This window comes from Electrona antarctica (assembly GCF_951216825.1).
Source record: "Electrona antarctica genome assembly, chromosome: 2".
NCBI classification, from domain to species: domain Eukaryota; kingdom Metazoa; phylum Chordata; class Actinopteri; order Myctophiformes; family Myctophidae; genus Electrona; species Electrona antarctica.
This window is the reverse complement of record NC_136807.1, coordinates 3,589,699-3,661,776: the sequence shown is the minus strand read 5'-3', so window position 1 is coordinate 3,661,776 and position 72,078 is coordinate 3,589,699. Positions and strand designations below refer to the sequence as shown.

The window sequence follows — 72,078 nt, the reverse complement described above, 5'->3', positions numbered from 1 at the left end:
CTGTGTTAGTTGTGGGGTGAAGCTGCCTCACCTACCCAGGCCTGTGTTCGTTGTGGGGTGAAGCTGCCTCACCTACCCAGGCCTGTGTTAGTTGTGGGGTGAAGCTGCCTCACCTACCCAGGCCTGTGTTCGTTGTGGGGTGAAGCTGCCTCACCTACCCAGGCCTGTGTTCGTTGTGGGGTGAAGCTGCCTCACCTACCCAGGCCTGTGTTCGTTGTGGGGTGAAGCTGCCTCACCTACCCAGGCCTGTGTTCGTTGTGGGGTGAAGCTGCAGGTATAAATAGAGTTTGTACCACAGTGTAACTGTTTCCTTTGGCTAATGGCTCTGCCACCCCTCCTTCCTCTGTAAATATACCTGTTGATGCTACTGAGCAGTGGCGTGCACAGACATTTAGAGGGGCAGGTGCTCAAGTGAAAAAAGGGCACCTTGTGCAGCGCGTGGAACCGGCCGGTTGCCTTAATAGTGTGACATTTATAGATTGTGGGGCCTAAATAATATATTAGAAGCTTTTTTGTATCAAGAATTGATCAATGTCACCATGGTCCACATACTGTACACTGTACACGGTACAAAATACGGTACAAAAGGGCACATTGCCAATCAGTCATCAATGGGCAGAAGTGAGTGTTTTTGGAGGTGCGCTGTATAGAGGCCTCTCAACATGCAGGTCAGATATTTTATCAACAGTGTTGAACTCACACAAAGAAAGACTAAAACCACATTGATTTGTGGATATATGCAATATGAAAAAAAGTACAAAACATAATAACGGGGTGAGAGAAAGAGAGACACCATCCTACCACACTGGATTTGTTATAAAGAATAAAATATACATACATACATACGTACGTACGTTAAATGTCTATATCCGCCTTCTGACATTTATTTTACCATTCCCACAACAATATACAGAAAAATGGCATGGCATATTTTGGACATAGTTCGAATGGTGATTAATCATGATACATGTTTAAGCTGTGATTAATCTGATTAAATATATCGATAATTTTTTCGATAAATATATCGATAAAATATATCGTAAATATATCGTTTGACAGCCCATATATATATATATATATATATATCCCGAAAATGTGTGTGTGTGTGTGTGTGTGTGTGTGTGTGTGTGTGTGTGTTCTCCCTCAGGTTTACAAGTGTGTGCTGAAGTCCTGCTCCCAGACGTTTCAGAAGCTGGACCAGTTCCTGGAGCACATCAGGACGCACCAGGAGCAGCTGACGTACCGCTGCCACCTGTGCAGCAAGGTGTTCCCCTCCCTGTTTGAACTGGGCGTCCACCAGTACTCCCACTGCTTCTGCCCTCAGCAGAGCACCACGCGCAAGGAGGCTGCTGTGTACAGGTCAGTCCACCCAGTACTCCCACTGCCAGAGCTGGACTGGGACAAAAATTCGGCCCGCTCATTTTCGCGTGAATTTGGCCCAGAACAGCCCACCACAACCAGCGCGCAGCTAGCAGAAACTCTACCGCCCACTCCCGTCGAGGCACACACAAACAAACAAGCCCTAATACCACCACTTTTACAGAACAACATAAATGATACAAACCAACAGACAACTACACAACCCTTTGTAGAGGGTTTATTTGTCACTCACTGAAATTATACAGTGAAATTATCATGATGGCACTGGCAGAATGGCAGCACGCCCGGACCTTTCCTATTGGCCTGCCTGCCTGTCAAAAGAAAAAAAATCACACCCGTGTGAACTGAGTGGTGCAAGGTCTTATATAGCCTGATCAGCTGTGGTCTGACGTAATGTCAGTGACCATAGTAACCATGCTAATTTTTTTGGGTCCCACGTACAGGTACACACACGTACAGGTACACGGGTACATACATGGGTACAGACAAAGCTGGTTGTTGGAGTGGTTTGCACCACTCAAAAAGGGGAAAAAAAGGGTTTTTTTCTTCTTTCTTTTTTTGAGTGGTGTAAACCACTCCTACAACTGGCTTTTGTTGAGTGGTGTAAACCACTCCTACAACTGGCTTTTGTGTGCAGAAAAAAATGAGCATGGTTGCTATGTTCAAAATAATTTCTGACGTAATTAAATCACACCCGGGTGAACTGGATGACCGTAGCAACCATGCTAAACCAAAGCCAGTTGTGAAATCACATCCGGGTGTGATTTCACACCCGGATGTGAAATCACACCCGGATCTAGGATGTTTCCTAGATCTAGGAAAGTGGTCACTCAGGGGCCATCCAGATAAGGACGATTTCGGTGTTTCTCGGGCAAGTAATTAGCCGATCTGCCCTTTTTGTCACACGGAGACGGCGTTTTGGGGGACTTTAACGGCTAATTTTGAAACTACCTTCCAGAGTGGGAAAGTTTGGAGACGCGACTTTCACGTCTCCGTGTGTACAGCGAATGCCGCCTAATTTGCTGAAACGGTGATGTCATAGTCCCCTCGCCCCCTCCAAACTAACTAGTGTTAATGGTTTATTTCACCATAACCACTTACATATAAGTATCACAGCTATTTTATATTTGCACATAATGTCTATAAATCTCTTCTCCAAAAATAGCCGATCTGCAGCCCGCATGCACGAGCTTGTAGAGGAGCTATTTTTGGAGAACAGATATAAATTATGGTGATTACCAATCCGGAAAGACAAGAAAAAAAACGGATCTTCTACATTATTGTTACTATTAAATGGTGTAGTGTAGAATAGATTGGTATATATATTATATAGGGCTATACAAGATAGGCAGCACAGCCACCGCACGTTCCTCTCAGGCAGGTCTGACTGCGCAGTGCACAGTGCAAAGCATGCATGGACCTCATCAAAGTGCTTCTCTTCTTGGGTGGAAATTAAACATTCTTTGTGTAACTTCAAAACGGCTTTGCATTGAGAGACCACAGGTAGGATAAACACATTGTTTACTGTCCATATTCCTCTATAAACGGACTGTTTTCACTGTTTCCAATTGCTCTTTTTTTATACTTTTGTAGGCTATAGCCTATGTGCAATGATTAGCGCTTTGCTGCCACTGCCAGCAGGTGTAATCAATCTATAAACGAGCAATTATCTGACATTCAGAGGTGTTGCGCACCAGCGAATATATATTCAATCTCCAAAGTCAAACTCATAAATTCACAATGTACCATGCCGCTCCTCGTTGTGAGCTGTATGATGATCTGAGAGAGAGAGAGAGAGAGAGAGCACCCCTTCTCTCGAGCGAGAGAAGGGGTGCGTGCGCTCTCTCTCTCTCTCTCTCTCTCTCTCTGAATGTGTGAATCACTTACTTTGTGCGTGCTGCTAGTTTTCAGAAGAATTAATCCAAGGTTTGTCATATTATGATTTTAAAGTAGGCATCAACTTTAGCTGTGTGCAGAGTGAGAAGCATCACTGCTCTGCAACCTCTGCTGATTAAATTGATATGACCTAGATAGCCTATGTCATATGCGCATCTGAGATAATTAGTTATTTGGCAACACCTGTGTGAAATACCAATAGTATAATTTATAAAATGCTTTCATATTGCCTTAGAATAAGCTTTTTCTTTTTTTTTGGGTGGCCATCTACAGGCCGGCAATATGTACTACAGCTGTATCTTGAAAACGAAGCAGTTTACCGGTCTCGTCTAGACCCGTACATAATTAACATAACCGCAATGTAGACGCAGTAAAGTTTTATATCGTTCACAAAACTTAAGCGGGGAACAGCCCGCGACGTCCTCGTGTAGTGAGGCCCTGAGTTCACCCGGGTGTGATTTCATTACGTCAGACATTACGTCAGACCACAGCTGATCAGTCTATATAAGACCTTACACCACTCAGTTCACACGGGTGTGATTTTTTAATCATGGCGGCCCCCTACGGTCGCGGCCCACCGGGAATATGCCCGTTACGACCTGTGGCCAGCCCAGCCCTGCCCACTGCTTCTGCCCTCAGCAGAGCACCACACGCAAGGAGGCCGCTGTGTACAGGTCACTGAGGTCAGCCACTTGAAAACATCCCATTAAAGGACCACTTCACCACTTTTCAACTTCTCTTCCTATAATTGGTCCTCACTAATGTTCATGATAAAATACCACCATTTTTTCCTACTCAGTCTGTGTCTCATAGGAAGGCTGTGGGCAGTTCGGACACCCGTCCACCAGTGACATCATCGATGGTGAATCCAAGCTAATAGAAACGGCAGGCTTTCTTTTCCTGAAAAGTTGCAATGCAAAAGTTGAAGCCATCGTTCTCACGATAATACAAATCTAAATATATTTAAAAACAAATCTTGTTTAAAAAAAAAATCTGCCTAGTGATGATGTCACTGGTGGACGGGTGTCCGAACTGCCCACAGCCCTCCTACGGGACACAGACTGAGTAGGAAAAAATGGTGGTGTTTTATCATGAACATTATTGAGGACCAATTATATGAAGAGATGTTGAAAAGTGGTGAAGTGGTCCTTTAATGCCTGGCCCAGATCGCTGGGTGCTACACAGTGTAGAAATACTGTAAATTCCCCCCAAAAAAGACATAAACAAAGCATTCAGCAACTTGGGGTCATGTGATCAGTGACATCATGTCGGTGTGCTCTGCAGGTCATGTGATCAGTGACATCATGTCGGTGTGCTCTGCAGGTCAAGTGATCAGTGACATCATGTCGGTGTGCTCTGCAGGTCAAAGAGTACATAGATATATATAAACACTAGATGGCTCAAGGCGGAGTTTCTGACGTCGTTCACCCGGCAGCCATCTTACTTCGGGGCTACAGTACAGTATGTTCAATGGCAGCTCAAACAGAAACAGTCATAACTCGCTCAAATCTTGACGGATTTACAAACGGGTTGGTTTATTACAAACGTTGTCAACGTGGCTATGATTCAGGACGCTTATCTGCTTAATTTATGTTTTTTATATGAACGTCGTATAAAATCATATACGTATGCGGACGTCTCTGACGTTTATAACAAACCAAACCGTTTGAAAATCGGTTGAAAATTGAGCAAGTTATGGTCATTTAAGAGTACATGCCCCATAGACACAATGTTATGTGTCCCGAGGTAAGATGGCCGCCACGTAACGACGTCGCTCTCCATTGGCCAACAGCGCGGGTGAGCTATCTAGTGTTTATATATATCTATGAAAGAGTACACCGATGTGATGTCACTGATCACATGACCCCAAGTTGGGGCCCCCCGTGAAGAATGTGTAACTCCTCTTTTGATCACCCATTACTACTGTTATGGTGCTGAAAGGTTGAAACAAGATGCTGAAACAAATCACGAGTGAATCATTTGTTCATTGTGAACTGAAATCGTACCACTGTGTTTATTACCAAACTGTAAATACAAGTACCCAATGAGAAGAAGAAAAAAACTCCCCGTGACAATTAAAATAACATAAATAAATAAATAATATTCGTCTCTGGTTCTACACCTCCAGTTCTAGGCTAAACAGAAGGGGGGTATTACACAAAGTAAAAAAACATAATCTAGTCCACATTCTACCTGTGTTATTATATAAAGCAGTTAAACTATTATTACATTTTCGCAACATGAGACACCATAATCACATGTTGCACACTTGCAAGCAATATTAAAACTATGATACAAGCTTGACAACTAATTCAATGTCTATAGGGATTTAACTATATCCTCAAGAACAGAACAAAGCTTCCTCATGTCTTTACATCAGGGTTCCCCAATTAATTTTCCTCAAGGGCCATATTTTGACTAGGGTTCCAGGCTGGGGGCCGAGTCCGCACGCACAAGGTCGAGGTCTTGCCCTGAAAATTCATTTTCAGGGCAAGACCCCATTTGAAAAGGATGTCCAGTTTGACATGCATAGGCTACTGACCCCCATTTAATGCCATTTATATCTGGGACCCCCTATTTTTTTATTCTTCCAGGGGCCACAAGGGGGCGCTCCGCGGGCCGCAAATGGCCTGCAGGACGCCTATTGGGGAACCCTGCTTTACATGTACTATTGACCAGACTCATATCTCTGTAGTTTACATGGCGAGTAGTACTAACTACACACGTGTTGTTAATTCATTTTCTTTGCACGACTTTGCTTTGCAGGTGTATGAAATGTCAAAGCAGGTATTCTACTGAGGAGGCTTTGGAACAGCATCTTCTAACAGCTTCACACAACTTCCCCTGTCCCCACTGTCAAAAGGTACAGCGCACGCACGCACGCACGCACGCACGCACGCACGCACGCACATTTAACATCTTTATTTGAATTCACATTTTACAAGAAATTTCTTGAATACAAACAATAGTGGATGCGCAAACTTGGAAAAAAAGCTCTACAACAAGTGCTTCAGGATACAGATCACAGGTACAGAAAGCATCGCCTTCTCCATATATGGCGACTGCCAATCATTGCAGACACTGAACAGAATGTTGCCGATGCCTGATCAGCTCTTGGCTTGGGAATGCCTGCAATCTGCAGGCCCCTCACGACTGATTTATGGACATTACCGAGGCTTCCAAATATGAACACAAGTAGTTTACATCTGTAGCCAAGTTGTATAATAGCATCCTTAAGACGCTGGTACTTAAGCACCTTGGTAAGGAATGCCTCTTCCAGACTGTGGTCACTTCTCTACTGTCCTCATCAACAACAACAATAGCTGGTGTATTAGCTGTGACATCTGAAAAGGCATCATTTTCATTATTGTGCATGAACATGGCAGTTGAAACACGTGAGCGCACGCACGCACGCACACACGCACGCACACACACATACTGTAATACAGTAGAGGCCTTAGTTCAGCTCGTCAGCTGAATTCATTCCTCAAATTAATTATCACAATTGTGAGCTTGTAGATCTGCTATTTTCAAAGGATTTGTATACATTTGAGAACTTGAAATGGGATACGTTTGGTACTTTAGGTACATGATGTCAATACCTTTTGTACTTTTACTCAAGTACATTTTGAATTTCAGAATTTTACTTGTATTTCTGTATTGCAGTATTGACACTTTGACTTAACCCATTTTGGGCGGGAACCCCTTTTGGTGTTTTAAAACATTATGTTATAATTTAGCTATTGAAAAATAGCAGATCTACAAGCTCATAGCGCGGCACCGAGTGGCGCGCTACGAGCTTGTAGATCTGCTATTTTTGAAAAATCGTGAAAATATTTATTTTAGATTTAGAAGATTTTTTTTAAATTTCAAGTTCATGCCTAAATGGGTTAAGTAAAAGATCAGAGTACTTTTCCCACCACTGACGCAGACTAATCTCTCAGGTTGTTGTAATAACTGACTTCCAGGTGTTCCCGTGTGTGAGATACTTCAGACTAATCTCTCGGGTTGTTGTAATAACTGTGACCTTCAGGTGTTCCCGTGTGAGAGATACTTCAGACTAATCTCTCGGGTTGTTGTAATAACTGTGACCTTCAGGTGTTCCCGTGTGAGAGATACTTCAGACTAATCTCTCAGGTTGTTGTAATAACTGACTTTCAGGTGTTCCCGTGTGAGAGATACTTCAGACTAATCTCTCAGGTTGTTTTAATAACTGTGACCTCCAGGTGTTCCCGTGTGAGAGATACTTCAGACTAATCTCTCAGGTTGTTGTAATAACTGACTTTCAGGTGTTCCCGTGTGAGAGATACTTCAGACTAATCTCTCATGTTGTTGTAATAACTGTGACCTCCAGGTGTTCCCGTGTGAGAGATACTTCAGACTAATCTCTCAGGTTGTTTTAATAACTGTGACCTCCAGGTGTTCCCGTGTGAGAGATACTTCAGACTAATCTCTCAGGTTGTTGTAATAACTGTGACCTCCAGGTGTTCCCGTGTGAGAGATACTTCAGACTAATCTCTCAGGTTGTTGTAATAACTGACCTTCAGGTGTTCCCGTGTGAGAGATACTTCAGACTAATCTCTCAGGTTGTTTTAATAACTGTGACCTCCAGGTGTTCCCGTGTGAGAGATACTTCAGACTAATCTCTCAGGTTGTTTTAATAACTGACCTCCAGGTGTTCCCGTGTGAGAGATACTTCAGACTAATCTCTCAGGTTGTTGTAATAACTGACCTCCAGGTGTTCCCGTGTGAGAGATACTTCAGACTAATCTCTCAGGTTGTTTTAATAACTGTGACCTCCAGGTGTTCCCGTGTGAGAGATACTTCAGACTAATCTCTCATGTTGTTGTAATAACTGTGACCTCCAGGTGTTCCCGTGTGAGAGATACTTCAGACTAATCTCTCAGGTTGTTTTAATAACTGTGACCTCCAGGTGTTCCCGTGTGAGAGATACTTCAGACTAATCTCTCGGGTTGTTTTAATAACTGTGACCTCCAGGTGTTCCCGTGTGAGAGATACTTCACACTAATCTCTCATGTTGTTGTAATAACTGTGACCTCCAGGTGTTCCCGTGTGAGAGATACTTCAGACTAATCTCTCAGGTTGTTTTAATAACTGTGACCTCCAGGTGTTCCCGTGTGAGAGATACTTCAGACTAATCTCTCATGTTGTTGTAATAACTGTGACCTCCAGGTGTTCCCGTGTGAGAGATACTTCAGACTAATCTCTCATGTTGTTGTAATAACTGTGACCTCCAGGTGTTCCCGTGTGAGAGATACTTCAGACTAATCTCTCAGGTTGTTGTAATAACTGTGACCTCCAGGTGTTCCCGTGTGAGAGATACTTCAGACTAATCTCTCAGGTTGTTTTAATAACTGTGACCTCCAGGTGTTCCCGTGTGAGAGATACTTCAGACTAATCTCTCAGGTTGTTGTAATAACTGTGACCTCCAGGTGTTCCCGTGTGAGAGATACTTCAGACTAATCTCTCAGGTTGTTTTAATAACTGACCTCCAGGTGTTCCCGTGTGAGAGATACTTCAGACTAATCTCTCAGGTTGTTTTAATAACTGTGACCTCCAGGTGTTCCCGTGTGAGAGATACTTCAGACTAATCTCCCAGGTTGTTTTAATAACTGTGACCTCCAGGTGTTCCCGTGTGAGAGATACTTCAGACTAATCTCTCAGGTTGTTTTAATAACTGACCTCCAGGTGTTCCCGTGTGAGAGATACTTCAGACTAATCTCTCAGGTTGTTTTAATAACTGTGACCTCCAGGTGTTCCCGTGTGAGAGATACTTCAGACGCCACCTCCCCACACACGGCGTCGGCGGCAGGTTCAAGTGTCAAATCTGCAAGAAAGCCTTCAAGACGGAGCACTATCTGAAGTTACACACTAGGATTCACTCAGGTATTGAACTTACTCTAACCAGCTATCATGCCTACACCTGTTTACATATACAACATTTTGCACTTTGCCCAGGTTTAAGTACATATAATGCACTGTTCAAGTGATTTATGCCTTGTGCCTATTTTGCTATTTCACTTTGCTATTTTGAGCACATATATTTTTCAGCCAATGATTGTGCCTTTTGGACTTTGCCTTACAAGCCATGCTACCTCAAATATATGGAACAACTGTCTTTTATTTAAGAAGGGAGATGTAACATACTGCATGTATTTACCACCACATGGTGGCACTGTAGCACAGACTACCTGTTACCTGTTGCACACTGGTATAGTCCCGCGAGACTTCAGGACGGGAGTTCATGCTAGGATGAGATCCAAGATGGCGGAATAAACAAACCTATGCTGTTACACACGTCTTGTGTTTATTGATATAAAAGGTTTACAAACCAACCAAAGGGTAAACTAATACAGTCTACATACAAACCTCGCACCTTTCAATTGGCTTGTGGCCTATATCAGTGGTTCCCAAACTTTGTCATGTCAAGGACCCCCAAATTGACACTAATTAGCCCCGCGGACCCCCATTTGAAAAGATATGCCAGGGACCCCCGTAAGAGAAGATGTTTATGTCTCTAGCAGAGATTCTCAACCCGTTTAATTTCAAGGACCACCAGTTTGACATGCATTAGTCTACGGACCCCCATTTAATGGCATTTCTATCTCTGGGACCCCCAATTTATATTATAAAATCAGTGCTAATTTAACTCTGAGAGCGTAGAAATGGAACCAAATGGACCCGTTAGGGTTCATTTGGTTCCATTTGTACACTCATAAGGGTCCATTTGGTTCCAAATGATAATTTATCTGGGTCCCCCCTGGAACTCCCTCAAGTACCCCTGGGGGTCCCCGGACCCCACTTTGGGAACCACATTAACACTTTACCACCCATATAGGAGGTTTCCAGCATAGTCTGTCTCTGTTGTCTCTTGGAGTCTGTCTGTTATCTGGTGGAGTGTCTGTTATTGTTATTGCGAACGCAGTGAGCATTTACTATGAGACCCAGCAGATCACGTCTGTGTGTGTGTGTGTCTGTGTGTGTGTCACGCTGTAACACCACCCGCCCACCACCAGAGGGCGCAGCTGTATCACACACAAAAACACACACACACACACACACATGCACGCACACACACGCACGCACGCACGCGCACACACACACACACACACACAAAAAACTTAACTTAAAAAAAAACTTAACTTAAAAAAAAACGTAACTTAAAAAAAAACGTAACTTAAAAAAAAAACGTAAAAAGGAAAAACGCACACACAAAAAACTTAACTTAAAAAAAAACTTAACTTAAAAAAAAAACGTAAAAAGGAAAAACGCACACACAAAAAACTTAACTTAAAAAAAAACTTAACTTAAAAAAAAACTTAACTTAAAAAGGAAAAACGCACACAAAAAACTTAACTTAAAAAAAAAACTTAAAAAGGAAAAACGCACACACAAAACTTAACTTAAAAAAACTTAACTTAAAAAAAAACTTAACTTAAAAAAAAAACTTAAAGGAAAAACGCACACACAAAAAACTTAACTTAAAAACAAACTTAACTAAAAAAAAAATTAAACAAAAAACTTAAAAAAAAAAAACCTAAAAAAGAAACACGCACGCACACATACACACACTAAAAAAAACTTGAAAAAACATTTAATTTAAAAAAACTTAACTTAAAAAAAACCTTAAAAAGTACGTAATTTATTCTAATTGTTGTTATTGCAATTTACGAGCTGCGTTCGCTTCCCGCGTTTGCGCGTCTTACTTGTAATACAGTAAATACAGTAAATGTGGGGGCACGGTGGCACAGTTGGTAGTGCTGTCGCCTCACAGCTAGAAGGTCCTGGGTTGCTGTGGGCGCTGGTCGGCGTGTCTCCTCCTCCGCGTCATCAGTGCCCATACCCAAGGCGGGGTTGGCGAAAGGGTCTTTCTGTGTGGAGTTTGCATGTTCTCCCCGTGTACCCTAGGGTAGGTACCCTCACAAAAAACATGCAGTAATCCTGGTCTCTAAACTGCCTCCCCCTGGCCAGCCGGGGTGCCTGATGGAGGGGAAAGGAACTGGTTGGAATAACGTGTTCCTTCCACGCGCTACGTCCAACCAGGGAACCCCCCCCCCCCCCCTGTCAGGTGTAAAGGAGCAACTTGGACACTCAGGCATGAAGGAAGCATGAGTTCAAGTCCGTTGCTCTCCCCATGTCCCCCATATATGGGGACTAGGTTGGTGGAGGGTGTGTAGAGCCCATGATCACATTAGATAATTGACACAGGGGTGAAAAATGGGTTACAAAATTGTGGGATAAAAAAATAAATAATAATAATACAGTAAATGCATTAGAATGATGCAGCTAAATCCAAGCAACAACTACACATCATTTGAATTGTGAAACTGTCCTTGTTCTGCAGGTGAGAAGCCATATAAATGTTCCCTCTGTGATGCAACCTTCAACAGGAAGGATAAAGTGAAAAGACACATGCTCATCCATGAGCCCTTCAAGAAATACAAGTGTCCTTTCAGGTGAGATTTGAGTTAACCCATTCTGACCTGAGATCAGATTCTAAAAATGTCTTCTACATCCTGACAGTTTTCTGAAAAAGCTATGTTTCTATGTCACGGCCGGGCTCCACCAGGCGCGTCAGCGTAGCGTCTCCGTCACCGTCAGGGAATGTTCCCTTTTTAATCAATGAAGGGTGGCTCCACTGCCCGCGTTGACGGAGACGCGACGCGTGCATTAAAATTGAACCGGTGCGTTTTTTGACGCGACGCAGACGCAACGCAACGCGTCCGGTGGAGCCCTGGCGTTACGGCCGGGCTCCACCGGGTGCGTCAGCGTCGCGTCTCCGTCACCGTCAGGGAATGTTCCCTTTTGAATCAATGAAGGGTGGCTCCACTGCCCGCGTTGACGGAGACGCGACGCGTGCATTAAAATTGAACCGGTGCGTTTTTTGACGCGACGCAGACGCAACGCGTCTGGTGGAGCCCTGGCGTTAGTCGTTCTTCGATTTTTCAAAAATAGCAGACCTACAAGCTCGTAGCGCGCCACTCGGTGGCGCGCTATGAGCTTGTAGATCTGCTATTTTTCAATAGCTAAAGCATAACATAATGCTAACACCAAAAGGGGTTCCCGTTATATTCGTTACATTCATCTGAGCTGAAGATGACTCTGATAAATGTGCTGTGGGAAAAAAGAAGGGAAAAAAAAGCTTTGTTTTTTTCTTTTGCTGTTTGTCAGGATAGTTTACAACATAAACCTGGTGAAAACATTGTTCACATACAGTAGATATGACATCTAATCCTCGCTCAACACTGCTGGCTGTTGACGGTTGATCTTCATGTTAACTGTACAGTATAGAGCGTCGCAGTCCCGCCCCCTTTCATGACGACGCCATGGGCACAGGAAATAATTCCCAATGCATTTTCCCCATAGACATTTCGTAAAGTATTTATTTAAAGACCTTTTAAGCGTCGTACAAAGCCAACTCGAGTCGTGACAAATCATGACAACAAACACAATATTTTGGACCAAACAAATAATTACAAAGAAGAAAAACAACAACAAAAAAAGTGTTGTAACCTGCCGTTTTTTTCTACTTTCTAATTCTTTGTTTGGCCCAAAACATTGTGTTTATTGTCATGATTTGTCACGACAAGAGTTGGCTTTGTCCGCGGCGTAACCGTCTTTAAATAAATACTTTCTGAAAAGTCTATGAGGAAAATGAACAGGGATTTATTTTCCGGGTCTCACGAGAGGGGGCGGGACGGCGACGCTCTATATGTCCCGGTTTCATGTTTTTCAACCACCACTGGCTCAAGTTGTATGAGAAACAAATGACAAGGAACTGAATGAAGAGTTTGTTTTCGGTGTTGAAAGACATGAGGAGAAGAAGAGTCTGTTCTGCAGATCATTTAGAAAATATTATCCGATTTAGCAAAAACATGGTTAATATACTGTTACAATTAAAAAATATATGTTCTGCTGTCTGCATTGAAACTTTGGTCAAACATGTTCAATAATACAGTCACAGCTACAGCTTGAACATTAACCCATTTTGACCTGAGATCAGATTCTAAAAATGTCTTCTACATCCTGACAGTTTTCTGAAAAAGCTATGTTTCTATGTCAGTGGTTCTTAGATTTTTCAAAAATAGCAGACCTACAAGCTCATAGCGCGCCACTCGGTGGCGCGCTATGAGCTTGTAGGTCTGCTATTTTTCAATAGCTAAAGCATAACATAATGCTAACACCAAAAGGGGTTCCCGCCCAACACACGCAAGGCATCCAGTGCATCAGACGAAGCGTTTGTGTTTGGACATTAGGCCATTATATACACTGCCTTAAAGGTGAATTTCAGACTAGAAGGCTTTCTTAACTTTATTTGTAGTTGTTACGTCCCCACCAAAGAGGTCCAGGTGTTATTTTGTGTGCAAAAGCGCATTATTGGCTATTTCCCCTACCATCTTTTGGTATATATATCCTCTCTTCATAATGTAAATAGTATCCCTAGCGGCACACTTTACTACTTATTTCGATGGAAATAAGCGAATTAGCACTAAAACCCAACCCCCATTGAGGGCTTATGGTAGGGGAAATAGCCAATAATGCGCTTTTGCACAAAATAAGACCTGGGCCTCTTTGGTGGGGACGTAACAACTACAAATAAAGGTAAGAAAGCATTCTAGTCTGAAATTCTCCTTTAAGCTTAAATTTCATTATTTCCTTTGAATTTCTTTTACTGGTATTTATTTTCACTTAACAGCCCATTCTGGACGGGAACCCCTTTTGGTGTTTTAACTAAGCATTATGTTATACTTTAGCTATTGAAAAATAGCAGATCTACAAGCTTGTAGGTCTGCTATTTTTTTTAAATCGTGAAAATGCTGCACGAATCTTTGGATATATATTCTTTTAGAAGACTTTTTTATTTTATTTTGACGTCAGGCCTAAATGGTTTAATTGTGTCTTTTTCTGTCTTTTCTGTTGTGTTCAGGACTCATGTAGGTTGCACTAAAGAATTCAACAGACCAGACAAACTGAAGGCCCACATTCTGTCTCACTCTGGTGAGTGAACGCGCTTCAGGTCTTATTGGGTTATTAACAATAATAATATAATATACTAAGATAACTCTGATGTCATCGACTGGCCTCAGAGTACTTTTTGTGCGTGTCAATTTCACCTGCACAGTAACACGGGCAATGCTGGTCTCCCTACTATGAAGAAATGTATAGTATACTATATATATAGTACTACTGGAATAAATGCAGAAATATAATGACCCTGGTCCATTGTTGGTCCTTGTCCATATAATGACCCTGTGGTCTATTGATGGTCCTTGTCCATATAATGACCCTGTGGTCCATTGTTGGTCCTTGTCCATATAATGACCCTGGTCCATTGTTGGTCCTTGTCCATATAATGACCCTGTGGTCCATTGTTGGTCCTTGTCCATATAATGACCCTGGTCCATTGATGGTCCTTGTCCATATAATGACCCTGTGGTCCATTGTTGGTCCTTGTCCATATAATGACCCTGGTCCATTGTTGGTCCTTGTCCATATAATGACCCTGTGGTCCATTGTTGGTCCTTGTCCATATAATGACCCTGGTCCTTTGTTGGTCCTTGTCCATATAATGACCCTGTGGTCCATTGTTGGTCCTTGTCCATATAATGACCCTGGTCCATTGTTGGTCCTTGTCCATATAATGACCCTGGTCCATTGTTGGTCCTTGTCCATATAATGACCCTGGTCCATTGTTGGTCCTTGTCCATATAATGACCCTGGTCCATTGTTGGTCCTTGTCCATATAATGACCCTGGTCCATTGTTGGTCCTTGTCCATATAATGACCCTGGTCCATTGTTGGTCCTTGTCCATATAATGACCCTGGTCCATTGTTGGTCCTTGTCCATATAATGACCCTGTGGTCCATTGTTGGTCCTTGTCCATATAATGACCCTGGTCCTTTGTTGGTCCTTGTCCATATAATGACCCTGTGGTCCATTGTTGGTCCTTGTCCATATAATGACCCTGGTCCATTGATGGTCCTTGTCCATATAATGACCCTGGTCCTTTGTTGGTCCTTGTCCATATAATGACCCTGGTCCATTGTTGGTCCTTGTCCATATAATGACCCTGGTCCATTGTTGGTCCTTGTCCATATAATGACCCTGGTCCTTTGTTGGTCCTTGTCCATATAATGACCCTGGTCCATTGTTGGTCCTTGTCCATATAATGACCCTGGTCCATTGTTGGTCCTTGTCCATATAATGACCCTGGTCCATTGTTGGTCCTATTCCAGGTATCAAACCCTACAAGTGCTTGTTCTGCCAGAAAGCGTTCAGCCGCCGCGCCCACATGCTGGAGCACCAGCAGTCCCACACCGACAACTACCGCTTCCGCTGCTCCGCCTGCAACAAGGGCTTCACCCGAAACAGCTACTACCGAGACCACAAATGTCCCGCCAGCGCGGCAGGGGGCGGGGCCGGAGAGGAGGATGAGGAGGACGACGACGAAGAGGAGGAGGAGGAGGAGGACGAGGAGGAGGAGAGCAGCACGCCACAGGGCGGGGAGGAAGATGGCCAATCGGTGAGGAAGAGGCCGACGAGAAAGCGACGGAAGCGCAGAGCGGAGGGAAGCGCCTCGGACGAGGACTACACTTCAAAGATGGAGGACGAAGGCTCTGAGACCGAGCAGGAAGGGGGCGGGGGGAGAAGAGAGGAGGAGGAGGAGGAGGATGACGAAGAGGAAAGCGTGCGCGAGGAGACCAGGGTGGCGTTGACCGCCGTTCCCACTGGCGGGCGGACGAAGGGAGGGGAGGTAGAGGAGGATGTTCAGACAGCGCAGAGCGTTGACAGAGGAGGGGAGGGGAGGTAGAGGAGGATGAAGGCTTGGATGTTCAGACAGCGCAGAGCGTTGACAGAGACTGTATGGATGTTCAGACAGCGCAGAGCATTGACAGAGACTGTATGGATGTTCAGACAGCGCAGAGTGTTGACAGAGACTGTATGGATGTTCAGACAGCGCAGAGCGTTGACAGAGACTGTATGGATGTTCAGACAGCGCAGAGCATTGACAGAGACTGTATGGATGTTCAGACAGCGCAGAACGTTGACAGAGACTGTATGGATGTTCAGACAGCGCAGAGCGTTGACAGAGACTGTATGGATGTTCAGACAGCGCAGAGCGTTGACAGAGACTGTATGGATGTTCAGACAGCGCAGAGCGTTGACAGAGACTGTATGGATGTTCAGACAGCGCAGAGCGTTGACAGAGACTGTATGGATGTTCAGACAGCGCAGAGCGTTGACAGAGACTGTATGGATGTTCAGACAGCGCAGAGCGTTGACAGAGACTGTATGGATGTTCAGACAGAGCAGAGCGTTGACAGAGACTGTATGGATGTTCAGACAGCGCAGAGCGTTGACAGAGACTGTATGGATGTTCAGACAGCGCAGAGCGTTGACAGAGACTGTATGGATGTTCAGACAGCGCAGAGCGTTGACAGAGACTGTATGGATGTTCAGACAGAGCAGAGCGTTGACAGAGACTGTATGGATGTTCAGACAGCGCAGAGCGTTGACAGAGACTGTATGGATGTTCAGACAGCGCAGAGCGTTGACAGAGACTGTATGGATGTTCAGACAGCGCAGAGCGTTGACAGAGACTGTATGGATGTTCAGACAGCGCAGAGCGTTGACAGAGACTATATGGATGTTCAGACAGCGCAGAGCGTTGACAGAGACTGTATGGATGTTCAGACAGCGCAGAGCGTTGACAGAGACTGTATGGATGTTCAGACAGCGCAGAGCGTTGACAGAGACTATACAGCAGACATGTTTATAGCGGGAGCTGTTTGGCTGGACACTTAAAGGAGAATTCCATACTAGAAGGCTTTCTTACCTTTCTTTGTAGTTGTTACGTTCCCACCAAAGAGGTCCAGGTGTTATTTTGTGCAAAAGCTCCTCATTGGCTATTTCCCCTACCATAAGCCCTAAATGAATTACATTGAATTGAATGGGGCTATGGGGTGTTGTGCTAATTTGCTTATTTCCATCGCTCAAAATTATTATTTATTTTGTATATATCCATAATGTAAATAATATCCCAAGTGGCACACTTTACTACTTATTTCGATGGAAATAAGCGAATTAGCACAATACCCCATAGCCCCAATTCCCATTCAAATCAATGCAATTCATTGAGGGCTTATGGTAGTGGAAATGGCCAACAAGGAGTTTTTGCCTGGACCTCTTTGGTGGGGACGTAACAACTACAAAGAAAGGTAAGAAAGGTAAAAAAGCCTTCTAGCGTGGAGTAATGTACCCTCCGTTGTGCGACGTTGTCGCCTGCCATGCGATAAATCAGTGGTTCCCAAACGGTGTGCCGAGACACACTGGTGTGCCATGACTCATGTTGAATTGTGTCTTGGGATTTTAACCACACATTTCACAAATGATCAAAAATAGTGAATTTAGCCGGCTATTTTCACTATGGATACAGGTGTGCCTTGAGATTTCGACCTGCCCATTACGGTGTGCCTTCGTCACAAAAAGTTTGAAAACCACTGCAATGGAGCATAAATTAAGATTAATTTATGAAGTTGGTTGGAAAAAGAACAATCCAAATCTACACCTATGTCTGGCAAAGCAGACTGTATTTGTTTTAAATTAAAACAACATTTAAAAGATTAGCCAGTTTAGTTTCGTTTTTTAACTTGATAAGTCAATGGTTATGTTTGTGAAAACCTGTTACCTCAGTGTCTTCATGGGCAGGAATATCTGTCGGGTCAGAAATGCTGATGATTTGGTCTCTAGATGAAACTGCTTCTCTGTGAACAGTACACGGCAATGTCCAGTGTTAATTCAACACTGCAAGTATGAAATCTGAACCCATTTGACTGTATATAGATTATAGTACATACTGTATATTCTTGTTTATTTATTCATTATTATTTGAATCATGTGCAATGAAAAATAAAAACATCTTTTGTTTTTAAATGTATGATGAATCAGATGCCAAATTTAATTTCTTCCCCCAATGTGACCCCTGGATGTAACCCCTGGATGTGACCCCTGGATGTAACCCCAGGATGTGACCCCTGGATGTGACCCCTGGATGTAACCCCTGGATGTGAGATGATTTCGACATTCGAGATCATGCATGTCAATCCGTTTAGTCACACTATATTGTGTTTCTGACGACATTTGATTTACCTGCCATAGTGTCAACCCCTTACCCCTGTGTGGGATCTGTGGTTAGACTGGCATAGTGTCAACCCCTTACCCCTGTGTGGGATCTGTGGTTAGACTGGCATAGTGTCAACCCCTTACCCCTGTGTGGGATCTGTGGTTAGACTGGCATAGTGTCAACCCCTTACCCCTGTGTGGGATCGGTGGTTAGACTGGCATAGTGTCAATTCCTTACCCCTGTGTGGGATCTGTGGTTAGACTGGCATAGTGTCAACCCCTTACCCCTGTGTGGGATCTGTGGTTAGACTGGCATAGTGTCAACCCCTTACCCCTGTGTGGGATCTGTGGTTAGACTGGCATAGTGTCAACCCCTTACCCCTGTGTGGGATCTGTGGTTAGACTGGCATAGTGTCAACCCCTTACACCCCTGTGTGGGATCTGTGGTTAGACTGGCATAGTGTCAACCCCTTACCCCTGTGTGGGATCTGTGGTTAGACTGGCATAGTGTCAACCCCTTACCCCTGTGTGGGATCTGTGGTTAGACTGGCATAGTGTCAACCCCTTACCCCTGTGTGGGATCGGTGGTTAGACTGGCATAGTGTCAACCCCTTACCCCTGTGTGGGATCTGTGGTTAGACTGGCATAGTGTAAACCCCTTACACCCCTGTGTGGGATCTGTGGTTAGACTGGCATAGTGTCAACCCCTTACCCCTGTGTGGGATCTGTGGTTAGACTGGCATAGTGTCAACCCCTTACCCCTGTGTGGGATCTGTGGTTAGACTGGCATAGTGTCAACCCCTTACCCCTGTGTGGGATCGGTGGTTAGACTGGCATAGTGTCAACCCCTTACCCCTGTGTGGGATCGGTGGTTAGACTGGCATAGTGTCAACCCCTTACCCCTGTGTGGGATCTGTGGTTAGACTGGCATAGTGTCAACCCCTTACCCCTGTGTGGGATCTGTGGTTAGACTGGCATAGTGTCAACCCCTTACCCCTGTGTGGGATCTGTGGTTAGACTGGCATAGTGTCAACCCCTTACCCCTGTGTGGGATCTGTGGTTAGACTGGCATAGTGTCAACCCCTTACCCCTGTGTGGGATCGCTGGTTAGACTGGCATAGTGTCAACCCCTTACCCCTGTGTGGGATCTGTGGTTAGACTGGCATAGTGTCAACCCCTTACCCCTGTGTGGGATCTGTGGTTAGACTGGCATAGTGTCAACCCCTTACCCCTGTGTGGGATCTGTGGTTAGACTGGCATAGTGTCAACCCCTTACCCCTGTGTGGGATCGGTGGTTAGACTGGCATTTTCACCGATACCGATATGACCCGATATGACAAATAAGGGCCGATACCGATACTTTTCCCGATACCGATACAGTATCGGGAAATCTCTAACTACTGTATATACATACATAAAAAGTAAAACATATATTTATGTTTATGTTTGCAAACAACATAGCCGATCTACAAGCTCACATTGTGAGCATGTCGGGATACCAATTTCATCCAGTCAGAGAGAACTTATACAGGATAGGATAGACAAGGATAGGATAGGATAGGATAGGATAGACAAGTGAAACTGGAAGTGATGAAACCAATAAATGAGCAGACAACCCATATCCTGGTATCTTGGTGGTACAACTCATATCCTGGTATCTTGGTGGTACAACTCATATCCTGGTATCTTGGTGGTACAACTCATATCCTGGTATCTTGGTGGTACAACTCATATCCTGGTATCTTGGTGGTACAACTCATATCCTGGTATCTTGGTGGTGTAGCGAATCTTGTAGACCAGACCCATTGCAAGATGCTTTACTCTGTCGTCAACCCTAAGCCATGCCAGCCTGTCAAAAATGGGCAGGGGTGAGGTGGGATCGGGGAGTGAGGCCAAGTAGTAGCCAAACCAGATTGTTTTGGGAAGTCTGGAGCCTTGTTCTAAGTGGTACCAAGTGGTGCATATGGTGTAACATTGTACAAGGGCTCCTGTTAGGGTCTTCAAGGTGTTTGTGTTGACCAGTGTATAGGAATCTTGTTCTTTGGTTGACTTTTTTGATTACGTTGGTAGCCATTTTATCACTGGGAAGATTTGCCTCCAGGATGTAACCTAGATTTAATCTTTTCGTGTGATAATATTGTCACCCACTCTAACCAAGAAAGCATCTGCCTTGCTGAGATTACTATTAGATCCAAAGAAAATGGATTCTACGGAGTGGCCATGGAAAGGAAAATAAATGAGTGGCCAAGGAAAGAAAAATTAATTATTTGTGGTGGACAAATACTCACATATTCAAAAGTACAACTATGCATTGCTTTTGTAGCACCCAGCCAGTACCCAGCCCACAACAGCCCTGCCAATTGGGACAGGTTGTGCGTCGGCCTGGCGAGTAGGAGACTGGGGTTCAATCCCCGCTCCTGTGCATCACTACACTTTATTGGAATTTCCTCTAATTGGATTTTTTGAGTGGTGTAAACCACTCCTACAACTGGCTTTTGTGTGCAGAAAAAAATGAGCATGGTTGCTATGTTCAAAATAATTTCTGACGTAATTAAATCACACCCGGGTGAACTGGATGACCGTAGCAACCATGCTAATTTTTTCTGCACAAAAAAAGCCAGTTGTGAAATCACATCCGGGTGTGATTTCATTACGTCAGACATGATTTCATTACGTCAGACAGACCTTACACCACTCAGTTCACATGGGTGTGATTTTTTATTATACAATAAAAAAACGTTTCAAACAGTGACAGTAGCAAATATATACAGTAGAAACTCACAACACACTCAATGGTTTGTGAGCGACGCGTGTAGATCTGCTATTTTCACTGTATTTGAGATTGGGCATACGTTTCAGTCCCAAGAGTCCCTTCCTATAGTGGAGTCAAAAGCACAATGTAGCGGACTGAAAAAAGTAACAAATCACACCCGTGTGAACTGAGTGGTGCAAGGTCTTATATAGCCTGATCAGCTGTGGTCTGACGTAATGTCAGTGACCATAGTAACCATGCTCATTTTGGGTCCCACTCCCACGTACAGGTACACACAACGTACAGGTACACACATACATAGACACAAAGATACAGACAAAGCTGGTTGTTGGAGTGGTTTGCACCACTCAAAAAAAAAGAAGTTATTGTCCACCACTGCTTGCTCGTGTATAAGTGTATAAGTATATCTTTTTGACCAAATCATCTGTTGTTTCGACATTAATTCCCCCCCCCCCCCCAAGAAAGTCTGCATGCCCCGCACCATGACGTCATAATTGCAGCAACACTGGGCGCCCCTCACTTCACACAAGTGTGATTTTTACATGCGCAAGCAGAGCGCAAGTACTGTTTTCGGCTGTGTAACACTGTATGTACGTGACTCCTTCAGCCAATCAGCGTTTGTGAATTTCCTGTGACACGCTCGGCCAATCAGGGATTGTGTATTGTCTTTGGTGGCGTCGTTCGGCCAATCCAATCAGGGATTGTGCGTTTTTGGTGGCGTCGGTCAGCCAATCAGAGCGTAATTAAGTTGGCAGCTTGCTGCGTATGTCGGTGGCCCCTCGACCGATTGGATCGGATCCGTGTGTTGGTGGTGTCGCTCGGCCAATCAGGGATTGGGTGATGACGTAACTACCGGTATGTATGTTTATCTAGAAACGGACATAATTATGTGGATAACAAATTTGAGTTTCAGTTATATAGGGAACTTAAAATACGGTAAGTTGCGAGCTCTGCTTGCGCACAAGTAGGCCAAGTAAAACAAGTTGGTAGCTCGACAGAGTGCATTTCTAGTATTTATTATTCCGTTGGCTGCTGTTGTTCTCCGAGAACACATTTTTCTAGTTCTTTTCCATCTTCAACTCATGTTTTTTTCCCCTTCTGTTGCCGATGGTAAAGATTGCTGCCAGTTACCACCCCGTTTTTTTTTTTTTTGTTCTCTTGTCTCTTTTCTATCGCCAGCTCCCAACTGATGTTGTGAGGGAGTCGTGACTGCTCCAGACCGTACTGAATAACTGCTAGTTTGCACAAGGACTTAAGACTAGGACTTGGATCTAAAATGAACAAGTCATCTGCATTGTTTCGGGGATTGGACCCATGATATCCTCCAAAGATAATGATGCGATCTCCCACCATGCAACAGCACATCTCATAAAGCTGATATGGGCTTTTCCACTTGGACTTAACCTTCTTCCAGGAGAAGGTCTCTGGATTGAATTTCCACAGATCATTCAAGTCCTGCTTCCAGCCACCAAATATGTACAGCTCTCCATTGTAGGCAAAGGCTGAATGACCCCATCGATATTTTGGATAAAGCTGTGCAGAAGGCGACCTCAGCCAGGTCTCTGTCTCTGTGTCAAACACTCTCATCTTGGTGTATCTAGCATTTGTCCCACAGCCCCAGAGTACAAACATCTTTCTCTTGATTAAGGTGGCAGAGTGAGTACATGCAAAGCAGTCCCTATTGTTGGTGTTAATTAAAGTCCAGACAATTGTGGTGGTGTCCAACTTGTAGATCTCATCGTATTTCACATACTTACACCTACATCCTCCGTAGATATACATGACATTGCCCAAGGCACACGCCGAGTGGTCAAACCTCGCCTCTGGAACGGTTCCATACATCTTAGGTCTGAACCAACTGTGGGTGTTGACATCGAATCCATAAAGAAAGTTGCAGAAGGGCCTGGTGTACCCACCCCAGATGTAGACAACATCTCCTATGAGCACAGCTGTGTGGCCCCTGCGACTGGAGGGAACCTCGAGGGGACGTTCTCTCCTATTCCATTTGTCACTGGTGGCAGCTTGCTCCACCGTGAAGACACACTGTTGAAGATCTGCACAACAATCTGATCAGTGTCGTTTGTATCACTGTACCCTCCAAAGGAGTACACATAGTGGCTCACTGCTACAGCACAAGGTTTGTATCACTGTACCCTCCAAAGGAGTACACATAGTGGCTCACTGCTACAACACAAGGTTGTATCACTGTACCCTCCAAAGGAGTACACATAGTGGCTCACTGCTACAGCACAAGGTTTGTATCACTGTACCCTCCAAAGGAGTACACATAGTGGCTCACTGCTACAACACAAGGTTGTATCACTGTACCCTCCAAAGGAGTACACATAGTGGCTCACTGCTACAGCACAAGGTTTGTATCACTGTACCCTCCAAAGGAGTACACATAGTGGCTCACTGCTACAACACAAGGTTGTATCACTGTACCCTCCAAAGGAGTACACATAGTGGCTCACTGCTACAGCACAAGGTTTGTATCACTGTACCCTCCAAAGGAGTACACAGTGGCTCACTGCTACAGCACACGGTTTGTATCACTGTACCCGCCAAAGGAGTACACATAGTGGCTCACTGCTACAGCACACGGTTTGTATCACTGTACCCTCCAAAGGAGTACACATAGTGGCTCACTGCTACAGCACAAGGTTTGTATCACTGTACCCTCCAAAGGAGTACACAACACATAGTGGCTCACTGCTACAGCACAAGGTTGTATCACTGTACCCTCCAAAGGAGTACACATAGTGGCTCACTGCTACAGCACACGGTTTGTATCACTGTACCCTCCAAAGGAGTACACAGTGGCTCACTGCTACAGCACAAGGTTTGTATCACTGTACCCTCCAAAGGAGTACACATAGTGGCTCACTGCTACAGCACAAGGTTTGTATCACTGTACCCTCCAAAGGAGTAAACATAGTGGCTCACTGCTACAGCACACGGTTTGTATCACTGTACCCTCCAAAGGAGTACACATAGTGGCTCACTGCTACAGCACAAGGTTTGTATCACTGTACCCTCCAAAGGAGTACACATAGTGGCTCACTGCTACAGCACAAGGTTTGTATCACTGTACCCTCCAAAGGAGTACACATAGTGCCTCACTGCTACAGCACAAGGTTTGTATCACTGTACCCGCCAAAGGCGTACACAGTGGCTCACTGCTACAGCACAAGGTTTGTATCACTGTACCCTCCAAAGGAGTACACATAGTGGCTCACTGCTACAGCACAAGGTTTGTATCACTGTACCCTCCAAAGGAGTACACATAGTGGCTCACTGCTACAGCACAAGGTTTGTATCACTGTACCCTCCAAAGGAGTACACATGGTGGCTCACTGCTACAGCACAAGGTTTGTATCACTGTACCCTCCAAAGGAGTACACATAGTGGCTCACTGCTACAGCACAAGGTTTGTATCACTGTACCCTCCAAAGGAGTACACATGGTGGCTCACTGCTACAGCACAAGGTTTGTATCACTGTACCCTCCAAAGGAGTACACATAGTGGCTCACTGCTACAGCACAAGGTTTGTATCACTGTACCCTCCAAAGGAGTACACATAGTGGCTCACTGCTACAGCACAAGGTTTGTATCACTGTACCCTCCAAAGGAGTACACATAGTGGCTCACTGCTACAGCACAAGGTTTGTATCACTGTACCCTCCAAAGGAGTACACATGGTGGCTCACTGCTACAGCACAAGGTTTGTATCACTGTACCCTCCAAAGGAGTACACATAGTGGCTCACTGCTACAGCACACGGTTTGTATCACTGTACCCTCCAAAGGAGTACACATAGTGGCTCACTGCTACAGCACAAGGTTTGTATCACTGTACCCTCCAAAGGAGTACACATAGTGCCTCACTGCTACAGCACAAGGTTTGTATCACTGTACCCGCCAAAGGAGTACACAGTGGCTCACTGCTACAGCACAAGGTTTGTATCACTGTACCCTCCAAAGGAGTACACAATGCCTCACTGCTACAGCACAAGGTTTGTATCACTGTACCCTCCAAAGGAGTACACATAGTGCCTCACTGCTACAGCACAAGGTTTGTATCACTGTACCCTCCAAAGGAGTACACAGTGGCTCACTGCTACAGCACAAGGTTTGTATCACTGTACCCTCCAAAGGAGTACACAATGCCTCACTGCTACAGCACAAGGTTTGTATCACTGTACCCTCCAAAGGAGTACACATAGTGGCTCACTGCTACAGCACAAGGTTTGTATCACTGTACCCGCCAAAGGAGTACACATAGTGGCTCACTGCTACAGCACAAGGTTTGTATCACTGTACCCTCCAAAGGAGTACACATAGTGGCTCACTGCTACAGCACAAGGTTTGTATCACTGTACCCTCCAAAGGAGTACACATAGTGGCTCACTGCTACAGCACAAGGTTTGTATCACTGTACCCTCCAAAGGAGTACACATAGTGGCTCACTGCTACAGCACAAGGTTTGTATCACTGTACCCTCCAAAGGAGTACACATAGTGGCTCACTGCTACAGCACAAGGTTGTATCACTGTACCCTCCAAAGGAGTACACATAGTGGCTCACTGCTACAGCACAAGGTTTGTATCACTGTACCCTCCAAAGGAGTACACAGTGGCTCACTGCTACAGCACACGGTTTGTATCACTGTACCCTCCAAAGGAGTACACATAGTGGCTCACTGCTACAGCACACGGTTTGTATCACTGTACCCTCCAAAGGAGTACACAACACATAGTGGCTCACTGCTACAGCACACGGTTTGTATCACTGTACCCTCCAAAGGAGTACACAACACATAGTGGCTCACTGCTACAGCACAATGTTTGTATCACTGTACCCTCCAAAGGAGTACACATAGTGGCTCACTGCTACAGCACAAGGTTTGTATCACTGTACCCTCCAAAGGAGTACACATAGTGGCTCACTGCTACAACACAAGGTTGTATCACTGTACCCGCCAAAGAAGTACACATAGTGGCTCACTGCTACAGCACAAGGTTTGTATCACTGTACCCTCCAAAGGAGTACACAGTGGCTCACTGCTACAGCACAAGGTTTGTATCACTGTACCCTCCAAAGGAGTACACATAGTGGCTCACTGCTACAGCACAAGGTTTGTATCACTGTACCCTCCAAAGGAGTACACATAGTGGCTCACTGCTACAGCACAAGGTTTGTATCACTGTACCCTCCAAAGGAGTACACAACACATAGTGGCTCACTGCTACAACACAAGGTTGTATCACTGAACCCTCCAAAGGAGTACACATAGTGGCTCACTGCTACAGCACAAGGTTTGTATCACTGTACCCTCCAAAGGAGTACACAGTGGCTCACTGCTACAGCACAAGGTTTGTATCACTGTACCCTCCAAAGGAGTACACAGTGGCTCACTGCTACAGCACACGGTTTGTATCACTGTACCCTCCAAAGGAGTACACATAGTGGCTCACTGCTACAGCACAAGGTTTGTATCACTGTACCCTCCAAAGGAGTACACATAGTGGCTCACTGCTACAGCACAAGGTTTGTATCACTGTACCCTCCAAAGAAGTACACATAGTGGCTCACTGCTACAGCACAAGGTTTGTATCACTGTACCCTCCAAAGGAGTACACATAGTGGCTCACTGCTACAGCACAAGGTTTGTATCACTGTACCCTCCAAAGAAGTACACATAGTGGCTCACTGCTACAGAACACGGTTTGTCTGCTGATAGTGGTCCTTTCAGATGCACTGTGCAGCAGTGAAACATTTCAGACAGCAGTGAAACCTTGGATCACACCTAATTTACCCAGTGCTTTCTCTTGCTCTGTAAATGTATTTAATAAGACTGTCAACTGAACGTTCCTCGCAGGACCACAATGTTGGGATGAACACAGTATTAGTGTGAACAATCAATGCCTTATACGGTCATCAGTGTATGACGTCACTAAGTCTGTTTCCCAAATATGGCTGTCCCAGTTTCCTCCAGCTAGCTCTCTCCCCCTATCCTATCTAGGGAGATGGCCCAGATATAGCATCTCAACCTAACCCTAACCTCAGTAAAACTATACCTAAACAGACTAGATTAAGCCAGACTAAATAAATATAAGATTGAGAAACTTTTAGTGCTTCTAGTAAGACTAAACCTTAATAGGCCTATCTCACAGCCCCCTTTCCACGCCCCCTTCCGGTAGATAGTGGTGTCATTTAACATTAGCATTTACACGTTTTTTTCTCTGGAGAATCTAAGTACATTTCCTAATGTAAAAATGTGACAGACCAATATTATTATGAAGCAAACAAGATGGTAAATCAGCTCGAACAGATAGAACAAACCTTACCTTGAGAAAACAAAAGTTGTAGACTTCTTAAATGACCTCTGTTAACATGTAGTGTCTATGGAGTGACGTCACGCTATCACCACTAACTCGGAAAGGGGGCGTATTAAGGGGCCGGGGAAATTCTGTGAGATAGGCCTATTGCGGCGTGGTTATAAACACAAATCAGATAACTAATACTGTACAATGTATATACTCAACTGGTGTTCAGTTGAAATAAACCAAATGGGAACAGTGAAAGATCAAAATGCGTTCTGTGTTTTTCCGTTCAACATATACAATTTAAAGTGGAAAGAGTAAACACGTGAAGAATATTTAATAACGGTTCTGTGTAGTTTGCAGTGGTGTGGTGTGTCAAGGAAATCCAAACGGAGAGTTTCGCTTTGTCTTAAAAGTCGTATCCAAGTTTTATTGAAAGAGGTACGAAATGCAGTTTCACCAGGCAGTTTTTGGGAACAAAGGCCCTTGGAGTCACACGCACACGGCCTATTCAAATCAGCTAGGTACGAGTGAGCACACCATCGGAACGGAAACAGGTAGTCTATATACTAATGCAAGTTTAAAACTCCCCCCCTCTCTCATGAGGGTGGGACTCAGAATTGTCCTTACTTACTGGCCAATCAGTGAGCCAGGACTATCATGCAAGGTTTTCCTATGAGAACTTAGCAACAGATGAAACTATACCAATAAAAATGAATGTACCATATAAAATATACAGAACATTATTTAACACCTGCAATGAAATAGTTAGACTGTATTCTTGACTCTAGATGCATATTTGACAAAGATACGTTGCATTCATGACAGACAGGGCAGACAGATAGAGCAGAGCAGAGTTTGACCTAAAATATGCCATGCAGCTGTTATCCCGTGGATGCATCTAGGGTAAGGAGTTCACGCAGACCCCTGTGGGGTTTAATTACCCCCTCTGTTTCTTCAAGCCTAGTTGTAAATAACTAAGCGTAATCTCACAGGATCTTACCGTGAGCCAGTTGCCACAGATTGCATTGTATAGAAAAACAGCTGTCCCAACTTACGCTCTCCTCTTGTGAGCAGTCTATGCACCTGGCTGTTTTATAATATATCAACTGATTGATATATATGTGTCCATGTCTATAATATATCCATCATATTCCTCCCTCAACAGGCTTTTACGCCTGTTGCAATACAATTAAAGGATCAGAATTCATAACCTGCCAAATTAATTTTTCCAAAAATAAATCATTTTTTTTTTCTTTCTTTTTTCCAAAATGCAAAATTAATTATTAAACCATAATTTGACGTGACACGTCCCAATGTAGGCCCCCCTAGATACAGGAGCATTTTGTTAACTACCTGAATTGTATCAAATTAGAACAGAACAAACATAGGGCTTGTTCTGTTGTAGGACAGACCTGAAACTGAAAACAGAAATTAAACTCCTTCTTTAACTGAAATCCTATTTAGACTAAATCAAATTCCTATACTGATTAAATTCAGATCCCTGTAAATGAAAAGTTAACACTTAAAACATGAAAAAAGACAACGAAAATAAACATCTCTAACAACAGTACTAGACCAGTACCTTGTTAAATCTACTTGAGCTGTATCAGCACAGAAAACAACAAACACAAACATGAAAACATAACATCTTTCAACATTAATCAAAAACAACGATTCTTTTTTTTTTTTCCATGTCACAAACTGTTCAATCGGACGTCCAACGCGCGGTAGGAAATATCCCACAATTATTTTTTCGCCTATCGAATAGCAACGCTTGGAAAATCCTCCTTGATTCTCAGAACTCGGCATAGTTTGCATTGACTGATGAGGGGACGTAGATCTCTTAGGTTTGGGGCGGGGGCAAAAGTGGACTGTAGTAGGCAGAAGACAACAGAATCTCCTTTGAGCATCACAAGGCTCTGATTCTGAATGACAGCTTATTGCTTTAGCCATGTCAATCATGACAGCAGAAGCATCAAAACGCTCCCTTCTCCATAGCAGCAGGAGGACAACACTCCTTTCTCCAGTGTGAACATAGGAGATCCTTGTAGTCTCGGCTGCAGAATAGTGGTCGGGTTGACACCTCTCCGGCTATCTCAGTGGCCGTGAAGGTCACCTGCTGTGTTGATCTGACGATAGAGGCTAGGCGAGAAGCATTCTGTTGCGATGGCAGCTGCCGGTTGACACACCCCCCTGGATGCTGTCGGGTTGCCACTCCCCCTTTTTGGTGCTGTCAGATGTCAGTTGTTGACACGCCCCTGGAGCGGGAAATCACTCCGGTGTAGATGACCAGAATGGAACCCTCTCCCATGTCCACCTATTACCACCTATTAAAGGGTGACATGCAGCCTTCCTCCAAAGAAAGTTAGAAGTCCCTCTCAACTCATGCGGTTAGAATATTAGCCCTCCATGCAAAAATCAAGAAAGTGTGTTATAACATATTAGTCCTCGTTTTGACTTTCATTTATATACCTCCAATGTAATTTAATTCCCCTCAAAGCACCAACAACTCAATTGCAAATCATAGCATGTTCCCTTTGTTATTTCGACAACCCTAAAACAATTTAGTGTGACTTTCTCTGACATTAATCCCACTGTTTTGTATTAATCTCTCTTGTTCTGGCATGGCAAAGTGTGTATTAACCATGGTTTTTGAGAGAGAGATTACATTTAGACTATGTTAAATGCAAGAGACTTGACCTCTATAATATAAAGTGTATATTGTATAAAATAATACAACTCCCCCCTTTTTCCTGGGAATTCAACATCCCCAGGAAAATACAGAGAAAATAACCAACACGCACACGCTACCCCTCATGACCGAACAAACCACCCATTTTGAATCACAGACCGTCATCATCGCCCACCAAAAATCACAACTACTTAGCACCTATAACAAAGTAAAATTTAAGAACACAAAAGGATGTAATCTCCAACCACAAAGATAATAGAAAGTGAGCTCTTTTTTTTTTTTTTTTTTTTTAGTCACCAGTTTATCACCTCACCATGAAAGGGAAGGGGACGGGTTCCCCTTTCTTGTACAAGCGGTAAAAATAACACTTGCCCTAATGTTAATGTCCAAAAGAAAAAATCAGCAGCTTTCCCAGAAATGTCAAACAAAAATAGACGATCAATGACTGACACACGTTACCTCAGCCGTCATAGTTGTAGTCCACAGATCTCCGCCCGGTATACTTGAGCCGCAGGAACTCCTACTGAGGGTCAGGTGGTGGCACAGGCCAACCACGACAGGTGCGCAACGGCTGGACGGGCGCCCTCATCCCACGCCATCCAAATGACGCTCCCCACGACGGCTGTCCCTGCCAGGAGCCGGGCGGCAACTGTACACAATACCGCTCCATATGTGACAAACTACCACATCTGAAGCAGCCTTGGTATCGCGGCTTGGGACCACGGCGAAAACGCTGACGAGGCTGGACGTCTCTAGGAAGAACAGAATGGTTGTCGAGCAATGGAACGTCATGTGGCCCCGCCACCCTGAGAGGTGCCTGAACGACTGGTGGACCGTTCTGAGGCAGCGGGGCTGAGTCCACTGCACGGGCCGCAGTCTTCAAGGCGGTCTGCACACCCTCAGGCAGGCCTTGTTCAATTTTCTCTCTCAGAAGAAACACGGCTAATTCCTGTTGAAAACATTGTAACTGTCTCTTATGCAACTGCCTTATCGCCTCCTCCTCCTCACGCTGCTGGGAGACAAATGTCAGCGGAGGTTCTGTAGCATCCAAAGGAGAGAAAACAACATCAGAAGGAGAGAAAACATCCGAAGGGCGAACATCCTTACGATTCCGTCGCTTTACCATCCACACGTCCGTGGCTTCAGGACCCCCTCCCAGCATCAATCCACCACTTCCGCCGTCCGGTCGTCGTGGCACCGCGATCGTTGATGCGTCATCCGGATCGGGGCTAGAAAAATCTAAGTCACGTGCATCAAAAACGCAGGCTCCTTCATCAGGAGAGCGAACGGATGTGGACAGAGTGTCCTGTACTGGGGACCCATCAACGGATGTGGACAGGGTGTCCTGTACCGGTGACCCATCAACGGATGTGGACAGGGTGTTCTGTACTGGTGACCCATCAACATGACATTGGGCATAAGCCTCACACATTTCCTGTCCTCTTTGGAGAAAGAGATCCATCAACCTCCGTTCTGCCCTAACCCTATGCTCCAGGACCAGTCTATAGTCCTGTATTCGTACGTTCAAGGCATTGATGACAACTGGAGAAAATACGCTATCCTGTGGCCATGGGCCAGAAGGGCCCCATAAGTCCCATTTAGAGTCCCATTCAACCAAAATTGAAGTTAATTCAGCCATCAGTCCATTTGGTGGGGAGGAGCATGCGTGTGTATGTGACCCACTCATACTGGAGCGGTATATGGGCACACCTTAAGGTCAGAGGATATTGAATTACAATTATAGTCACTTCTATCGCTACTATAAGCACCCACAATTGTCCAAAAATAACCCCCCTGTGATGCAAAATTACCCCATATATTAGTTGTCAAAACCCTAAAGGAAACACACTGATTCACAATGGTCAACCTGAAAACCAGTTATTAACGCGGTTATCACAGGAAGCATGTACACCGTGAACTGTATAGCTATATATAGTTCACACAAATAGATACAAAAATATGTATCTACAGGCGGAAACAAAAGCAACGAAATTTAGGTGTTCAAAGACAGAAACCAAATTAACCTATTATAAAACTCAAATATCCTCCTATAACATAGTGTAGTGAAAAGGGTGTCATTAACCGGAAAATCACAAATGCAGTGACTTCCCAAAAATCCTACTGTGTATTAGTACCCACAATAGCCCCCCTTTAAACTTAAACTAAGTCTACAATAAACAATACAAACCAAACAAATTGTTAGAACATGTCACACACTGAATGTTTCAAGACAAGGTTACCCTGTGAGTTGAAACTGGCAGAACAACGTCTAGTTATGTAACAGTCATGCACCATCACCCATGCAGGTTAATAGAACTCGAAAACAAAAGATGGGGCTAACTCCCTACACTAAAACTCACGTATATCCAAATGGACTACCAAATGGTTTTACTTTTAAAAAGAAAATCGTGAGAAGGGGTTTTAAAAAACTAACTATAATTACGGGCCAAAAATGTGTTACAAAAAACGTGGTAGGCTATATCATGAATAGAGTATTGACCGGCCTCCTAAAAAATGTACACTATAAATTCAAGTATACACACCAAACACCTGGGAATATTCCTACCAGTTGTTCAAAATTAAGACAAAAACTTTGTCAAAGAGAAGGCCGTTCCAATACTCACCCATGTATTGTCCACCACGCATGCAACTGAAAGAAAAAACTGAAAATGTTACTACTTAATCACCTGAAAAAGGAAACAATTAACCTACGATCAATCCATCCTAGCGACAGATTAACTTTATAAAAATGTAAACTGTCGAGTACAGCCACAGAAATGGTATTTATAATTAATAACAGATTCAATAGACATGTGTATCTGTATCCTGCAAACATTTGAGCTAAAGGGAGTTGTAGTCATATCCCCTGATTCCGAAATCATCCGTAACAGAAGAGAACAACTACAAGGCCCAAAGATAATATAACCTGACTCACTCCGTTGTTACTATTGTATATTTGCACAAGACGTGCCCACGAACGGATTACAGATTGACGTTTGTCAACATAAGGACAAAGAACCCACTATGTTGTGGAAATGACTGGTACATCCTACACATGAAATACATTGCCCCTCAACCCCCCTCACAGTAACCCTCAAACGAAATTTCAACCACATGTCACAGTAAGGTGACATGAAAGATCTCTCAGAAAGAGATGAAGGAAACATTGTAACAATATGCCATTTAGTGGTCAAAATATATAAAAAATATTTGTCAGCTGGTATGCTGAATGTCATCTTACTACAGAAAGGATGTAATAAACCTAACTATAGTAAAGATCTTTGAACAGGGGTAGCCATCTGTTTACTGTAAATAGCCCCCCAATAAATTTGCTCACAGCTCACAGTGGGTCTTTTTAAAACAAAGGAGAGGAGATAGCCCTAAAGCTCTCTTCACCTGAAACATAGTGTTGATTCAGGGCGATAGCGATCCCCCCTCCTTCTGAAACTAAACAAGTTATTTATTGAGGGTGTAAGGAAGGGATTTTAGCTCTCTCCCCCTCTCTCCCTAAAAGCACATTCCGTCAGAGCATGCTAAAATTGTCATTGCAATTCCTCACACGTAGCTCTGTATGTATTCGCTCATTTAACTATCACTCTTCACTCACACATACATTATTCCCAATCAATTATCGTGATATCACACACACACACACACACACATGCAGGGGAATAGTTACCCCATCACCCACACTCATTTGCATACAACCAACCCCATACCGAGTAAATGGAGATTTATCTCACCCTACGCAACTGTTTTTGTCCCAGAATCAAATTACTCATGCAGAACTATATATAAATTTTACTAATAAGAACTGTATTTTTAACAATCCCTAATTAACCTATACCTAACTTTTACCTAAATGTAACCATTTCCAATTTGAGATGCATTTGTCATTTACCCTCTAAATTTTATTTGGACCCCCAAATTAAACCCACATTTTTAAACCTTAATTGTCCCCAATCTCTGAGTTTTTGAGCACAAGACAACAAAAATAGACTGAGCTGTTGTCTCCGTCAAAATTTAAATGAACCTCCCTACTGTAATATCTATATTATTCATTTAAGAAAAAGTCAATCCACCTTTAAACAGTCACTGATCTTTAAATAATTTCTCAAATATAATTTCACTCTTATACATTTATGCACTCTAACGTACATGAATAGCCATATTATAGTCCCCTTATCTAATCTAGTCCATGCATCCAGTTTACTTGTTAACCTCCTATTAATTTCGTTTATTTATCTAGTTTGTTCATAAATGTATTAACCTATCACTTCCCCCTGAGCCATGACCAACATGGCTCATGACAAAAATCTGATCATCACAGAAAACAGTGCTACGCCACCCATAACATCACGCTCAGTACAACCATAGTCAGCAGAACAAACCAACTGACACACGCATCCATCACGCACCCACGCACAGGCACGCACTACACACATTGAGTACAGTCATACATACTCATCACGCAGGACTCTCACAGAGTTGATTTAAACCACTACCACGGTTCAGTAGTACTATTTTCCAACTCTTCAAACATAACCACTTCACACACACACGTATAACTTCACCCATGGGACAAGGTAGAAGGACACGGAATCAGTCCACTGTACTCTGTCCCATCTTGTGTGTGTATGTGTGTTGACCCTCCGTTGCCTCAGTCAACACGTCACCACAGGTGGTCTATTCCGAGAGCATTCCTAAGTAATAAAAGGTCCCTGTCTGTTATATGACAGGATGAACTCACAGCTATTGTAAGCTTTAACAGATTGTTATCTTAGGCCATCTTTAGTGACTCCACAGCTAGCCTCTTGTCAATTAATGCAACCAGCCGTTCGAGTCTTAAAGATAATTGATTGATTGAAATATTTATCAACAGTTCGCAGAATTACAGTACCCTTCAAGCACAAACTCAACCCAAAGGCCGCTAACTGTGAGTGGACAGCTTACAAGAGGGTCCACCATTGTTCAATTCATCAAAAAATAGACTATACTGCCTGGCCTAACTGAACCAAACTTTTGTTTGTCGGTGAAGCCATCCTTACTGTGCAGAGCTATGCATGTCTCCTGGCTGGCGAAAATTGTCGCACAGCCCAACACCCATTCAGTACACATTCAAGACCGCACCACTCAACTCAAAAATGGTCTGATCATAAGAGTCATTCTAGCAATTATTTTCACCCGGGTTGAATAAAAATAATATGTAGAAAAGAATGACACAAAAATGTAGCCTACTCATCTTTTCGTATTCAAAATACAATTTTCAAACAAACAGATCCAGACCACGTCTAAATATGTGCCCATACACATGCCGTCCAAGTGAATAAATAACATTATCAAAACCCAACAGAATTCATTCTCTGGTCCAGCCAGAAAATGAACATCCTAGAGGCCTTCTAGACTGTTTTGTTCCTTCAATGAATACTCAACACAGACAGACAACATCCACAAAAGCACACATAAAGAGTAATCTAAAACCACCTTTAACCCTCGTATTTCGTATACAGACATATTGCAATGCCTTAAATCAATACAAATTCTAACGACACCTCCCCCCATTTGAGACATGAAACTTCTCCATGTATCAATAACATGCAGCCTCAGCCATAGGAAAGATAGACAGGATTCTGGAAAGATAGACAGGATTCTGTCCATCATAAGAACAGTGCCAAAGCACTGGGCATCACCACAGGTATAAGCCACCCATAAAACATTCAATCACCCATACGGACAGACATACACAGACACCCACAGCCCCAGGCACACACATACACGCATCAAAAGGCTAGTTTGTCAAGCCAAAGACAGAGGAAAACGAGTCAAACGACCCATGGCAGCACCAGAACACATGCGGTCACGTAACCCCAATAACGTCGATTAAATCAGAAATAAAACTGATCCACCCCAAAGGAAACGTCATAATTTCCCCAGGAAAACGGGAGCGAAAGAGAGGAGTGCACGCACGCGCACGGAACAGCACAAGGGAGCAGTAGTTGCTGACAGAAAGAACAAAAACCACGCCCCTAGCCAACCCAGAACAAACCCGCTCACACACCGGAAGTATGAGGAGACTTGTAAAAAATAAAGAAACGCTCCCGAACGGGAACAAAGACAGTACAGCCGGATAGCCAGTACTCAAAGAGCCGCAATGCCACTGGGAAAACCAAAATGGCCACGAAGAGATATTAACAACAAGATGAGCACATCCAAATGAGCGTCACCCAAATGATACAAACAGCAAAAATAAATCAGCACGCTGCACGTCCCACTCAGGCCTCACAGGAAGAGCAACCATAAACACAATGAAAAGCAAAGCGTAACCTAATCGAATGTAAGACGCACGTTTAGTAATGCAGAAACATTTAAAAAGCGAAAAAAGATCCGATTCCTGGAAACACTTGCTCCTCATATAGGTTACCCACTCCCCCAAAACAATACGCCCAAACGTGGAAAGCAGTACGCTGACGACAAATCATCGGCAAAAGTGTAGCAACAACATAACATCGCCATACTTTACCTGTCCAGACCCTTGTCCACGGGACAAAGGAATACGACTCTGCCATCACATCCCACGCATCTGTGTGTAGTGCCGCTCAAAACAGACTAGCCCTTATACAAGAGAAATACTCATCTAATCCCAGAATAAAGCCGCACTTCCACACAGACCCACGCGATGTTTCAGCAAAAGCCCCTGTACTTTTCTTAAACAAAGGACCCCATACCCCGTCGAGCAGAGACCCCCCACCCCCACTTATACGAAGGTGTAAAACTTTAAACGTACACCCGTGTTTTTCCACAAATCACCGCTAGGAGGAAATAGTGCCAGCACAAAGCGATCATAACCAAACAATCACCAGAAATGCAGGCACATACCCCCACACAGCAACGTAAAAAAAAACACAAGTATACAGCAGTGCGCGCACCTTATGCATCGTATATATATATACGTCACAAAATCCCTGTTTTGCAATACGCTCGCCGGCTCGTCTTACTGGGCCTTGCGTAATCCAGACAACCTCAGAAGAATAATATTAATAAATATTAATATCAATCACCCAAAATCTCAGATTCCTATTCCATACACCCAGCAACGTAGGGCCAAATTATCCTACTAACCACCTTCGGCTAGCCCTCAGGAATGCACAAAACCGTCCAAATAATGTGCACCCCATGTAATACGAGGACGGCCACGCAAATAGAACCTGGTCATGAAAAACGCTCGCAAACCGCGCGCGCCTTCCGGAGCTCCCAGCGGGGCAGAACAGCACTGCGGCAACTGTGTAGTTTGCTCGCATGCTGCTATCCACATCCCACCGGTTCCCCGAAAAACGTGTGCCGTTTGAAATCGCTTTAGCCTATAAGGTATATCAGAATCCACGCTTCCCCATAGGAAGCAAGGGTATTGTTCTATACGGCTACGCCATATCTTCTGCACGTTTGGCCAGGTATGTGTTTTTATAATGAACCGCCACTTTGACGGCGGAACATTACAAAAACTAGTTTCAACTTAATTGTCGTAAAAAATGAATTTAAAACCAGGGTTTAGGACGAGGTTTTTGCTCGCCCGGCGTTTACAGTTAAAATAAAACAATGGTAAATGGAATGCGTTGCCACTGCCTAGCAAGAAAAAGATAAATTCTCACGCTCTGAGACACCTCACCACCGGCCTATATGCACAGATCCGACCCTGGATCGAATTTACCAGGCTCCCCTCGTAAAACAGCTGTAATAATAATTTTACACTCACCCAGCTCAAGACGAGGGATCCTTCAGCAACCGGGGATCGGCACCATCTGAAGAATATTTAATAACGGTTCTGTGTAGTTTGCAGTGGTGTGGTGTGTCAAGGAAATCCAAACGGAGAGTTTCGCTTTGTCTTAAAAGTCGTATCCAAGTTTTATTGAAAGAGGTACGAAATGCAGTTTCACCAGGCAGTTTTTGGGAACAAAGGCCCTTGGAGTCACACGCACACGGCCTATTCAAATCAGCTAGGTACGAGTGAGCACACCATCGGAACGGAAACAGGTAGTCTATATACTAATGCAAGTTTAAAACTCCCCCCCTCTCTCATGAGGGTGGGACTCAGAATTGTCCTTACTTACTGGCCAATCAGTGAGCCAGGACTATCATGCAAGGTTTTCCTATGAGAACTTAGCAACAGATGAAACTATACCAATAAAAATGAATGTACCATATAAAATATACAGAACATTATTTAACACCTGCAATGAAATAGTTAGACTGTATTCTTGACTCTAGATGCATATTTGACAAAGATACGTTGCATTCATGACAGACAGGGCAGACAGATAGAGCAGAGCAGAGTTTGACCTAAAATATGCCATGCAGCTGTTATCCCGTGGATGCATCTAGGGTAAGGAGTTCACGCAGACCCCTGTGGGGTTTAATTACCCCCTCTGTTTCTTCAAGCCTAGTTGTAAATAACTAAGCGTAATCTCACAGGATCTTACCGTGAGCCAGTTGCCACAGATTGCATTGTATAGAAAAACAGCTGTCCCAACTTACGCTCTCCTCTTGTGAGCAGTCTATGCACCTGGCTGTTTTATAATATATCAACTGATTGATATATATGTGTCCATGTCTATAATATATCCATCACACGTATATGTGGAAATGAAGCCAAGCACATTTGACAATACAATTGGTTGGAATCTACGTGTTAAGGACTGATTAGGACTTCCATCAATTCACTGAAAGAAAAAAACGATTTGGGATCATGAAATTAAAAGTTGTGTTTCAGAATGCTAGATTAGTTTGAAGCATGTACTGTATGTGAATGTTGGGTACAATACTGGCTGATAAAAGATAGGGCCCAATATGTACCGTTTTAAGATAGGGCCCAATATGTACCATTTTAAGATAGGGCCCAATATGTACCGTTTTAAGATAGGGCCCAATATGTACCGTTTTAAGATAGGGCCCAATATGTACCGTTTTAAGATAGGGCCCAATATGTACCGTTTTAAGATAGGGCCCAATATGTACCGTTTTAAGATAGGGCCCAATATGTACCGTTTTAAGATAGGGCCCAATATGTACCGTTTTAAGATAGGGCCCAATATGTACCGTTTTGCATAATGTTTGGACATTAGAGTGTTTAAAATCCAATTATTTATAAAGTAACTTCCAAATGTTGCTGTCGGTGTAAACCTGCCATGTCCAACACAGTTCCTGAAGATTGTAAAATAGCGACAATACGATCTTCTACACGCTCATGCCTCGCCTGGAGCTTATAGAGCGTCTATTTTTGAGTGGTTCAACCACTCCAACGAACAGCAATGTCCGTTTGTGTGTGACCAGTACCAATGAGTACCAAAAGTGGCGCTGTTGTGCCAGAAACGGAGAGAGAGATAGTGCTGCATGTTGCCTGCTAATGAGAGAGAGACAGAGAGACAGAGACAGAGAGGGGGGGGGGGGGGGGGGGGGATTTGCACCACTCAGTTCACACGGGTGTGATTTTTAACTATTCAACCAGTACAGCAACTCAAAATTCACAAAACTGAACGTGAATAACACTTCACACCACAAAGAAAATCATTTTAACAAAATTAGTGTCTTTATTTACAAATCTGAAGAGAGACTTCCCCCCAAATCACTTTAAAACGATGCAAAAGACCCTTTAAAAACTAGTTTCCCATAGGGTTGGGATCTGGTCTCCATCACATTTGGAACTGTTTCTGGAACCGTATGTATACCGTATATTTGGTCTTCTCAAAATGTATATTTCAAGGAAAGGACCACAATAAATTTAAAGGACCACCATAACCGAGTGTACAATTTGAACCAAATAGACCTGCAAAGGTTACATTTGAACACTCGAGTTACAGAACTGTTGGGGTCCATTTTTGAACACCCCCCCCCCCCCCCCCCAATCCCCATTATGAATTGTTGAGGATAATGAATATATATATTTATATAACAATAAATAAAAAGCATCCAGACTCTATTTAGCCATTGGTGGAGAGTGCCAGACAGCAGAGCTGGTCCTCTTGTTGAAGCGTGGTTTCTTGGTGTAGAATATCTCCTCCAGGTTGGGAGGAGAGATGGTTCCAAACAGAGCATGGAGGTCTGGAGGGTTGAAGTACTCTCTGAGGAGAGCCTGCTGCAGCGCTTGACCTTTTGGAGGAAAAAAAAATTCATTCATTTTACATTAAACTAACTGTACTGTAGCTGCCAGTGTGAATACAGCATAAAAGCCAAGATACAGGCCATCATTCAGTTCCAATGGAAGCCAGAGACACAATATAGTACAAAGCTACCCTTCTTTTCCAATGGAAGAGCCACATGAAATTAAAGTACAAAGCCATCATTAATTTTCAATGGAAGAGCCACATGAAGATACGAAGATACAGACATTTGTAGCACAGCATAAAAGCAAAGCTACTTGCCATCATTCATTTCAAATGGAAGACAGCGACATGAAGGTGCAGTACAAAGCTACCATTAATTTCCAATGGAAGGCAGCCACATTCAGACGTTGGTTAACTACAAAGCCACAAATAAGTTGAGCTGGTTTCAACTTAAGATACAAAGCTGTTATATGGGGTGTGTAGCTGTGCATCTTTAATATCTGCCAGTGCGAACGCCGCATTAGGGCGTAAACAGATAATCAAATCAATCCATTTTAATGATCTAAAACCCCAGCCTAGAGTGGGAGCGAATCTCAGGCAAGATTATCCTCTAGTGTGAGGGGTTCATCTTTTAAACGCGTGTGCAGGTTTAAGATATGAGGGAATGTTTTCAGATCATCTTGTAGTGTGTGGTGAGAGAATGTTAAAGATCATCTTGTAGTGTGTGGTGAGAGAATGTTAAAGATCATCTTGTAGTGTGTGGTGAGAGAATGTTAAAGATCATCTTGTAGTGTGTGGTGAGAGAATGTTAAAGATCATCTTGTAGTGTGTGGTGAGAGAATGTTAAAGATCATCTTGTAGTGTGTGGTGAGAGAATGTTAAAGATCATCTTGTAGTGTGTGGTGAGAGAATGTTAAAGATCATCTTGTAGTGTGTGGTGAGAGAATGTTAAAGATCATCTTGTAGTGTGTGGTGAGAGAATGTTAAAGATCATCTTGTAGTGTGTGGTGAGAGAATGTTAAAGATCATCTTGTAGTGTGTGGTGCCGGCTCACCTTCCGCCCAGGATGGAATGGGTTTCCGTGGTGCCGACTCGTCATCCGTGGAGTCGTCGCTGTTCTGGTCCATCCCGTAATCGTCAGAGTTGCCCGTCAACTTGACGGTCTTGTTTCCACCTTTAGGCGTAATGACGTAGGTCTGTGGAGACTGCTGTAGAAACACAACAGAATTATGAACAGCATGCACAGCAACACCCGAGGAACGCTTCACTAGATCTTGTTACGATGTCAGTCTACCATTCAGGGTTTAGTTTCATACGACAAGGTAGGCATTTAGCAGATGCCCTTATCCAGAGTGACTTAAAGACATACTGGAATGCAGAGGGACAGCCAGATGAAAACAATAATCAGTCTGAATATACTATATGTACAATGTGTATAATCTGTACATTGAAACTATTGATAAAAAGGTAAAGGGTTAACCCAGCATCGGTCAAGATAACTTGCCATCTAAATTTGGTCAAGAAAAACAAGCCCAAGTAACAAAAACAAGAGAATAAACGACCACAGAATGTTGGCAGGGCATGTTAGTTGATTGATCACTTTAGAGTTTAGAACAAGACAGATAATGTGACGCACAGCACAGACTCTAATTGGAAGTTGTTGTGCAAATAATGAAAGGGAATACCTTCCATTATTTGCACAACAACTTCCTGGTTTGGCGGATTGTATGGACCACAGCAGGGATTGGAGAAATTCTAGTGAATTTGCCATATTTGGTAGAAGTTTTAGAAAAGCAATAAGCCACAAGAGTGGTGGTGGTTTGAGTTTACAACGGTTAACACCCCAATCGCCCAGGACGAAGTTCACCCTGTGTTAGACGGCCCCCCCGCTGCCCAGTCGCTAGTCCTGTTAGATTTAATCATGCCTCCTGTTGTTGTCGATCGCCTTTAGAGTGTTTTGGCTACATTTAGCTAATCCAGCCACATCGGTATAACTTCCGGTCCGTCGGGAAAAGTGCTCCGTTGCTATAAAATCGATTGGGCGCTATGATTTAATGGATTAAATAACCCCAGGCAATCGGAGTGTTAAGAGAACAGGAAGCATTCTGTCCCCATCGCTTTCCCTACTCTTACTTAGCCACAAGACATGGTGAGCGAGCGAGCGAGCGCGCACACGCACACGCACACACACACACACACACACACACACACACACACACCAGAATGTTTAATGCTTCACATCAGAGCAGCTTGTTACAGTCAAACCAATTAGATTAAAGACATTGTGTTAATTATTTGTCCATGAAAGATTGAACTGACCCAAATACAATGGATGAAAGTTGTTAAATCACAAGTTAAATATAGCAGGATAAGTTGGGTCAGACAGTCTGGGTTAGTTTCTGACCCGAGGCCCATTGTGTTCTTCCTGCCTCTCTGCCACCATTTCCTGTCAGGACCCTCTTTCATTGGTGTGTGGCCCAGCTTGTGCCTAAACTCTAAGGGTGCACTCACACGGTTAATGCAATGCTCTGTGCTCGTTGGATCAATGCTGTGTTGTGTCATGGCCGCCCAATGCATTTCCAATGGAGGTCACATGGTTTGACACAACATTGTGTTGTATGAGGGGGAGGGGCGCAGTAGAAACACAGCTGAAAGCCATACAACAGACCCCTCCCCCTATGTTGTGTCAAACCATGTGACCTCCATTGGAAATGCATTGGGTGGCCATGACACAACACAGCATTGATCCAACGAGCATAAGAATTGCATTAAAGGTGTGAGCTCAGCCTAAGATTTAACTTGAGAAAGACCATGAAAGACCATGCCTGAACCTAACCTTAACCTCAAACAATATGCCTCACTCCAACCTTAAAGACCATGCCTGAACCTAACCTTAACCTCAAACAATATGCCTCACTCCAACCTTAAAGACCATGCCTGAACCTAACCTTAACCTCAAACAATATGCCTCACTCCAACCTTAAAGACCATGCCTGAACCTAACCTTAACCTCAAACAATATGCCTCACTCCAACCTTAAAGACCATGCTTGAACCCAACCTTAACCTCAAACAATATGCCTCACTCCAACCTTAAAGACCATGCTTGAACCCAACCTTAACCTCAAACAATATGCCTCACTCCAACCTTAAAGACCATGCTTGAACCCAACCTTAACCTCAAACAATATGCCTCACTCCAACCTTAAAGACCATGCTTGAACCCAACCTTAACCTCAAACAATATGCCTCACTCCAACCTTAAAGACCATGCCTGAACCTAACCTTAACCTCAAACAATATGCCTCACTCCAACCTTAAAGACCATGCTTGAACCCAACCTTAACCTCAAACAATATGCCTCACTCCAACCTTAAAGACCATGCTTGAACCCAACCTTAACCTCAAACAATATGCCTCACTCCAACCTTAATCCTAACCTCAGAAATTATGCCTAAACCTAATCTCAAAATCCTGTCCACCTGGGTAAAACACTTGGGAAAAGAGACCAATGTAGCTCTCAACTGTCTCCCATCAAATAAAGGCTTGGAAATACCCCTGTCAAATACCCCGGAAATACCCCGGTCAAACATTCAATACATCTAAAAGTAGGTTTCATGTGGTCATTTATCTCCACATAAACTGTAGAAAAAAATAACTTTACTTAAATGTTTTGTTTTACCTCCACATCCATAGTGACATTGATGCCTGCTGCAGACGGCCCTAAAGGCTGCTGGAGGAAACACACATAATTAACACATTTTGTGCCCAAAACGTCTGTGGACGTCCTGGGTATTACCGCACGTGCATAGCCCAAGACGTCTGTGGACGTCTTTTTTTAACACGTGGTGCCAAAGTTTGTGTTTTCGCCATTGAGAATGCATTTGGCGTTTAAATTAAATAACTCAGAAACTATAAAACATTTCAAAGTAAAAAGTTCCAGCATGTGTCTCCACAGTCAGCTGAATTATAAAAAATGTGAATGGATTTTCTAGGTGAAAGTGATTTTGGGCAGTTTTGCGTGGGCTCTCAATGTGTTAAGTCATTGCTCAGGTCACATAAACAACATTTAATGACCTAACAGTTACATTTTATGCAGGAAAAAAAAGGCCAAGTCCTTACAGCCCATTAAGTCTTTCATCAACCCTAGTCAGTTTAAAAACAGCTAGAAAGTGGCTTCTGTCTTCTTAGTCCACATGTAAATCTAAACAAGTCTACATTACGATATAATACATGGTTGATAAATGTGATTTTTGCAAACTAACCTGCATCTTAGCTGCTGCTTCAGCCAAGCGCTGTTTAGCAGCCCCCTCTTCTTCAGCCAATCTCTGCTGCTCTTCCTACAGCAGTAGAGTTTTAAGTCATTGTCAGACTGTCAGACAGAAACATTGCATCTCCATAAATATCCCATTTTATACTTGACAGTGTAACTCAAATGTTGCAAAAATAGCAGATCTACAAGCGCTTCACATCGGTGTGTTGCAAGACAGGCCCAAAATGGGGATGGCAGGTTGACAGTGGTTCAAGTCAGACGTGGTGTGAGCTTTTAGATCAGCTAGTCTCACAGAACGCTGGCCTGTTACGACATGCCCAGAATAGGGATGCTAGGGTACATGTGGTCAACTGTTTCTGGTGTTAAGTGTTACATTGAGCTCCAGAAGCAGTTTGGTTTTTCGGGTGCATGCGTTTGGTCCAACATACTAACAGTCCTACAGTCATGAGCCCAAAACCCAACCCTAACCGGAAGCCACGGGTTAGTTTTAACCTGCAGCACGGCTTAGTTTTAACCAGCAGCGCATGTCGGGAGCCACGGGTTAGTTTTAACCTGCAGCATGGCTTAGTTTTAACCAGCAGCGCATGGTGGGAGCCACAGGTTAGTTTTAACCTGCAGCACGGCGTAGTTTTAACCAGCAGCACATGTCGGGAGCCACGGGTTAGTTTTGACCCGTCACGGCACAGTTTAGTTGTAACCGGCAGTTTACCTTCTTCATCTTGTCTTCCAGCGCCTCTCTCCGCTCCTTCTCCTCAGCCTCTTTCCTCTCCTTCTCTCTGGCAGCTTTCTCCACTTCCCTCTGAAGAGCCTCTGCTCGCTCCCTGAAGACCAGTACAACTTAGTAACACAACTGCTATAATGATGTGTAGTAGTGTTACTAGTACTACTACTAGACCATAGTGTTCAGTAAAGTAACTGTTGCGTTAAAGTGTCAAGTACATGGTTGGTGTCGGGCAGATACCTCTATTCTACACTCGTGTTTGTTGTAAATGAATGCTCTAGTCTAGTTGATCATACTACTACAGCAGTGGCGTGCACAGATAGACACTAAGGGGTGCTAGAGCACCCCCTGCCCTTTTGGCAATGTGCCCTTTAAAAAAAAAAAAAAAGAAAAACTTTTTTTTCCTTTTTTTTTTGGATTTTTCAAAAATAGCAGACCTACAAGCTCGTAGCGCGCCACTCGGTGGCGCGCTATGAGCTTGTAGATCTGCTATTTTTCAATAGCTAAAACACCAAAAGGGGTTCCCGCCCAAAATAGATTAAGGCAACCGGCCGGTTCCACGCGCTGCACAAGGTGCCCTTTTTTTAACTTGAGCACCTGCCCCTCTAAATGTCTGTGCACGCCACTGACTACAGCATCAAAAGGTAGTAGCAGATCCACAATGGAAGTTCCCAGGACTCGTTATCCTTTTAGCCTTAATGTCTGAATACACAGGTGCAACATGTTTGATTAAAAATGTCCGACTGTACCACGTGTTTAAAATGTTGACATTATTCCATAAAGATTAGCCAGGATCATCAAGTATGTTCAGGGTTCAGTGAGTACCGTTCAGCTCTCTCCTGAGCTCTGCGTGCCTCCGCCAGCTTGTGAGCTCTGTGCGCCTCCTCCTCCTCTGCTCTCCGCTTGGCCTGCAGGGCCTGCTGACGCTTCTCCTCCTCCTGAGGAGAGAACGTACAAAACCTTAAGTTAAATGGTACGTTTATATGGGATCTTCATCCAAAGCGCTTTGCAATGTGCGTTACACTGACAGCAGAGGAAAGCTGGCTTGTCAAGAGCAGTCAGGGTTAAATTGGGCCACCAGGTTTAAAATGTCAAGTGGTTAAAATATGAAAAGTTAAATAAATATTTTTTCTATCGATTACTCGTCATTTATCTCTTTAAGGTCTGAGTCTTGAGTGGTGGCTCAAAATGTTCCCTGAAACAAATGTGCAAAACAAGACACTTTGGTGCAAGGATCTTCTTTAATTTACTGTGAGGGAGAAACTGCTGTAAACTAGCAAAAAGGGGAGAATGTTTAGGCCTGTCAAAGATGCAAAATTATATACTATACGATTGACTTTTACACCACTTCAAAATGGTATAAGATGGGGTAAATTGCAGATCACGATCGACTCATTTGGAGTGAACAGCGGACGATTGGGAGCCGCCGATTGATCGGAGCATCTCCATTAGAAATGAAAGAATGTCAGTTAACATAAATGTCAGGCGACCTGCAGTCTACTTACAGCCTGTTGAATCTTCTTCAGTCGCGTCTCCTCCTCTAGCTTCCTCCTGCTGTCAATCTCCTCCTGATGTTTTAACGCCAGCTGCTTCTTCAGCTTCTCCTCCGCCAAGCGCTCAGCACGAAGCTGGAAACAAACGTCAAATCAATGAATTAGCCCGTCGCAAAGTCCCTCCCCAACCCGTCCTTGTGCAATAGGCAAGTTAGCAACAGTTACAAAGAGGGGAGAAATGGCAAGCTTTCCTTCTTCTCACCCATTGAGATGCACGTTAAGTGACAGGATTTATCCATATAAATAAGCGATCATTTTCAGTAGCAAGAGCTTCAAAACTTCTTCTAAATCTAGTCAACCAAGCCTGCAGTAGGCTATGCACTGGACAAATGTGCACGACATTATTTCAATAAACTAGAAATACAAGGACATCCAACTCAATCAACTTACGACCACAGAGCTCTATAATCATAATATAAATGCACGGTAAGACTATGGTGATTAGTATTATTGCCATCACCTGGGTGGCAGTCGTGTAACTTTCCCGTCATTAAGCTGTGTATGCGTTCAACACCACAAGAACCATGCAAAATAACACTGAAAGCTATGAGGTGAAAGCTTGCCATCCTTAGCAACGGTTGCTAAACTATTTGGATTGGCATTGGTCAATCGCTTTTGGCTAATTGAGGTGGATTTTCACTTAAACTTTGTCACACAGTTACAGATACAAGTAACGTGAATATACAGGCTATGTTTGCAGTTAAAGTAAAATAAATAATAATAATTACAAGGATGGGAAATAAAAAGCACAAAAAGCCTGAAAGTGGCATTGTTAAAATCAATATTGTCTCATTTAAAGAGGTTGTAAATCACATGTAGTGCATGTCAGTATCATGTAGCTTAGAAGTTACATGACAAAACAAAAGAGGGGAAACGTCACCAGGAAGGAAATTAAGGAGAGTTTGTTACCTTGTCGTTCTTCTCCTCCATCTTTTTCTTCTTCTTTTCTTCCGCCTTGTGTTCCTCTTTGGCTTCAGCCGCTTTCTTCAGCCTCTCCTCCCTCTTCCTACAAACATCAAGGGCAGAGAATGAGGAAATCAGTGCTGGTACACATTACATCATTTACGTTTTAATATGGCAATACCTTTTACAGTTGGAAAGCCCATTTCACTTTTAACCCAGTCTGGGTGGGAACACCTTTGTGTTTTAAACATCATGTTATAATTTAGCTATTGAAAAATAGCAGATCTACAAGAAAATATCTATTTCAGAAAACTGGAGGATTAAGAAGATTTTTTTAAGTTTTGAGTTCAGGCCTAAATGGGTTAAAGCACCTGAACGCAGTTATACAGTAAAAACCAGACCAAACCAATTCATTGTCACAATGACGCGTTATTATGTATCCTACCAACGTTCTAGGAAAGCCCTGCTGTGATTGGCCAGTAGTCGTTGTGATTGACAGCTCTCGTTTTTGCGACCAGTCATTAGTCCTACAACTACAACCTATCTCAAACCCTCACCCTAAACCTAACCTCCCATTACCATGGGGCAGCACACCTAAACCGGACCTTAACCCATTTAGACCCGAGTTAAAAACGCGCCACCGAGTGCCGCGCTATAAGCTTGTAGATCTGCCATTTCTCAATAGCTAAATTATAACATAATGTTTAACACCAAAAGGGGTTCCCGCACAAAATGGGTTAACCCATGTCTAACCAATGACTAGTCTAAACTAAGTATGCACCCCCCTAAACCTAACCCGAACGGCCTAACCTCAGTAAAACTATGCCTTCCCGGGAGCCAATCAGACACATGGTGAGGCGGGTCTACCCTAGAACGTTGGTGGGATTCATAATCACGCCACATTCTGTACCTTTTCAGTTCCTCCTGTTTCCTCCTCTTCTCTTCCTCCATCTTGTTCAGTCTCTCTTCTTCCTGCTCCTGCTTCTTCTTGAGCACTTCCAGCTTCTGGCGTTCCTTTGCCTGACGGGGAAACAAAATGCACTCTAGTTCAATCCACCCTGAAGCCGTTGAGCCCAGTCCTTCACCAAACAGTTCAATCCATCCTGAAGCCGTTGAGCCCAGTCCGTCACCAAACAGTTCAATCCATCCTGAAGCCGTTGAGCCCAGTCCGTCACCAAACAGTTCAATCCACCCTGAAGCCGTGAAGCCCAGTCGGTCACCAAACAGTTCAATCCACCCTGAAGCCGTTGAGCCCAGTCCGTCACCAAACAGTTCAATCCATCCTGAAGCCGTTGAGCCCAGTCCGTCACCAAACAGTTCAATCCACCCTGAAGCCGTGAAGCCCAGTCGGTCACCAAACAGTTCAATCCACCCTGAAGCCGTTGAGCCCAGTCCTTCACCAAACAGTTCAATCCACCCTGAAGCCGTTGAGCCCAGTCCGTCACCAAACAGTTCAATCCACCCTGAAGCCGTTGAGCCCAGTCCTTCACCAAACAGTTCAATCCACCCTGAAGCCGTTAAGCCCAGTCCGTCACCAAACAGTTCAATCCACCCTGAAGCCGTTGAGCCCAGTCCTTCACCAAACAGTTCAATCCACCCTGAAGCCGTTAAGCCCAGTCCGTCACCAAACAGTTCAATCCACCCTGAAGCCGTGAAGCCCAGTCCTTCACCAAACAGTTCAATCCACCCTGAAGCCGTTGAGCCCAGTCCGTCACCAAACAGTTCAATCCACCCTGAAGCCGTTGAGCCCAGTCCTTCACCAAACAGTTCAATCCACCCTGAAGCCGTTGAGCCCAGTCCGTCACCAAACAGTTCAATCCACCCTGAAGCCGTTGAGCCCAGTCCTTCACCAAACAGTTCAATCCACCCTGAAGCCGTTGAGCCCAGTCCGTCACCAAACAGTTCAATCCACCCTGAAGCCGTTGAGCCCAGTCCTTCACCAAACAGTTCAATCCACCCTGAAGCCGTGAAGCCCAGTCGGTCACCAAACAGTTCAATCCACCCTGAAGCCGTTGAGCCCAGTCCGTCACCAAACAGTTCAATCCATCCTGAAGCCGTTGAGCCCAGTCCGTCACCAAACAGTTCAATCCACCCTGAAGCCGTGAAGCCCAGTCGGTCACCAAACAGTTCAATCCACCCTGAAGCCGTTGAGCCCAGTCCTTCACCAAACCGTTCAATCCACCCTGAAGCCGTTGAGCCCAGTCCGTCACCAAACAGTTCAATCCACCCTGAAGCCGTTGAGCCCAGTCCTTCACCAAACAGTTCAATCCACCCTGAAGCCGTTAAGCCCAGTCCGTCACCAAACAGTTCAATCCACCCTGAAGCCGTTGAGCCCAGTCCTTCACCAAACAGTTCAATCCACCCTGAAGCCGTTAAGCCCAGTCCGTCACCAAACAGTTCAATCCACCCTGAAGCCGTGAAGCCCAGTCCTTCACCAAACAGTTCAATCCACCCTGAAGCCGTTGAGCCCAGTCCGTCACCAAACAGTTCAATCCACCCTGAAGCCGTTGAGCCCAGTCCTTCACCAAACAGTTCAATCCACCCTGAAGCCGTTGAGCCCAGTCCGTCACCAAACAGTTCAATCCACCCTGAAGCCGTTGAGCCCAGTCCGTCACCAAACAGTTCAATCCACCCTGAAGCCGTGAAGCCCAGTCCTTCACCAAACAGTTCAATCCACCCTGAAGCCGTTGAGCCCAGTCCTTCACCAAACAGTTCAATCCACCCTGAAGCCGTGAAGCCCAGTCCTTCACCAAACAGTTCAATCCACCCTGAAGCCGTGAAGCCCAGTCCTTCACCAAACAGTTCAATCCACCCTGAAGCCGTGAAGCCCAGTCCTTCACCAAACAGTTCAATCCACCCTGAAGCCGTTGAGCCCAGTCCTTCACCAAACAGTTCAATCCATCCTGAAGCCGTTGAGCCCAGTCCTTCACCAAACAGTTCAATCCATCCTGAAGCCGTTAAGCCCAGTCCGTCACCAAACAGTTCAATCCACCCTGAAGCCGTGAAGCCCAGTCCTTCACCAAACAGTTCAATCCACCCTGAATCCGTTGAGCCCAGTCCTTCACCAAACAGTTCAATCCACCCTGAAGCCGTTGAGCCCAGTCCGTCACCAAACAGTTCAATCCACCCTGAAGCCGTTGAGCCCAGTCCTTCACCAAACAGTTCAATCCACCCTGAAGCCGTTGAACCCAGTCCGTCACCAAACAGTTCAATCCACCCTGAAGCCGTTGAGCCCAGTCCTTCACCAAACAGTTCAATCCACCCTGAAGCCGTTGAGCCCAGTCCGTCACCAAACAGTTCAATCCACCCTGAAGCCGTGAAGCCCAGTCCTTCACCAAACAGTTCAATCCACCCTGAAGCCGTTGAGCCCAGTCCTTCACCAAACAGTTCAATCCACCCTGAAGCCGTGAAGCCCAGTCCTTCACCAAACAGTTCAATCCACCCTGAAGCCGTGAAGCCCAGTCCTTCACCAAACAGTTCAATCCACCCTGAAGCCGTGAAGCCCAGTCCTTCACCAAACAGTTCAATCCACCCTGAAGCCGTGAAGCCCAGTCCTTCAAACAGTTCAATCCCCCCTGAAGCCGTGAAGCCCAGTCCTTCAAACAGTTCAATCCACCCTGAAGCCGTTGAGCCCAGTCCGTCACCAAACAGTTCAATCCACCCTGAAGCCGTTAAGCTCAGCCCGTCACCAAACAGTTGTCACCATGCAAACAAACTGTTTCATGCGTTAAAGATAAATGAGTGAATTGTAGTTTTTGGGGGAGATTGTGTTTTAAGTGGTTGCATAATTGGTGAGGACTGGGTTTTAGAAACACTGTAGAAACTCCCAGCTTCCCAGGTGAAAAAAAACTGAAAAATGAAAACTCTGAACTTTGTGGTAGTTATCGTTTCCATGTTCGAGGTAGCAGTATAGTTTAACTTTCCATGTTAACATGAAGCTAGAGGTCGGTATCGGTGTTAAACATGAAGGAGGTCCATCAGTATAGTAGATGTTCTGGAGTGCAATCTTTTTTCCATAAATTGTATCTCCATTGAACTTGAAGACATAATGGGTTTGTATAGGAAGGTCTGATAAACATGAATATCAAATCTAAATACAGAATCAAGCAATGTAAAAAAAAAAAAAAACTGTTCGGGATCACTTACCACAACACCCACCGTCTGCTGGAGAGGAGACACATATGACTACATTACCCAACATTCATATTTCTACATCTGACTACAACACACTACATTACCCACCATTCATATTTCTACATCTGACTACAACACACTACATTACCCAACATTCATATTTCTACAGCCGACTACATTACCCACCATTCATATTTCTACAGCCGACTACATTACCCAACATTCATATTTCTACATCTGACTAACACACTATACATTAACCAACATTAGGAGTTCTACATCTGGACTAGAGCTCTTCACGCGCCCCGAAAATACCAGACAGGACCCGAGACCTGTGCGGGCAGGATCCGTATTTTATCTGAATCACTTGGGCCGGGTCGGTATCGGTTCCATTACCTCAGAACTCGGGTCTGTCTATCAATCAATATGTGTAACACCTGAGTGGGTCCGAGAAGTCCCGTAGGCTACTACTGTGTGAGTGAGCGGTGCACTGCAGTGGAGGAGAAACTCAATGAAACTCGCTAGATGTGTCAGGCTGGTTTGGGATCAGATTACTGCAGCGCAAAAACATAAACTGATGCATTGCGTAGAGACTTATTTTGGAGTCCCATACGGCAAGGCAGCCTGGCTGATTTGAAAACACTGGCGTACATACATTGATTCCTCTAAAGTTTGACTCAGAGGACAATAGTGTTAACCCATTTTGGGCTGTAACCCCTTTTGGCGTTTTAAGCCATTGAAAAATAGCAGATCTACAAGCTCATAGCGCGCCACCGAGTGCCGCGCTACGAGCTTGTAGGTCTGCAATTTTTGAAAAATCGTGAAAATTTAGTGCAAATCATTGAGTATATATTCTTTCAGAGCGACGTTTTTTAACTCAAATCTTTGCTTCTGGGAGGTTCCTGGAAGAACGTATTTTCAGATGGGGGTCGGCGGCCAATTACATATATTTTTGGGGGTCCTTGACATTAAATAGTTTGAGAACCACTGATATAGAAAGCGTTTTCAGAAAACTGTCAGGATTTAGAAGACATTTGTAGAATCGTTTCCATGGCTAAATGAGTTAATCATAAAATGCTCATTGGTCAATTTACACATCCTACCTGGTTCACATTCTCCACCCATTCTGAATTAAATTCCCATAGACTTTTTATATTGCGTCAAATATGAACTGTGTTCCAAAAATAAACAATGTTCCCAGTGGTTTTACTCATGGCTATTTAGAATCAACAGACTGTGAGGAACGCTGATATTACAGCCACGGAATTAGTTACATTCGCCAGAAACGGACTATAAAACAACTGCTTTCACACTAGGGGCTGAGCCGAGGCGACTGATAAGATTCTGCTCATCACGTCCAGTTCTCGACACACAGTTACCAACAGTGACAGTACGTCGTGTTGACTACTACCACTATGTCCCCCTTCAGAGGTGCGACAGTAAGGTGTGTTGACTACTACCACTATGTCCCCCTTCAGAGGTGCGACAGTAAGGTGTGTTGACTACTACCACTATGTCCCCCTTCAGAGGTGCGACAGTAAGGTGTGTTGACTACTACCACTATGTCCACCTTCAGAGGTGCGACAGTAAGGTGTGTTGACTACTACCACTATGTCCACCTTCAGAGGTGCAACAGTAAGGTGTGTTGACTACTACCACTATGTCCACCTTCAGAGGTGCGACAGTAAGGTGTGTTGACTACTACCACTATGTCCACCTTCAGAGGTGCGACAGTAAGGTGTGTTGACTACTACCACTATGTCCAACTTCAGAGGTGCGACAGTAAGGTGTGTTGACTACTACCACTATGTCCACCTTCAGAGGTGCGACAGTAAGGTGTGTTGACTACTACCACTATGTCCCCCTTCAGAGGTGCGACAGTAAGGTGTGTTGACTACTACCACTATGTCCCCCTTCAGAGGTGCGACAGTAAGGTGTGTTGACTACTACCACTATGTCCCCCTTCAGAGGTGCGACAGTAAGGTGTGTTGACTACTACCACTATGTCCCCCTTCAGAGGTGCGACAGTAAGGTGTGTTGACTACTACCACTATGTCCACCTTCAGAGGTGCGACAGTAAGGTGTGTTGACTACTACCACTATGTCCACCTTCAGAGGTGCGACAGTAAGGTGTGTTGACTACTACCACTATGTCCACCTTCAGAGGTGCGACAGTAAGGTGTGTTGACTACTACCACTATGTCCCCCTTCAGAGGTGCGACAGTAAGGTGTGTTGACTACTACCACTATGTCCACCTTCAGAGGTGCGACAGTAAGGTGTGTTGACTACTACCACTATGTCCACCTTCAGAGGTGCGACAGTAAGGTGTGTTGACTACTACCACTATGTCCACCTTCAGAGGTGCGACAGTAAGGTGTGTTGACTACTACCACTATGTCCCCCTTCAGAGGTGCGACAGTAAGGTGTGTTGACTACTACCACTATGTCCCCCTTCAGAGGTGCGACAGTAAGGTGTGTTGACTACTACCACTATGTCCCCCTTCAGAGGTGCGACAGTAAGGTGTGTTGACTACTACCACTATGTCCCCCTTCAGAGGTGCGACAGTAAGGTGTGTTGACTACTACCACTATGTCCCCCTTCAGAGGTGCGACAGTAAGGTGTGTTGACTACTACCACTATAATAATAATAATAATAATACATTTTATTTATATAGCGCCTTTCAGGTCACCCAAGGTCGCCTAACAAAACAGAAAAGAAATACAATATAATAAAGCAAGTTTAAAATAAACACAAAGGCCTGCTATGTCCCCCTTCAGAGGTGCGACAGTAAGGTGTGTTGACTATTACCACTATGTCCCCCTTCAGAGGTGCGACAGTAAGGTGTGTTGACTACTACCACTATGTCCACCTTCAGAGGTGCGACAGTAAGGTGTGTTGACTACTACCACCTTCAGAGGTGCGACAGTAAGGTGTGTTGACTACTACCACTATGTCCACCTTCAGAGGTGCGACAGTAAGGTGTGTTGACTACTACCACTATGTCCCCCTTCAGAGGTGCGACAGTAAGGTGTGTTGACTACTACCACTATGTCCACCTTCAGAGGTGCGACAGTAAGGTGTGTTGACTACTACCACTATGTCCCCCTTCAGAGGTGCGACAGTAAGGTGTGTTGACTACTACCACCATGTCCACCTTCAGAGGTGCGACAGTAAGGTGTGTTGACTACTACCACCATGTCCACCTTCAGAGGTGCGACAGTAAGGTGTGTTGACTACTACCACCATGTCCCCCTTCAGAGGTGCGACAGTAAGGTGTGTTGACTACTACCACCTTCAGAGGTGCGACAGTAAGGTGTGTTGACTACTACCACTATGTCCACCTTCAGAGGTGCGACAGTAAGGTGTGTTGACTACTACCACTATGTCCCCCTTCAGAGGTGCGACAGTAAGGTGTGTTGACTACTACCACTATGTCCACCTTCAGAGGTGCGACAGTAAGGTGTGTTGACTACTACCACTATGTCCCCCTTCAGAGGTGCGACAGTAAGGTGTGTTGACTACTACCACCATGTCCACCTTCAGAGGTGCGACAGTAAGGTGTGTTGACTACTACCACCATGTCCACCTTCAGAGGTGCGACAGTAAGGTGTGTTGACTACTACCACCATGTCCCCCTTCAGAGGTGTGACAGTAAGGTGTGTTGACTACTACCACCATGTCCCCCTTCAGAGGTGCGACAGTAAGGTGTGTTGACTACTACCACTATGTCCACCTTCAGAGGTGCGACAGTAAGGTGTGTTGACGTACCACCATGTCCACCTTCAGAGGAGTGTTGTGTTTAATGAAGGACTTCATGACAGCTGTGCGACCCAGAGAGTTTGGAGTCATCAACATCTGGTTCCGGTGGACAGTCTGGAGGAAAGTCTTCATGTTAGGCCTCACCTGGAAAAAACAAAACGCAACTTTATTTGTATGTGTTCATCACCCGTCCGGCATGTTGCATCACGCAGCTTGGCAATTCTCTAATCTACTGCGTGCCATTGGGTGTCTGTAATTTACAGTTGGGACCAATATGCAAGCATTTGTCAGTGGCACTTCAAAGGTTACACCTTGGATAACATCACATATGTACATCAGAGAATGCACACATCATACATGGATTATATTATATTAATAACCCATTAAGACCTGAGGCAGATTCTACAAACGAAATGCCTTCTAAATCCGTAGTTCTCAAACTTTCATGCAAAAGTGAGAGTGTGTGGGAGTGTGAGAGTGTGTGTGAGTGTGAGAGTGTGAGAGTATGTGTGAGAGTGTGAGAGTGTGTGTGAGAGTGTGAGAGAGTGTGTGTGAGAGTGTGAGAGTGTGTGAGAGTGTGAGAGTGTGTGAGAGTGTGAGAGTGTGTGAGAGTGTGAGAGTGTGTGTGAGAGTGTGAGAGTGTGTGTGAGAGTGTGAGATAGTGTGTGAGAGTGTGTGAGAGTGTGTGTGAGTGAGTGTGAGAGTGAGTGTGAGAGTGTGTGAGAGTGTGTGTGAGAGTGTGTGAGTGAGAGTGAGTGTGTGAGAGTGAGTGTGTGAGAGTGTGTGAGAGTGTGTGTGAGTGAGTGTGAGAGTGAGTGTGAGAGTGTGTGAGAGTGTGTGTGAGAGTGTGAGAGTGTGTGTGAGTGAGTGTGAGAGTGTGTGAGAGTGTGTGTGAGAGTGTGAGAGTGTGTGAGAGTGTGTGAGAGTGTGTGAGAGAGAGTGTGTGAGAGTGTGTGAGAGAGTGAGAGAGTGTGAGAGAGTGAGTGTGTGAGAGTGAGTGTGTGAGAGTGAGTGTGTGAGAGTGTGTGAGAGTGAGTGTGAGAGTGAGTGTGAGAGTGTGTGAGTGTGTGAGAGTGTGTGAGTGAGAGTGAGTGTGTGAGAGTGAGTGTGTGAGAGTGTGTGAGAGTGAGTGTGTGAGAGTGAGTGTGAGAGTGTGTGAGAGAGTGAGTGTGTGAGAGTGTGTGAGAGAGTGAGTGTGAGAGTGTGTGAGAGAGTGAGTGTGAGAGTGTGTGAGAGAGTGAGTGTGAGAGTGTGTGAGAGAGTGAGTGTGAGAGTGTGTGAGAGAGTGAGTGTGAGAGTGTGTGAGAGAGTGAGTGTGTGAGAGTGTGTGAGAGAGTGAGTGTGTGAGAGTGTGTGAGAGAGTGAGTGTGTGAGAGTGTGAGAGAGTGAGTGTGTGAGAGTGAGTGAGAGAGTGAGTGTGTGAGAGTGAGTGAGAGTGAGTGTGTGAGAGTGAGTGTGTGAGAGTGTGTGAGAGAGTGAGTGTGAGAGTGTGTGAGAGAGTGAGTGTGTGAGAGTGTGTGAGAGAGTGAGTGTGTGAGAGTGAGTGAGAGAGTGAGTGTGTGAGAGTGAGTGAGAGTGAGTGTGTGAGAGTGAGTGTGTGAGAGTGTGAGAGTGAGTGTGAGAGTGAGAGACAGAAAATGCACACTTTATAGTTTCGATTTGTTTAGGATTTAGAAGCCTTTTTTGGGGGGCTTCAGGTCTAAATGGGTTCATTTGGGTGTGGGCCTTGGGCTCAAACTGCAGTCCAGTTGAGGCTCCACAGATTTGATCCTTTAAAGCCACACTTTTAAAACATTCACGTCCCAAAACCAGATTTGATAGATAATGTCTAATCAGATAAAACATTCTGGACGGGAACCCCTTTGTATTTTAAGCATTATGTCATATTTTAGCCATTTTTGAGAAATCGGGAAAATGTGGCGCAAATCTTTCACAGCCAATGTTTTTATCTCAAAGCTTTGCTTCTGGGGGGGGGGAAACAACATTTTGAGATGGGAGTCCGCTACAGTACTACAGACAAACCAAACTTAGGATTTAGAAGACCTTTTTTTAAAGAATCAGCATCAGGTCTAAATGGGTTAAAACATTCACGTCCCAACCCCAGATAATAAAGCACTTCTTACCACTTTCTTCTGGCTGCTATCTGCATGTTCTTCAGGCTTTCGTTTGGTACTCCTGGAAGCTCTAAAGAGCATGTTGAAATAAACATACACTACATGATTCAGTGGCGCATAAATTGTATGTCGTTTGACTTGTAGATTGACACATGTTTTAGACACTATGTAAACCAACCGTTCGACTGACAATTCAAATACCATACCATATACTACAGTTTGACTGTTTATCAAACACAAATTCACTAAACAGCCATCACAGTTTGAACACAAATCAAAAGCAGTACTTACCTCACAGGTGACTGAACAACAGCTGCATCTACAAACGGAAAGGTAATTCATTTAGATTAATCATTGTATAACATTTATTTAAATTATTAATTGTGTACAATGATCACATCTGCTTTATCAGACACTCCCAAGTCGGATTTGTGGGGATCTGACGCCCCCCTCTGGTCAATAGTTTTATATACGGTGGGACTGGGTGATGTCATCCCTGCTTCTGATCACACTGAATTAAAGCATGCATTTTCTTTTTAGGGTAAGACACCCTCATGTCTTACCAGCTGTGTGTGATCTGGAGTTTGCAACAGCAGAGCGACTACTGGCCCGAGTCACACTGTTACTACTGCCACTGGCGAACACCTGCAGTCACAAGAGAGAACACACTGTTGGGCCTAGTAGTACTGCTGCCACAAGAACTATTATGGAAGGACTATATAGAGGAGAGAGAGAACACTGTTGGGCCTACTAGTACTGCTGCCACAAGAACTATTATGGAAGGACTATATAGAGGAGAGCGAGAACACTGTTGGGCCTACTAGTACTGCTGCCACAAGAACTATTATGGAAGGACTATATAGAGGAGAGAGAGAGAGAGAACACTGTTGGGCCTACTAGTACTGCTGCCACAAGAACTATTATGGAAGGACTATATAGAGGAGAGAGAGAGAGAGAACACTGTTGGGCCTACTAGTACTGCTGCCACAAGAACTATTATGGAAGGACTATATAGAGGAGAGAGAGAACACTGTTGGGCCTACTGGTACTGCTGCCAAAGGAACTATTATGGAAGGACTATATAGAGGAGAGAGAGAGAGAGAACACTGTTGGGCCTACTAGTACTGCTGCCACAAGAACTATTATGGAAGGACTATATAGAGGAGAGAGAGAGAGAACACTGTTGGGCCTACTAGTACTGCTGCCACAAGAACTATTATGGAAGGACTATATAGAGGAGAGAGAGAGAGAGAACACTGTTGGGCCTACTAGTACTGCTGCCACAAGAACTATTATGGAAGGACTATATAGAGGAGAGAGAGAGAGAACACTGTTGGGCCTACTAGTACTGCTGCCACAAGAACTATTATGGAAGGACTATATAGAGGAGAGAGAGAACACTGTTGGGCCTACTAGTACTGCTGCCACAAGAACTATTATGGAAGGACTATATAGAGGAGAGAGAGAGAGAGAACACTGTTGGGCCTACTAGTACTGCTGCCACAAGAACTATTATGGAAGGACTATATAGAGGAGAGAGAGAGAGAACACTGTTGGGCCTACTGGTACTGCTGCCACAAGAACTATTATGGAAGGACTATATAGAGGAGAGAGAGAGAGAGAACACTGTTGGGCCTACTAGTACTGCTGCCACAAGAACTATTATGGAAGGACTATATAGAGGAGAGAGAACACTGTTGGGCCTACTGGTACTGCTGCCACAAGAACTATTATGGAAGGACTATATAGAGGAGAGAGAGAACACTGTTGGGCCTACTGGTACTGCTGCCACAAGAACTATTATGGAAGGACTATATAGAGGAGAGAGAGAGAGAGAACACTGTTGGGCCTACTAGTACTGCTGCCACAAGAACTATTATGGAAGGACTATATAGAGGAGAGAGAGAACACTGTTGGGCCTACTGGTACTGCTGCCACAAGAACTATTATGGAAGGACTATATAGAGGAGAGAGAGAGAGAGAACACTGTTGGGCCTACTAGTACTGCTGCCACAAGAACTATTATGGAAGGACTATATAGAGGAGAGAGAACACTGTTGGGCCTACTAGTACTGCTGCCACAAGAACTATTATGGAAGGACTATATAGAGGAGAGAGAGAGAGAGAACACTGTTGGGCCTACTGGTACTGCTGCCACAAGAACTATTATGGAAGGACTATATAGAGGAGAGAGAGAACACTGTTGGGCCTACTAGTACTGCTGCCACAAGAACTATTATGGAAGGACTATATAGAGGAGAGAGAGAGAGAGAACACTGTTGGGCCTACTAGTACTGCTGCCACAAGAACTATTATGGAAGGACTATATAGAGGAGAGAGAGAACACTGTTGGGCCTACTAGTACTGCTGCCACAAGAACTATTATGGAAGGACTATATAGAGGAGAGAGAGAGAGAGAACACTGTTGGGCCTACTAGTACTGCTGCCACAAGAACTATTATGGAAGGACTATATAGAGGAGAGAGAACACTGTTGGGCCTACTAGTACTGCTGCCACAAGAACTATTATGGAAGGACTATATAGAGGAGAGAGAGAGAGAGAACACTGTTGGGCCTACTAGTACTGCTGCCACAAGAACTATTATGGAAGGACTATATAGAGGAGAGAGAGAGAGAGAACACTGTTGGGCCTACTAGTACTGCTGCCACAAGAACTATTATGGAAGGACTATATAGAGGAGAGAGAACACTGTTGGGCCTACTGGTACTGCTGCCACAAGAACTATTATGGAAGGACTATATAGAGGAGAGAGAGAACACTGTTGGGCCTACTGGTACTGCTGCCACAAGAACTATTATGGAAGGACTATATAGAGGAGAGAGAGAGAGAGAACACTGTTGGGCCTACTAGTACTGCTGCCACAAGAACTATTATGGAAGGACTATATAGAGGAGAGAGAGAACACTGTTGGGCCTACTGGTACTGCTGCCACAAGAACTATTATGGAAGGACTATATAGAGGAGAGAGAGAGAGAGAACACTGTTGGGCCTACTAGTACTGCTGCCACAAGAACTATTATGGAAGGACTATATAGAGGAGAGAGAGAGAGAGAACACTGTTGGGCCTACTAGTACTGCTGCCACAAGAACTATTATGGAAGGACTATATAGAGGAGAGAGAGAACACTGTTGGGCCTACTAGTACTGCTGCCACAAGAACTATTATGGAAGGACTATATAGAGGAGAGAGAGAACACTGTTGGGCCTACTAGTACTGCTGCCACAAGAACTATTATGGAAGGACTATATAGAGGAGAGAGAGAGAGAGAACACTGTTGGGCCTACTAGTACTGCTGCCACAAGAACTATTATGGAAGGACTATATAGAGGAGAGAGAGAGAGAACACTGTTGGGCCTACTAGTACTGCTGCCACAAGAACTATTATGGAAGGACTATATAGAGGAGAGAGAGAGAGAGAACACTGTTGGGCCTACTAGTACTGCTGCCACAAGAACTATTATGGAAGGACTATATAGAGGAGAGAGAACACTGTTGGGCCTACTGGTACTGCTGCCACAAGAACTATTATGGAAGGACTATATAGAGGAGAGAGAGAGAGAGAACACTGTTGGGCCTACTAGTACTGCTGCCACAAGAACTATTATGGAAGGACTATATAGAGGAGAGAGAGAGAGAGAACACTGTTGGGCCTACTAGTACTGCTGCCACAAGAACTATTATGGAAGGACTATATAGAGGAGAGAGAGAGAGAACACTGTTGGGCCTACTAGTACTGCTGCCACAAGAACTATTATGGAAGGACTATATAGAGGAGAGAGAGAACACTGTTGGGCCTACTGGTACTGCTGCCACAAGAACTATTATGGAAGGACTATATAGAGGAGAGAGAACACTGTTGGGCCTACTGGTACTGCTGCCACAAGAACTATTATGGAAGGACTATATAGAGGAGAGAGAGAACACTGTTGGGCCTACTAGTACTGCTGCCACAAGAACTATTATGGAAGGACTATATAGAGGAGAGAGAGAGAGAGAACACTGTTGGGCCTACTAGTACTGCTGCCACAAGAACTATTATGGAAGGACTATATAGAGGAGAGAGAACACTGTTGGGCCTACTAGTACTGCTGCCACAAGAACTATTATGGAAGGACTATATAGAGGAGAGAGAGAGAGAGAACACTGTTGGGCCTACTAGTACTGCTGCCACAAGAACTATTATGGAAGGACTATATAGAGGAGAGAGAGAGAGAGAACACTGTTGGGCCTACTAGTACTGCTGCCACAAGAACTATTATGGAAGGACTATATAGAGGAGAGAGAGAGAGAGAACACTGTTGGGCCTACTAGTACTGCTGCCACAAGAACTATTATGGAAGGACTATATAGAGGAGAGAGAGAACACTGTTGGGCCTACTAGTACTGCTGCCACAAGAACTATTATGGAAGGACTATATAGAGGAGAGAGAACACTGTTGGGCCTACTAGTACTGCTGCCACAAGAACTATTATGGAAGGACTATATAGAGGAGAGAGAGAGAGAGAACACTGTTGGGCCTACTAGTACTGCTGCCACAAGAACTATTATGGAAGGACTATATAGAGGAGAGAGAGAACACTGTTGGGCCTACTAGTACTGCTGCCACAAGAACTATTATGGAAGGACTATATAGAGGAGAGAGAGAGAGAGAACACTGTTGGGCCTACTAGTACTGCTGCCACAAGAACTATTATGGAAGGACTATATAGAGGAGAGAGAGAACACTGTTGGGCCTACTAGTACTGCTGCCACAAGAACTATTATGGAAGGACTATATAGAGGAGAGAGAGAACACTGTTGGGCCTACTAGTACTGCTGCCACAAGAACTATTATGGAAGGACTATATAGAGGAGAGAGAACACTGTTGGGCCTACTAGTACTGCTGCCACAAGAACTATTATGGAAGGACTATATAGAGGAGAGAGAGAACACTGTTGGGCCTACTAGTACTGCTGCCACAAGAACTATTATGGAAGGACTATATAGAGGAGAGAGAGAGAGAGAACACTGTTGGGCCTACTAGTACTGCTGCCACAAGAACTATTATGGAAGGACTATATAGAGGAGAGAGAACACTGTTGGGCCTACTGGTACTGCTGCCACAAGAACTATTATGGAAGGACTATATAGAGGAGAGAGAGAGAGAGAACACTGTTGGGCCTACTAGTACTGCTGCCACAAGAACTATTATGGAAGGACTATATAGAGGAGAGAGAGAGAGAGAACACTGTTGGGCCTACTAGTACTGCTGCCACAAGAACTATTATGGAAGGACTATATAGAGGAGAGAGAGAACACTGTTGGGCCTACTAGTACTGCTGCCACAAGAACTATTATGGAAGGACTATATAGAGGAGAGAGAGAGAGAGAACACTGTTGGGCCTACTAGTACTGCTGCCACAAGAACTATTATGGAAGGACTATATAGAGGAGAGAGAGAACACTGTTGGGCCTACTAGTACTGCTGCCACAAGAACTATTATGGAAGGACTATATAGAGGAGAGAGAGAACACTGTTGGGCCTACTAGTACTGCTGCCACAAGAACTATTATGGAAGGACTATATAGAGGAGAGAGAGAGAGAGAACACTGTTGGGCCTACTAGTACTGCTGCCACAAGAACTATTATGGAAGGACTATATAGAGGAGAGAGAGAACACTGTTGGGCCTACTGGTACTGCTGCCACAAGAACTATTATGGAAGGACTATATAGAGGAGAGAGAGAACACTGTTGGGCCTACTGGTACTGCTGCCACAAGAACTATTACTTAAGGACTACATAGATAATGAGAAAGAAAACTCAGTTTCTGCTGCCACAAGAAAGAAAATATATATATAGAACCAATGCACTGCTAGACGGTTAGTAATATATATAGAACCAATGCACTGCTAGACGGTTAGTAATATATACCAATGCACTGCTAGACGGTTAGTAATATATATAGAACCAATGCACTGCTAGACGGTTAGTAATATATATAGAACCAATGCACTGCTAGACGGTTAGTAATATATATATAGAACCAATGCACTGCTAGACGGTTAGTAATATATATAGAACCAATGCACTGCTAGACGGTTAGTAATATATATATAGAACCAATGCACTGCTAGACGGTTAGTAATATATATAGAACCAATGCACTGCTAGACGGTTAGTAATATATATAGAACCAATGCACTGCTAGACGGTTAGTAATATATATATAGAACCAATGCACTGCTAGACGGTTAGTAATATATATAGAACCAATGCACTGCTAGACGGTTAGTAATATATATATAGAACCAATGCACTGCTAGACGGTTAGTAATATATATATAGAACCAATGCACTGCTAGACGGTTAGTAATATATATATAGAACCAATGCACTGCTAGACGGTTAGTAATATATATATAGAACCAATGCACTGCTAGACGGTTAGTAATATATATAGAACCAATGCACTGCTAGACGGTTAGTAATATATATATAGAACCAATGCACTGCTAGACGGTTAGTAATATATATAGAACCAATGCACTGCTAGACGGTTAGTAATATATATAGAACCAATGCACTGCTAGACGGTTAGTAATATATATAGAACCAATGCACTGCTAGACGGTTAGTAATATATAGCCGAGATAATGAGACAGCTCCCTCTTGCTGAAAGGATATTAGGATTACGCTGGATTAATTAATTCGATGTAATACTAAAGGGGGGGGGGGACGCAACGGTGTTGTTTTTGGCAGCACATTTTGATTTTAGTTTTAGTCATAGTCTCTTCAATAGTTAATTTAGTTTCAGTCACATTTTAGTCACCTGGAATGTTTCAGTGTTAGTCTAGTTTTAGTAGACTAAATATCATAAGATTTTAGTCTACTAAATGTACAGTTGATTTAGTCAACTAAAATTAAATGTATTTTGGTGGGCCTTGATGCCATCGTAATGACTGTTTAAACTTGCTGAAAATAGCCGATCTACATAGCTATTTTCAGCAAACAACCAAGTGTAAAATGACTTATACTGGATCTCCTGTCCACTAGTCACTTCCTAACATTTTAGTCTAGTTTTTATTAGTGTCAGTATATTTAGTTTGTCATCATAGCTTAGTTTATTTATTGTCAGTGAAAAAAGGTAGTCGAACATTTTTCGTCTTAGTCGACGAAATAAACACTGGAACGCAAGTGATCCATCCTTCAGAGTGGGTGCAGCAGGCGTCTGTACTGTCGAATGCGTCTGACCCTACTCAACATCACACCTTTTAGAATAAAGACTCACTCTGGTTGGTGTTCATCCTCATCTTCTGTCTCTGCAGGGGTGTCTTCTACAAAGTAAGGAGACAATTCACCATAACTTCACCATAACAACCCAAAGGATCCAATGTGCCAAACTGATGTCGGTGTTGATCAGTGCTGAAAATGACTACTAGTACTCAAATTTGTATAGCACATTTAACCCATTTTGACCCGAGATCAGATTCTAAAAATGTCTTCTACATCCTGACAGTTTTCTGAAAAAGCTATGTTGCTATGTCAGTGGTTCTTCTATTTTTACCAGCTGATTCGAAGAATCGGCAGGTCTATATTAGCATGGGAAACTTGCAACACTGGTAGTCGACCGTAGATCATTCTGCTGAGTGTTGCCAAGTCTGCATATTTCCAGCCAAGTCTGCATATATTTCCATCCAGCCTAACGTGGAGGCTGCTTAGCTTATTTCTGTCACGACAGTTGGCAACACTGGCAACCATACTGCCGAGTACTTCTTGCTGAGTGTTGCCAAGTCTGCATATTTCCTGCCTGCATATTTCCAGCCTAACGTGGAGGCTGCTTAGCTTATTTCTGTCACGACAGTTGGCAACACTGGCAACCATACTGCCGAGTACTTCTTGCTGAGTGTTGCCAAGTCTGCATATTTCAAAAGCCCACAAAAAACACCTTTCAACACACTACTTACACACACTCCAACTCGCTTATAATTCGCGGACCTGGCAACACTGCCTCCCCTCTCGCCATTGGCTGACACACACACACACACACACACACACACACACACACACACACACACACATGGAAGCCACCACCCACTGTGATCTCTCCTCAGGAGAAGAGAAACAGCGGAGGAGGAGGAATTGTCGCCTCATGATTTCGCTTATTCCTTCTAAATCTCTGTATATAAAATATAGCTAACTCATCGAAACTCTTAGTTACATCAATATTGTTCTTCGCCAATAGTTGGTTTGTGCCAAAGTATTACGATTATAGAATTCGCATTGGCCAATTCCATTGCCACGCACATTCACAGCCATTTCCCATCGCGGTGGTTTGACCCAGAGCCAACTCATAGAAGAGTTACGACATTGAGGGGGCAGAAACCGAGCGCTCGAGCGCTGTTCATGCAGGCTGAACTGAACAGTTTGGTTTGACCCAGAGCCAACTCATAGAAGAGTTACGACATTGAGGGGGCAGAAACCGACCGCTCGAGCGCTGTTCATGCAGGCTGAACTGAACAGTTTCGGGAGACAAACACAGCAGTTACTTTTGCACCATGCTAATGCCTGCTAAAGCTAATGTTGACAGCCTGTGTGTGTGCGTGCTTGCAGCTATGGCTTGCAGGAGAGAGGCAGGCGGAGCGGAGGGGTCTCGTCTCGCGCAGCGTGTGTGGAGTTTATGCTTTGAGAATTTCTGCCCTCTTCCATGGCATTTGCAACAAAAAAAACATTCTCCCATGTTGATAAGAGTATTTTGAAAAGCACTAAAGCAGTGGTTCTGAACCTGTGGTCTGGGGACCACCGGTAACCAAATGAACCCTTAGAGATCTTTAACTCTTGCGAGTACAATTAAACCAAGTGGGTCCTTTTGGTTCAATTTCACACTCAACAGTTGAAAAATTGTTAAACATCTGCATTACTTCTACACAATTTGAGAATGTAGCCAAATTAATTTGATCAACATTGGCCTGTTATCTCTCCTAATGGTACCAACATCAATACAGTTCTTTAGTTTGGGTCTGGAAGGCTAAATGTCATCAAATGGTGGTCCGTGGCTCAAATGCAGAATAAATAATGGGCCTTGATATGACAAATCTTGACAACCACTGATTTAAGGGATATTTAGAACGGATAAAAATATGCGATTAATTTGCGATTAACTATGGACAATCATGTGATTAATCGCCCCTAACCGCTTCATCACACCTCTTACTCCACCAGGGGACACGCTTTCGGGGCCTGGCCTCTCGCTTCTTTGGGATGGTACCGCTAGCTGCATCATGGATCATAGAGCACAATGAATTGTTCCACTTGTCCACTGAGCCCTCGCTGTCAACCTGTCCCACTAGGTTTTCCGCCTTTTCCTGAAACTCGTCCCACTTGGCCCGAGCAAAATTATACCTAGGAACCGTCTCTCCCTCTTCCTTCCTTAGCTCTCTCCCAAACGTACTCATTATTGTATAGTGATCACTGCCCAAGTTACATGACTCATCAACTTCCCACTCCCCAACTCTTGCCAAGCTAGGGGATGCTATCGTTAGGTCCAGTTGGCTGGACGTGTTCCTAGCAATGTCATACCTCGTTGGTCTCCCGTCGTTTAAGACTACCAGCCCGTGGTTTTCCAGCCAGTCCTCTATCACACCCCCATTTCTGTCCCTTTGCCCGCTACCCCATAATGGGTTGTGGGCATTAAAGTCACCCGCCCATATCACTGGGCTCCTTACTTTCTCCATTACTTCGTCCAAGTCTGACAGCACCAGGCTCTTGCAGGGGTTGTAGAAGTTAATCACAGTCACACTCTTTTTGCTCCTACTCCCGACCTCTGTGCTATCATACCCTGGGATTACAAAATCCAGGCACGGCCGCAGCCACGTCTCTTGTACACAAATGACCTCTGGCTCGTTCTCGAGCCTGTCAACAAACTTTTTTAGTTCCTGTCCATTCCTCACTAGGCTCCGAGCATTCCACTGTAGGACACAGAACATAAGGAGACTAACAAATGCCCACTTCATCATATTCACCTTCGGTTACACCACTAGCACCCACAGTGTCTCCTACCTCTTCCCTGCTCCCCGGCCGGCCCTGTCCCCTCTTGTTGTTTACATCTAGAATGAGCTGGTGCACTACCGCTGGGTCCTTTTTAACCCCAAGGAACCTTTCCGCTACCATCATCACTTCCTTAAGGAGGTCTGAGCCGTTGAGTTTCTCTTTCGCAAGAATGGGCCTTGCTGCTTTCAGAACCTCTGCCATAAATGCCAGAAATGACTCCTTGGTCATTACTAGCATGTCTGGTGGCCACCTGTTTGGATCATCTTGCTTGCTCCCCTGCGTTACACTCCCCTGCGTTACACTCCCCCCTCCTCTCTCCTCCCCGCCCTCCGTTGCAACTCTCTGCACTGCCTCAGCATATGTCACATTTTCTCGCTCCTTCACTGTCTGCACCTTCCGAGCCTTAATAGTGTGCTCGCACCACCGATAAGCCGCTCCATGGGTCCCCCCACAATTGGGACACTTAGGGGCTTCTGCGTTACATTCCGTGATACTGTGCTCTCCCCCACACTTAGCACACTTCTGCTTACCCCGACAGGACCCCGCAATATGGCCATACCTCTGGCAGTTGTAGCATCTCAGTGGTGGTCTTACATACTCCCTCACCTGATAGGACATTGACCCCAAAAACACTCTGCTTGGAAGCAGAGTGTCCTTAAACGTCAGCAGGACCGGCGGGTCCCCCCGTGCCCCCTCTCTGCTCCCAAATCTCTTAACAGCAATTACCTCTCCACCTCCAATATTATCCAGTATTTCTTTCTCTGACAGACCTGAGAACATTCCATAAACAACTCCCTTGCTTCCCTCACTTTCTTTAGGTGTAGCATCTAGCCTCTCAACTCTGCTCACCACTTTACTCACTTTCATAGCGTTGTCATACAGTTTTTTGCTTGCACATATGACTCTAAGTACACCATTGAACAGCACTTTAGCTGCAAAACCCCCGCCGATCTGACTCTTTAAGTTTGCGTCAATCTGTAGTGGGTTGACTGCTTTGAAGCCTGCATCACCTGGCTTAGCTCCTTTGACTCTGTACAGCACTACAAGCTCGTCCGGGCTAGTTTTCCTCTGTTTTTCAGGGACATTGACATTTTCCTCACTCGGTGCGGGTCTCTTACCCCTCCTCTCCTGGATCCTCCACCCCCCTCCCTCGTTCCCCCCACTCCCTTCGGAAGCCATAGGCTCCCGACTCCCACGCTAGCCTAGCACTGTCCTTCTTCTGCACTAATATAGGTACACAGAACTGAAGACACTACTGCTATTAAACGCCAAGGGGATGACACATAAGCAGAGCAAGGAAAAGAAAAGAAAGGCCAAGAGAGAACCACCAATGATTGAGTTACTGCACAAAACTTGACAATACTTATTCAAAGTTTTGCGCCTCCAAACATTTATCGCAGTAGTGTCGGCAGCGGTGGCCGAACGGATAGCGGCGCGGTCTTGATACCGGAAGATTCCTAGTTCGAATCAGCCGTCCGACACGTTAAAATTACCACCGCTGAAGTGCCCTTGAACAAGGCATTGAACCACTACGATGAAATGTGTTCTATGAGCAGGGCCTGGCTGGAAACAAGTTCTTGAGCTTAGCCCAGATACCCTGGGTAAATATAGATTTCATTTCATTTCATTTCGCTCTGCGCCTCCTTCCTTCCTCCTCCGTCTACTGTGACAGCTGTCAAAAACCTGGCTGCCTGCCAACCTCTGACGTCCTCCCACACTCTCCGCCTCCTCTCCCAACAAAAAACGACGTTACCTGTTCGGGAATTGGAAAGGAAACCTTAAAAATAGATTATAAAATGTTTGTCTGTCAGCTCTGCTCGCTTCCAGCCTTCCTCCACTCCCCAGACACTAGACAGTGCAGCCACAGTGGTCTGGATTCAAACGGAGAGCGCTGAATTCGTTAGGAATCACATCCACCCAATCACAGCGCTCCGTGGAATGAGGTCTCGCAGGAACCTCGCCCCTCATTGACTGATGTGCATGACCAACGGGGAGGAGATTTCCTCCCTGTGGACCAATGGGAAACCGCAGGATTCCAAGGCTGAAGATTGATTGATTCATTGATTGATTCATTTTCTGTATTCACAGTTAGTAGAATGCGTACAGTTCAAACGAAAGTACAGGTAAAAAGGATAAAACCAGAAAAACCACTTGTTTACATCTAGGGTCCTTCATTTTAAATTCATCAGAATAAAAATAAAAATAATAACAAAAGGGAAAATGTGTACAATATGAAAAAATCACACCCGTGTGAAGTGAGGGGCACTAATATATTAAAGTCTAACTCATGTTGATTAGGTGATGTTGATGTAATGGTGATGTAAAACAAACGGTGCCAACACAAACATAAATGCCATTAACAATTAAGAGACAATATGACGTAATGAGTTACATTATGACGTAAGTTTTCCCTTCATTGTCATTGGCGTTTATTAAACAAACATTGAACTAAAGACAAACATTAAACCTGTATAGGCCCCTCAAAAATGGGTGGGGGGGGGCTTTCGTTTTTTTACAGGGGCACTTTGTTGCACTGTCCACCAGATGGCAGACACGCTTGCTTCACAATCACCTTTGTTTCACAGATGCTGCTGTATTGTGAACTAACGTGTGAATCCATACCGCCCCTGGCAGTCAGGTTAAGGAAAGTACAGTTCAATTGATATAAGAGGATTTAAAACCCAAGAAAACCTATGGCTTGTTTCCATTGGGGTCAGGTGAGACTACTACTCAAACATGTGTGTGTGTGTGTGTGTGTGTGTGTGTGTGTGTGTGTGTGTGTGTGTGTGTGTGTGTGTGTGTGTGTGTGTGTGTGTGTGTGTGCATGCAAAAGCATGCTCTGTTGCACTGGCCTAAAAGTGGGTCCTTATAAACTGCTTCAACTTCTGAGATTTTGTTTGGTTCATTGGTGTATTAGTGCAAGAACAAAAGCCCCAAAAGTTGACTATACCCCTCCCCGAGGTATAACAAAACGGGACATAGTTTTTTCATATCTTTAGGATGTCCCGTTCATGAAATGGATTGTCCCGAGATTTACTTTTACTGCAAAAGTCTTAAAATTGATCCATGAAGTGACTCACCACATAGGCAATAAAAAACGCCTATCTGAAAGAGAGAGTTCCAAGTAAATCCTCTGTCATTTTTTACCTGCTGTTTGTTTTTACATCATACTTGCACAAATTGTCTACAGGTAGTGTGCCTACATCCCAGAACAATCAGAATGCCAATATTTGGTTCTAATGTGAATCAGCAGCCTTTTATATAAGGCCTTAAATAGGCGGAAATAGCAAAAGGTTTACTTTTCTGAGATTCACTTGTAATTTTGGTCCTACTATTTATCAACAAAATGTGACATTGTTTTTTCATATCTTTAAGATGTCCTCTTCATGAAATGGATGGTCAGAAGTTTTACTTTTACTGCAAAAGTCATTAAATCCATCCATGAAGTGATCCCCACTGAAAGAAACGCCTACCCCCCACCACACACACACACACACACACACACACACACACACACACACACACACACACACACACACACACACACACACACACACACACACACACACACACACACACACACACACACACAAATATTATATATTTTTATGTTTACATGGAAATTAGAATGTATTATTTTACTGTCCAATGACACAGGCCAAGTTATTGTGGAACATCCTAGTTGGATATTTCTGATGTGAAATGGCACAAGGGACCCCCACAAAAAGTCCACCACAAAATGGTGCCCTTTTCTGGGGGTTGGGCACCTTCCCCCTCAGTGCTGCCCCCAGGATGCCAATATTTGGTTCTATTGTGAATAAGCAACCGTTTATATAAGGCCTTATTGTGACTGCAGGTCGCGTTTACTATGAAATCGTACATTTTTGTCCGTCAGTCAGTGTAACACTCTAAATCCCCATACATGGGAAAGCCCCAATATATGGTGCCCAGGTCTCATAACATCACGTGGCATCGGAGATCCCTGATGTCATAGTAAATACAACCTGATGTCGCAATTAAGCCCATACAGTATATGGAGATCCCTGATGTATCAATATTGGCCAGCAACTCTACATCTGACCTCAAACCGCGCCCGGCAGTCGGCGAAAACTAGAGTTCTCAACAGGCCTGAAAATTAAGGCCCAGCTCAGACCCTTTACACAACCCTTTACACTCAAGACACTGCCCCCGCTGCCACCCTTAGATCTATATGGAGCTGACCCAGGGGCGGCGCTGGGGGGGGGCTTGCGGGGGCTA

The 72,078-nt window shown here is 44.3% G+C and overlaps 2 protein-coding genes across 2 annotated transcripts in view; one reads left to right on the top strand and one right to left on the bottom strand.

Annotated features, from left to right (window-relative positions):
* znf341 (zinc finger protein 341) overlaps positions 1 to 16,109 on the top strand; it is a gene marked incomplete at both ends in the record, with an annotated part of 27,607 nt that extends 11,498 nt beyond the window's left edge. Inside the window, 6 exons of the mRNA XM_079492013.1 lie at positions 1,148 to 1,359; positions 6,043 to 6,139; positions 9,051 to 9,183; positions 11,642 to 11,753; positions 14,225 to 14,295; positions 15,535 to 16,109. Of these exons, the coding sequence (XP_079348139.1) occupies positions 1,148 to 1,359; positions 6,043 to 6,139; positions 9,051 to 9,183; positions 11,642 to 11,753; positions 14,225 to 14,295; positions 15,535 to 16,109 (1,200 nt within the window). The remainder of the gene's footprint in view (positions 1 to 1,147; positions 1,360 to 6,042; positions 6,140 to 9,050; positions 9,184 to 11,641; positions 11,754 to 14,224; positions 14,296 to 15,534) is intronic.
* Positions 16,110 to 39,907: 23,798 nt separating this feature from the next.
* LOC306914803 (uncharacterized protein) lies at positions 39,908 to 68,022 on the bottom strand (the record flags this gene model as incomplete). Its single annotated transcript, XM_079492004.1, has 16 exons — positions 39,908 to 40,355; positions 41,364 to 41,517; positions 43,991 to 44,041; positions 44,574 to 44,648; positions 45,291 to 45,402; positions 46,128 to 46,240; positions 46,808 to 46,930; positions 47,765 to 47,861; positions 48,669 to 48,778; positions 51,905 to 51,922; positions 55,664 to 55,798; positions 57,778 to 57,838; positions 58,060 to 58,087; positions 58,332 to 58,413; positions 67,497 to 67,739; positions 67,831 to 68,022. The coding sequence occupies 16 exons, from the start codon at positions 68,020 to 68,022 to the stop codon at positions 40,183 to 40,185; spliced, it is 1,767 nt and encodes a 588-aa protein (XP_079348130.1). The 3' UTR covers positions 39,908 to 40,182.
* Between the last annotated feature and the right edge of the window lie 4,056 nt (positions 68,023 to 72,078).